The 59,028-nt window shown below is 35.8% G+C and overlaps 3 protein-coding genes across 3 annotated transcripts; 2 read left to right on the top strand and 1 right to left on the bottom strand.

The window, feature by feature from the left end:
- Positions 1-7,896: 7,896 nt before the first annotated feature.
- Positions 7,897-19,548, top strand: LOC132174815 (uncharacterized). Its single transcript, XM_059586501.1, has 12 exons — positions 7,897-8,192; positions 11,189-11,307; positions 11,392-11,498; positions 11,581-11,668; positions 15,869-16,961; positions 17,088-17,142; positions 17,258-17,339; positions 17,526-17,606; positions 18,092-18,196; positions 18,277-18,326; positions 18,721-18,838; positions 19,164-19,548. Exons 1-12 carry the CDS (start codon positions 8,045-8,047, stop codon positions 19,254-19,256), a joined length of 2,139 nt encoding a protein of 712 aa, XP_059442484.1. The 5' UTR covers positions 7,897-8,044; the 3' UTR covers positions 19,257-19,548.
- Positions 19,549-29,907: 10,359 nt separating this feature from the next.
- Positions 29,908-36,439, top strand: LOC132173945 (homeobox protein HD1). Its single transcript, XM_059585635.1, has 6 exons — positions 29,908-30,679; positions 30,812-30,932; positions 35,021-35,211; positions 35,533-35,664; positions 35,963-36,099; positions 36,178-36,439. Exons 1-6 carry the CDS (start codon positions 30,362-30,364, stop codon positions 36,185-36,187), a joined length of 909 nt encoding a protein of 302 aa, XP_059441618.1. The 5' UTR covers positions 29,908-30,361; the 3' UTR covers positions 36,188-36,439.
- A 6,452-nt stretch (positions 36,440-42,891) lies between these two features.
- On the bottom strand, positions 42,892-48,758 carry LOC132174368 (phospholipase D beta 1-like). Its single transcript, XM_059586035.1, has 7 exons — positions 48,747-48,758; positions 47,798-47,995; positions 44,247-44,477; positions 44,065-44,133; positions 43,807-43,954; positions 43,285-43,724; positions 42,892-43,200 (listed from the first exon to the last, which is right to left on the bottom strand). The coding sequence occupies exons 1-7, from the start codon at positions 48,756-48,758 to the stop codon at positions 42,892-42,894; spliced, it is 1,407 nt and encodes a 468-aa protein (XP_059442018.1).
- Positions 48,759-59,028: the final 10,270 nt, after the last annotated feature.

Here is a 59,028-nt window from a genome sequence, read left to right as displayed (position 1 = left end):
TTTTGATTATTTTTTAGCCCTTAAAAGCGTTTTAAATTTCTTTTACCAAATAAGTTTTTTTTTTTTTTTTTTTCAAACGGACTTTTTGGAGTGTTAAACGCACTTTTAAGCCCCTCAAACATACACCCAAACATGCCCTAACTCTTTCACATGTGTCTTAAGTCTTAATTATGTATATAATAAAGGTTTGAGGCTTTGGGCACTCTCATTTTGCAAATTGATATCATAGCCCGCACTACATCGAGTATGAGATTGAACTCAGTTCGTCGAGTATGTGATGGAATGGATTGGGGCTTTGCGGTTGAGTTAAGGAGATTGTGACTTATTGGCTAAATTAAAATATTTGTACTATACATTTATTTGCATAGTATTAAGTATGTAATTGAATATTGATGTGGCTGAATCCACTAAAAGAGAAATTAAAGGACTACCAATCGAGTAAGTTGTCGTGGACGTCGATTATAGAGTGTTATGGTATATTACAAATAACCATGTGTCTATAAGTTTTGGACACCCTCCCCTTGTAAACCGAGTTTTAATGATAAATTCTACATAAAGTGCAATCATCTTTCTAGTTGCCGACCCCTACCTCCATAGGCTCACTGTCATGGCCATTACCGGCGTACAACTGACCACCACTAAAAGTGTAACATCCCAACTTAAATAGTAAGTCAATAAAGAGAATAATCCCATATTTCATATGACCTACCACATACTTATGATTCACGCCCCTTAAATTGCATGTATTTTTCTTTTCTTTTCTTTTTGAAACCACAAACTCACCTATATAAATCCATCTCAATACCATATCTTAACTAAATAGAATACTTTATATATAATATGAAGTCACTTACATAATAAACCTAATACTATTAAAATAATACGAAGTGCCACTTGATGGCAACTAACATATTGATTGAAGCTCTCAAAAGACCAGCCAAACAAACTCTAATAATCAAGAAATATTGATATTATATTTACTCCAAAATTATAGTTTCTAGGTTGTAAATGTGTTGGATTATATATAATTACAATTTTTATCTTCTTATATATGCAATAGATTGGAGATTATTCATTCTAGTCAATAAAAGCCCAAAAATCGTGCCTAAATTAAATTTTCGGTGATGACCATTTGAGAAAAGATTGTGATGTGGGTCTAGAATGAAAATATATGAAACAAAAACCTAAGAATCAGGTCATAGCTGCCAAATACATGTTGAAAGCATTAAGTAGAGAATATACATATATGCGTTCAAAATGAGAAGAAAAAAATCGAATCTAATTTACTTTCGGACTTAGAATCATTCTGTACATGTCTCAATATTTTGATTATATCTTTCAATCCAAGCATCAGATTAAGGTTAAATTGGAGCCATTCAACATCTAATTCAAAATTATACAACATGTTTTTCCTAATTTCAACCTTTACTACGCTAAAATTTGTTAGAGAATATGTGAGCTTGTCCCACATTGCTAAGGTATAAGAGTTTTTTTCCATTTCGCTTCTATATATTGAAGCCTTCTATGTACTATTAAATCATTCAATAAAAACTAAATGTTGTCATAAAGCTTTAGTATGTGAATATAAGCATATTGCCGAACTACCTTAATCTTGTCTCTCTTATTTATATTTCTACTTTATATTTTTGCATTCTAAATTCTATCAAAATTGGCCTGCAATCCAAGCTTGAAAATCTGGGCGAGTTCCATATAAAACTTCCTTCTTATTTTGTGTTTCTAACATAAGAAAAAGATGGAGAGAAGAAAATAGAGAAGGTGGAGGCTCTACCGACTGGCATTCTACAAAATCAAAGAAGATGAAGTTGCTTTCCATCGATTTCATGGGTTGGTTTAGGCTATGAGGAGGCCCCCAATCTGGGTTTTTTTTTTCATTTTGTTTATAGTATACATAATTTCTTGGCATTTGGATTTCTTGTATATTCTTCTTTTTCTTCACAAAATAGTGTTTTAATCTTTCAAAATATGTATTCTTGAACATATATTTATTTAGATTGATTTGAACAAATCAAATCAATTACAACTGAGTGATAAACATGTTGATAACAAAGTGGAAAAATGCCTAGAGATGAACCAAAATCTTCTTAAGCAGAGCATGAGGTAGAGAAGCGTGATGTTGATTCCTTCAAAGACAATGTCATTTCTATAAAGGGCCAAAAGACATATACTTTCCAAGAAAGTATTCATGTGGCAGTGAAGCCTTATATGCCCAAAATTCAATTTCCTAAAAGATTGGCCCCAACCAAGAAATGAACAAATTTTAATGAGATAATGAATATGCTTTCAAAATTGTACATAAATATTGAGAATTACTTCTATCAGGCATCAGTGTAAATCCACTCTTTTTTAGCCTCCGATAGGAGTTTGACACTTTAGTTTAGAACATCAAATATAATGGACATGAAAACACTGAATTTATGAAACAATTTGTCATCGGCAACCATATTGTTGCCCATTCAACAAAAACCACAAGATCCACCTACACCCGTCTCCTCCGCCTTGGCTCCTTCTTGGTATAAACCCCCCCGAATGCTTGCATCTTTGTCTCTCACTCTCTCGGCTTCACCTGAGACCCAACCCACAGGCCACACCCTCAAGCCACCGTCATTGGCTCTCATTTCAGCCTATTCACTGCTATATAAAAGATATAATGTTCTTGATTTCTTTATTTCCTGAAAATAATTGGTGTTTGAGAATTATGGGGATTCTCAGATTGTAAATTTGTCATGACAGTTACCTGATTAGTGTAAATTTGGTCCTGTCATTCAAAACCAAGTTATCTGTTTGAAAATTGAAATGCCATTGTTGTTGTCGTCTTAGAGATAATAAGTTTTTTGTATCTAATAGCAACTCAAATTTGAGGATCGAATAGCACTCATTGCTTTTGCAGGCTTATCTGCAGACTGCAGATACAATGGAGACTGCAGCCTGCAAACATGTCGAGGCATTTTTATCAATATTTTCAACAATTGGGCACTGCAAACTTATCCTTTTAATCACTGTCCTGTTGTAGAGATGTCCACATGATCCAAAACTTAGTTGCTTGAGCTGGAATGAGTACACAAAAAAGCCATATTGCTAGTAGTGATTATGAGGGGACATTTATTGACTGTTTGGGATGTAAACAGTCAATAAATAACTATTGTAGACCTTTCTCTTTTTTTTTTTTTTTTTTTTTAAATTATAAAGGTCGGAGAGAGCAATCAAAATAGTTACTTTATTTGGGCGTGATTATTGTAACACTTGCTCTCTGAGAACTGAACAAGCGAGGCATAGGCAGTAAAAACTGAAAGTCCATTAAGCCATAGCTTGACCCAACCCCATCAAGATATCAATAAGATCAAGCCAATTAATACTAATCAAGTTTGGAGCTCCTAATGTCGGAGTCGAACACTCACCCTAATACCTGTCTAAGTACTTAAGAATTTCCTTAAAGCCACTTATCACCGGGAGAGTTTCTCAAAATAGCATACTATTTGTCAATGGATCTAAGTACAAACGGTTCATCTTTTCCTACCCAAATATTCCACACTACAAAAAAATACACTGATTTCGGACAATTTTTATACACCAAAATTAGTGAATCAATGTCTTGAAAAAATTTCAGCATTTATTAATTTGTTGCCTTGTTGGCGTTATAATAAAAGCACAGAGGTTTTTTTTTTTTTTTTTTTTTGAAAATTGGTTTTTTTCGGCTTAAAATAAATGTCAAGAAAAAATTGTCGCCGCCCCGAAAACGCCAACAAAATTTGGCCACACTACAAAAATTTGGTAAAATAGTGACATGTGGAAGGTGACATTTTAAGCCCAAAAATCCTCTCTGTTCTCAGCCCAACTGGCCCCTAAATTATTGTCACAATCTCTTGACCATATTTCCTTTTAGATTTAAGAATTTAATCAATCCACGTGTTAATTTATCTTCATGGAAAAGTCCTGCTTGGCCATGACATTTCCCAGATTGTCTATTTATGTGGTCCTCGTGTCAAAGTATATGTCTATGGTCAGATTTCCTTGCTTCTTTTTCTCTTTTGTAAGTGGATTCTATATTTGTATGGCCTGATAAATGTGCCAAATCCGCAAGCCAAGCCAAGGCAATTTTGCCAATGTGGGAACTGTGTTTCTTCTGTTTCATGTAACTAATATATAGAAACACAATTGTCTGTTTTAGTGTCCTTAATCAGAATATATATGAGCATGCTGCATTTTTTGGGATAGCACTTTTTCTACACCGTTCAAGTAATACTTTAGCTTATTCCAAGGAATTGTTTGCACACAAGAAAATTTGAACCTTAGACTTATGAAAATACCATCAAGACTCTCTCACTTCTTGAGTCAACTCCTTGAAGTCCATAGAAGATATCTCTTTTTCCTCCTAAGAATAATATTCCTCCTCCAAGGAAAGATAGTTTTAGTGACGGTATAATTTCTAATTACATTTTGACATTTAATGCAGATCCTCTAACCTGATTAATGTTATTTTCCCTTTATTTTGGAGGTTTCTTATTCTCTGTTGAAATGGTCTTTAGTGGGAGCAATTAGTGCACAAAGTTCACATGCGCACAAACAAAAGAAGCGACTTTTGATGTGTTTATGTATGGGTATTTTTTTAGGCATGCCAAACGAAGTCGGTTGAGGGTGATTTTTAAGAGTGTTTTTCCAAAAAGGGCATTTTTGTAAGTTCAAGTAAAAAAAAAATCACGTGGACAGCACGTGATACATTTTTCATCCAAACTAACGGGACTGACTAGCGAAGTGGCCACTTTGACACATTTTGGTACTTTGTTGGGCTACTTTAGTAACGGCTGTCAGTTTGGAGGGCCTTTTTATATTTCTCCATTAATGTTATTTTCCCTTTATTTTGTAGGTTTCTTATTTTCTGTTGAAATGGTCATTAGTGGAAGAAATTTGAGCAATTAGAGAACAAAGTTCACATGCGCACAAACAAAAGACTTTGATGTGTTTATGTTGGTGTTGTGTAGTAGAAGTTGAGATATTAGAATTGAATAATTAGTTCGTAAAATATATTTTTTTAAAAAAACATTTTTTGTAATATATGATACTTGGTGTGAACACAAATATGTTAGGTTTAATGAAAAAAACTTCTTTAATGTCAAAAAAGGGTTTCCGTTTTTAAATTTCGTAAATTATTTTTCAAGTTTGAATTTATCCACCTCAAATCATTAAGCTAGAATGAATAAGATGTTTTTAGTCTTTTCTATTAAATTGGTTCAACAGTTAGCATAAGGAGAAATAATATTTCAAGGTACTCTCTATTTGCAATGTTGAAAGGTTGCCCTGTTTGTGTATAAGCTTTTGCTTAATTAGTTCATTACTTGGATGGAATAATGTCTCAAAAATTATTTGGACTAATTTGTAGAACGAATAAAACCGAAAGTCATAAATAAAACATTAAGACAATCCAAACAAAATTCCTTCAACAAAGTTCACCAACAAAGCTACTATCAACGCATTAGAAATTCCAAAAAGATTAACATTATAATAAAAGTGAAACATTACAACAATCTATCCCAAAAATCACAACAATTAACTTCAAGGAATTCTATAAGCCTTTTTTTTTTTTTAATTATTATTATTATTATTATTTTTATAAGCATGGGTGCTATATACAGTAATATCAACTGTAATCAATGAAGATACAGGATCTTGAGACATGATAAATGTAGCTGACACCTTGGGTACATTGAATTCATTGAGTGTTGAAAAACGTTATGCCGACTCCAAAAAACTTGTTTATCACAATTTATGTGGAATTAATACTATGAAGCAATAAATAATTCAAACACCAAAATATGTAAAGCGATAAAGAAGCAGACATAGATATTTTGGTTACGAAGATGAAATATTTTAGAAATAGATCTAAAAGTAAAACCTTTCCGGGCAGCCAACCTTAGGAAATCACTATCAAAAGATTATCCAGAAATTACAGACATTAGGAATACTTATAACCCTTTGTAAGACCTTGGGTCTATAAGATCGACAAGCTTATAACTCGTCTGCTTGCTCACAATCTTCTTCAACGTAATTCTCTTTTACCGGACCCTTTTGATAGACTTCTTAACCGTAGATTTATCAAAGAAATAACTCAAACTCTAAGATATTCAATTTAATGCTCACCGTATATGATCTCTCTTAGCACAACCTCTGACGAACTCTCTGGGGTGAAAATTCATACCTATCTCTTTTTATAGAGATGTATTTATAATAGCCCCACAATCCCTAGATCTAGGACACAATTTGAAACCATTTAAGACTATTACAGGTACGCGGTGTCCGGGTGGGAGCATAGGCCATCCGGACAGGGATCAAATAACACGGCCGAATGGGGATATTTGACATGGCCGTCTGGACAGGGAGAAGTCCCGTCCAGACAGAGCTAGGGAGATCTCGGGAACGCATTGCAAAATTCTTTCTTGGGCGTCTGGACGGGGTGCATACGAGATTGCAGACGAGGCTCTCTGCAATTCTTGTTTCTCGATCTCGTCCGGACGGGATTGCAAATGAGATTGCTGACGAGGCACTTGGGAAATGTAGAATTCTTGAGCGTCTGAACGACCTTTCTTCCTGTCCGAATGACACTTGCATGGATTATGAATCTTGGCACTTTTGGTCACCATTTTGCTTAAAAAAAATTGGCACTTGTTACGACTCTATCTCTACGAAAAAAAACATATACTTAGAGCAATAAGGAGCTCATGATTAAGTTCAATTACAAAACTTACGATCCGTATTAATCCTTCTTTAAACCAATCGTTGTATTACATCCTTTCCTTACTTCTGTGGGCTCTAAAGGTGGTGTCATCACCCTTGGAGGTTTGGTCTGAGTGACCAACCAATCCTAGAGATTGGGCAAATTTTTTTGTTTTTTGTTGGATTGATGTGGTGACACGTAGGAGTAAGGAAATAAAAGTAAAATGGGAGGATGACTAGCAGTTTCCTTAGAGTAATGATACACATCACCTCATTATTCTTCTATTTTCAAAGCATATATAACATGGTTTTCTATAATATTCGAAGGATGGAGATAAGGTGATGTTTAGCATTACTATTTTCCTTATATTTAATATTACTAATCACCATCTAAGGTGGTGGTTCAATGGCTCAAGAGAATTTTCAATTAAGTACACACTATAAGGCATGGGTATGAATCCCGCAATGAGAATCTCTATGCCCGATTAGTGTAAATCACCTTTGTTTCCATTGATGCTTTGGTGAGGTTGTTATGTGAATATATAACGGTGATAGAATTTGGGTTTTAAGGGAACCTAGATCTTAGATTGGAACCTAAACCTTTTAGATTTTGAGAAAACCTAAAACTCTTTTCAAACACAAGGTTTGAGATTAATTTTCTAATTTATTCTTTATTGATTGAACGTCCTTAAATAAAGATACATTGAAAATATAAAGATATAAACGATAACTAATGGATAACAATTGAAATTAGTTAAGCCTCCTTAAGTAATTAAACTACTATAACTCTAAGATATTTATTAAACTACTCTACTTTAGGATAAGATAAAAGACATGATAACTTCAAATATTTCAAGAGCTTCATAAGATTCATGCTTGCAAGTAGTCTCTTTGTTGTAGAATTCTACTCTTATAAGAGGGGTTAAGTCATGTTATGACTCAGCCGAACTTGAAGGAGTGCTATAAACTCCTCTTATGCGGCTTCCTAACAAAATAAATACTACTATGATCATGCCCAGATAGAATAACTACATTTATTTTTCTCTACTTTTTTTTAAAAGAAAAAAAAAAATCACTAATCACACTAATGTCGTTCATATATAACTAGAGATTACACCTTGGCATTTCACATAATCACCAACTCGCTTCTCCTACCTCTCCCTCTCTCGGCCTGCTTTTATAAGTTTTGCTTTTTTTTTTTTTTTTCTCTCTCTGACGACCAATTCATTCGCTTCGCTGCCTACGAAACCGAAACCGAAACCGACTCAGTGGACCGGAGCTTCGCGAACAACTCTTCAAAGCCAAATCGCTCACAGAAATGGCGTCGTCGACTCCTCCCTCCGAAGAGCCGCAGGAGCAGCAAGTGAAGGAGTGCGTGCACAAGACGAAGCTCATTCAGTTCTTGGGACGCACCACCCCTGTCGTCCTACAAAACGACAATGGCCCCTGCCCTCTTCTCGCCATCTGTAAATTCCTATTCCTTTCTCTGTTTCTCTCTCCGCTAGGGTTTTTGTCTTTTCTCGTTTTGTTTTTTTGCCGAGAAACTGGAGCGAGAAGGTTAGGTTTCGTTTTGTTTCGGTTTTGAGAATTTGAGAATTTGGACAGTTCTGTGACAGTCAAGGGGAATGGTTGTGGTAGGGGCCGTTTGGCGCTGTTTGATATTGAAGATTTAGGTTTTGATTTTCATTTTGATTTCCTACGGTTTCTTAGCAACCAAACGTGAAAGGAAATGATTAGTGGGACCCTTAGATGCAATAAATTTCAGATCATTTTTGGTTATTTGTTAAAATTCTTTACTGAGAATCAAGATTTGATCATTCTAGTTATCTTATCTGGATGTACTATTGGATTGGAGATTGTGCTACTAGGTTTAGAATGTTAGGTTTGATTTTGCTTTGGTTTCGAGAAAGTGGAGAATTCTGTGACAATCAAGGGGAATGGTTTGCTAGGGATAGTTAGGTGGTGTCCAAATTGGAAGTTTTAGATGTTGATTTTCCTTTTATTTTTCCTACGATTTCTGAGCAACCAAATGTGAAAAGAAATGATTAATTGGATACTTAATGCAATAGTTTTCTGATTATTTTTTGGTTTATTGTTGAAATTCTGTACTGAGAATAAAAATTTGATTGTTCTAATTATCATGTCTGGATATATTTTCAAATTGAAGATTGTGCTATAAGTTTTGTCTTGTTTTAGGGTTTATGACTCTCTCTCTCTCACTCTCTCTCTCACACACACACACGCACCCGCTTATTATTTGTTGTCTTCTTGATTGCGGATTTTCTTTATTGTCCATTTAATAGCTGAGTTAAGTAAGGTCAAGGAGAAATAGTAAGATTGCAAGTTATGTCAAATGTTCTTTTGCTTTCCAAGAAAGTAAGTATTTCCCATTGACTGGCCAAATAGTTGTATTAGGCATAGTTAGAGGTGAAATTTTGGCATTTGGAATCATAGTTTTTGAGGTTGTTACTTAACTTTTCCGAGTAACCAAACATAGGGCCAGTTCGACAATTTCTTTGTTTTTATTGTTCTCTTGGATGTTCTGGCAATTTGGGGGTGATTACTTCTAAATGTAGCTATAGTTGTTTTTCATTTACCGTTAGAATTGAAAAACAGTTTTAGTTTTGTTCTCTCTCTGCCTCTCATTTCTGCTATTTTTTTTTCTTCTTCTTTTTATTTTATTTTTTATTTTTTATATTTTTATTAATCTGTATGTTTGATGAGATAACTTAGCATATAGAGGAAATTGAGTATTTCAATGTTTGGTTATTGTTATTTTTTTTTTGTGCAAGAAAGTGAAAATTAGCTGCATTTTGTTAGGCATAGTTGAGTGGACTTCTTGTTTGTGATTGTGAAATATAAATGTCAAAAGTATATATTTATTTTAGTTTTTCTTGGCAAACAAAATGTTGGAATTTTATAGTTGTTTGGGAGCTTCACAGTTGAGAAATGGTATCCAATATGATTATATTTTGCAACCTATTTTACTTATCAAAAAATTAAAAATTAAAAATAAAATTATATTTTGCAACCTATTTTGATTTTTGGATTGAAAGGTTCTGTTATTAGGTCAGATTATACTTATTTTGAGCGAATCTTTCTCTGTCTCTCTTTCTCTACTGCAACTCACTGTTGCTTCTTTATTGTAGATTTTTTTCATCTCTCCCCTTTGTTGCTGGGAAAACTTAGGAAAATAGAAGAAAATTTTGATTCTTACATAAACTTTTTTTTAAAAAAATTCCTGAGTGAGTGAACAATTTAATTAGTTAAACCATATCGGCGTACAAGGTTAGAGCTCGGGTTTTAGTTCCATTTGCTTCCAGATTATGAAAGTTATAGGATTAGTTATATTCTTGTACTTTTGATTCTTTTTGTTCTGCAACGAAATGGATTCATGATTTTTTTAATCCTTGTATATCATGTTGGTTTATGTAAGTCTTATGATAAAATCTATGAAAAAAACCATGCCGACCTTGTTAATCATCATTCTCATTTGTTTAGCAGTTTGGAAGGTCTTATTATCAACAATAGATCTTGTGATAAGATTGTTTTGACATAAGAATTGCAAATCAATATGAATACTTTGCAATTTTATCACCTCATTAGCATTCTACAATTTTTTTCAGTTAACGGGTCTTGTTCTTTTTATTCAGGATCAAAATTTGAACAATACTTTGATGATAGATGTTTGGTATTACAATTGAAATTGCACATTTTGTATTCATTAAATTTTTTGGAATGTCTTAATTTTTTAATATTTAGCACCTTTGTTTCTTTCACCACTCTTTCTTGCTCACTTCCCTTTTCCAAATTCTTTATTATTTTTTTTTTAAAGAAAGTATGGTAACATACTTTGAGTTGAAGTTAGCCTCTTTTGTTATTTGTCAACCAAGATAACTAAGTTCTCCTCTCAACTGGCCAACTTCAAATATTTTATTGGTTTTCTTGATTTATCATTTTATACATCTAAAATGATAGAAAACATTGAGCTCTAAATTTCCTTTCCCCTCCGTCCCTCTTTTCTTTTGGTTTCTTGGCAACTATACAAGGGTCAACTAAATTGCATAATCTAGAATTTCCTATCAAATATTATACTGGAATTTAAAAATTGATCCTCCAACGTCATCTAATACTGTTTCAGTTTGAATTTGGAATTGAAAGAATTTGGAATAGTGATGGAGTATAGAGTCAACAGTTCCATTATTTGAAGCTTATTGGGAATAATTCTGTTACATGATGCGTGCCTGGACGAGTTTGTTACTTTTCCATGTTATTTAAAGATCATGTGCTTAGTTTATACGCTTATCTTGCCTTTATTTTATATCTTTCTCTTTTTAAGTTGGATTGGGGATGGTGTTTGGGGTTGCATTGGCTTTTGTGCCAGTAATTATTTGAGGTTTCTTGGGTATTTCTTGCTAGTATTTGCTGGGAATGAGATGGGTTACACTTGGAGTTTTTGCAGGTAATGTTCTTCTGCTAAAGAATAACTTGAATTTGAGTCCAGATACAGTGGAAGTCTCACAGGAGAAATTGCTTTCACTGGTTGCTGAAAGATTAATTGATTCCAACAGTAATTTCAATGTAATATCTTTGTTTCTCAGTCACTTATGGTTCTACTATTTACTGGTGTAATTTGAATTAACCATATTTCTTATCATGTTGCAGAATAAGGATGCAGGGTATGTTGAAAATCAACAACAGAACATTGCTGACGCAATTGATCTACTTCCTCGACTTGCAACTGGCATTGATGTAAATATAAAATTCAGGAGGTCCGATTTTTCATTCTTCTACCTGTTTTTTATTGTCATTTTCTTTATGTATTTTTGACCAGAACGTTAATGCTACCTGCAGAATAGATGATTTTGAGTTTACTCGAGAGTGTGCCATATTTGATCTATTGGACATTCCACTATATCACGGCTGGATAGTTGATCCACAGGTTTGCACTTTCTAGCATTAGAAATACTATTTAGTTTGAGTTACTCAGAGACTGCCATTTTAATGGTGTATATTGTTGGTTTTTAGCCAATGGGTTTGACCATGTGGAATAGAATTTCTACAATTTTGTCTGTACCATATATTTGTAGTTTGGTGTTATCCAATATATTCACATTATAATCCTTTTATTGGTCATCGCTTGTGCTGTTACGAGAATTTTGATGGTGATGCTTTTACCACGATGTTTTTGTTGTCATCTATCTAGTGGTTCTTATAGGTTTCATCAGACCTTCCTCTTCCATATATAGGATTTATGTTTTCTGTCTGCAGACTGAGGCTGTTTCCTTCTATGTTGCCAGTGACCTGTTCATGGCTCATCTCCTTGAATCAGATTTTATCTCTAGCTCTTAAATTTTAGCAGGGAACTCTTGGGCTTCGGATATTTTTTTCTCTGACTTGTATCAGGTAGAATACCTTTAATTGTATTCCCTACTGGACTAAAATATTGAGAAACGAGCAAACTATTTAATTTTTATAGACTCAGGAAACAGTATCAAAAGCCTCTTTGATTCTGTATCAACTCTCCCACATTGTGGGAATTTTTTTTGTTTTAAAAAAAATCTGTGCTTAGATTATAGCTCATAAAATTTGCAAACGGATTTAGAAAACCTAATAGGCATTGGTTTCAGTTTCCTTTAAATGTTTGTTAGGAAACTTCTCAGTGGAGTTAAAGTTTCTAGTCTTCAAAAAAAAAAAAAAGCTTGAAATGCATTGATGCAAAATTACAATTAATAATTAAATTGTATTTTTAGGAGTATGCTAGTTTGTACATAATTTGATTTTTGGCATGTAAGTGTGTGTCTCATGGGTGCCTTTAAATTTTGAAGTCCAAGCCTCGTTCATTTAACATTGTAACTGCAGTGTTATTCAAGTTGTAGGTTTGGATGTTCCTTTCAAAATATTCTCATGCAGTTGCTAGCAAAAGTGTCATGAGAATTTGTTGGTGAATTTTTGATAGTCGGGGTCTAAGAGATCTTGCCTAGTGTCAGAGATTTGTCTGGGGCCTTGATGGTCCTGACATGATGAAGCTTGAGGACTTGGTGATGTGCGTAGTGTGTTTCTAATGATGAAGGATGTAAATAGTTAGTTGAATGTGATGTGAATTCTTGATGCCCTAGGTTACTACAAGTGATACCATCAGAAAGGATCTGAAGGACAAACAGTAATCTTGATTGTGGTGGAGTTGCAAGGGTGGAATGGTTAGGAATCCTTTTTATCCATTTAGTGTGGATTAGGTATGGGTTGGGTTGTGTAGGAGTTAAATAACTCAAGGGTTCTCAATGGTTATCTGGTTAGGATCTTTTAACAACCTTACATTTGCTTGCAGAAAAAACTGTACTCTAGGTAAACAGTGTACCTAGTTAGGATCTTATGCTTCTGTTGCTTTCTTTTCTTGTTTTTTCCCCCCTCTCCTGACGGTCCTAATATCTGCAGTTGTTGAGCCAATGGTCTTTGGACCAAATGGCATTTCCACCCATGTAAACAAGGAGTGGAAAATCTAGGAGTGCTGGGTATCTTTATTTGTGTTTTATTAAAAAAACTAGCCTATAACAGCTCGGTTTTTGTCTTAAATTCTTCATAAGAAACTTTAAGTTGCCAAAGCCACGTCTTCCAGATAACAAATACATAACACATAAAATTACATCTTAAAACACATTACAAATAGGAAAAAAATAAACTTTTCTAAAAACAATGATACTATCAAATTATAAAAATAAACTCAGATTTAAGCCGAGGAAAATTTGTTCCTACCTTTATGAGTTTATTTGCACTCTCTGATTTTTTCATCTTATATTTGTGTACAAAAAAATAATATTAAAAAAAAACCTCATATAATTTTTTTAAAGAAAGAAGACGGACCTTTGAATTGAGGCTTTGTTGAGACCTGGCCTCAAAGAAGTTTTGCTTAATCTCTCTGCTGCTCTCTTCTGACAAATCTTAAGGTGCAAAGTGCTTAAAAGATTCATCTCATGGCAAAACCATAAACGCCAGAAACTAAATACAAATATAAAAGACTAAATATATTACTTATAAAAAAAAAAAAAGACTAAATATACACTATTGCAATGAAAGAAGATTGAACTCCAGCACCTAGAAATTGAAAGCGCGATGAAGACACAATCCTCTATTTGCCAAGATGTTTGAGCCTTTTCATTTTCTTTGGCAAAACATTTTCTTTGATAGTGCGAGTTTTCTTTTCTTTTCATTTTTTTTTTCTTTAGGTATGATACTTCACGATTTTAAACACTTATTGGAATACTATTTTAAGCACACTTTTGTTCTCATGGGGTGGGGTTGTGGAAGAATATCAGGAAAGGGTGGGAGACCTTTAAAGGCTGTACTAGATATGTGGTGGGAGATGGAACGAGGATTAGCTTTTGGCATGACTTGTGGTGTGGAGATTCGGTTCTCTAGGTAGCCTTTCTAGTTTTATATGGATTGCTCGTGAGAAGAATGCTTCAGTTGCGGCTAATATGGAGATGTTGGGAGGTTTAAATCAGTGGAATGTGAGTTTCACCTGAGAGGCACATGATTGGGAGTTGGAAGTCTTTGCGTCCTTTCTATAGGTGTTGCATTCAGTCAGAGTGAGACAAGGGTGTGAAGATGGATTGTGGTGGACTTCTTCCAAAAGAGGTCTATTCAAGGTTAAGGCCCTCTTTTATTCTTTGGCTGGCAATGAGGGTAGAAGTTTCCCTTGGAAGAGTGTGTGGCGGACGTAGGCTCCTCTAAGAGTGCCTTTTTTTGTTTGGTCAGTGGCTCTAGGCAAAATTTTGACATTGGATAATCTTAGGAAGTGTCACGTCATTGTGATAAACAAGTGTTGCATGTGCAAGAGGAGTGAGGGGACGGTGGATCATCTCATTCTTCATTGTGAGGTTGCTTCTGCTTTGTGGTACGCCATCTTTAGTCGCTTTGAGATGGCTTGGGTGATGCCTAGACGGGTATTTGATCTTTTAGCCTGTTGGTAGTCTTCTGGGAGGCGGAGGAGTGTTGTGGTGTGGAAGATGGTGCATACGTGTCTGTTTTGGTGTTTATGGCAGGAAAGAAACAATAGGTACTTTGAGAACTTGGAGAGGTCTTTGGAGGACATTTTATCCTCTTGTTTTCACACTTTGTATCTTTGGACTGTGGCACATCTGTTTCCGTTGTCGATTAGTTATGATGATTTCCTTGCTCGCTTTTTTTTTTCTAGTTAGGTGATCTTTTGTATACTCCCTGTGTACCTTGGGGAGCCATACGCTTTTAATAAGACTGGTTATTATTTATTAAAAAAAAAATATTTAGCCAAAAATAAAAGATTTTGTAACCCAATTTGTGTATTCGTAAATAATATTAAAGAATTTAACTTTAATATTGTTTATAAAATTTTTTAATAAAATACGGTCTTCATAAAAACATAGCCAAAAATAAAAGATTATGCAACCCTATTTGTGTATTTGTAAATATTATTAAAGAATAATTGAATACTATTTAAGAAAACATTTGTTCTTGATAAATACCTAGCCAAAAATAAAGGATTATGTAACCCTGTGTGTGTATTCGTAAATAGAAAATGTTTCACTTGTCGATATTTTAAAATGCCACGTGTCAAATTTTTAAGCAACTTAGGTCACTACTTTTGCTAATATGTGATTAATTTTTGGACATTAATCACAAGTTATTAATATTAGGATACCAAAGAAATCCTATTTGTTTTAGATTTCTAATATATTTTGATTTATGCTTAAATGTCATATATCATATAAGCATTCTAGGGATACATTAAAGGGACACTTGTCAGCATTTTAGACTGCTACTTGTCGTAATTCTAAGTTAATTCTAAGTTATTCTCTTGAAGGTTTTTGCTTATATATATATATGATGAATACAGTTGTTAGGCACGTTTGGAATTGGTAGACAGAAGTATACTACTTTATTGCTTTGGAAAGTTGGGATCTATAGTTTTTCAATGGCTACTTATTTGATAAAGGGACATTGCCACTATGCCACAGTAGGCTATATTTAGCATCTAGTTCGTCCCTGGTTTTTAATCATCTAACAGGGCTTGATCATGTCTTCAATTTTTTTGAAGCACATATCAGTTTCTATGTACTTTGTGGTCTTTTTGTTTTATAATAAGATTTTCCTCTACGTTTTCCAGGACAATGGTACCGCTAATGCTATCGGGTCAAAGTCCTACAATGCTCTTACAGGAGAGCTTGTAGCCCTGGAAACACGAAATGTGGAGGGTGCATGTAAGGACATTCCTGAAGAAGATTGTGTTGATTTTGCCGCTGCAACAACTGCAACTCTAGGTGTTCCTTCTCCATGCCTTTCAAAGGCCACATCTTTTGATGAGTCTCCACGTTCAGTCTCTGATAACCAGAACGTAAGAAAAGGAGACCTTGAAGAAGAAGCGGAGCTTTTGAGAGCTTTGAATCTGTCTGAGGTTGAAACAACTACTTCAGTGGGTGATACTCTTGTAGCCAATACTAATGGAGGGACTCTATCTGTCAGTTCCTCCTATGAAAATGCGTATCTTAAGGGGGTTATGCCTGTAGATTCTGTGGATAGATTGGACAAGTGTATCGGTCCTGAATATAACAATTTTCATAAACTGGAACCATCTGTATTAGATGACTGCAAAGCCACAAGCAATGACAGTGATGTCATATTTAAAGAAAATTTACCAGGGCAAGCATTCAGCTCATCCTCAAAAACTGATGTGGGAGATCACCTTGATCAGTTAACTTCTGTGGAATCTGAAGAACATATCCTTCACAATAATGTGGTTGAGAATACTGATGTTGACACATTGCTCCAAAGTGGAAGTGCCCTTTCCCTTTCTCCTGGAAGAGGAACTGCATCTTTGGATGAGAGCCATATGGATGTTTCTAGAGGGGATGAAGAAGTTACGAATCAATCCAGTGTTGCAACTAATGTTCATGAATCTGCAGATAAGCTAGGTGGGTGTAGCACAACAGAATTATCATGCTTATCTTCACCAAATGCAGATTCAGATTTATCTAGTGGAAAAATTCAGCACATAGATGCCTCCAAAGCTTTGACTTCAAATGTTGGTGGCAGTGAGCCCATATATGAAGGAGAGGAATGTATATTGGATTCCAGAACTGTGGTACTTGAGGACCGGGAACCTGTGTATGAAGGTGAGGCGATTCTTGCAAAACAAGCTGACAAAAGCACCATAGATGCTTGTAATGCAAGATCCAAGGATGAAATCACTCCACAACAAGGTTAGTGGCATATCAAAGAAATTGATGCTTGATATGTGCATGGATGATTTATCTCTAAGTGTCCAATTAATATGGTCTTGAACTTATCTAAAAGAAACTCTTCTTCTCTTTTTGATTGGCTTTTAGGTGAGCTGATCGGTAGTTTTTTGAAGAACAATGCTAGTCAGTTGACCATTTATGGGTATGTTGATTTACTGTGGCACTACATAACTTCTAGTTTCTTTTTCTTAATCCTCATGTTTTGTGATGTTGGGTACTTGGAAGTTCTCTATATGATTGTTTTTAATGCTTTGCAGCCTTTTCTGCTTACGAGAAGGTCTTAAAGAGCGTGAACTTTGTGTTTTTTTCCGTAATAATCACTTCAGCACCATGTTTAAGGTCAGTAAGAGCTGGAATATTCTTGTTTCACGTGGTCTGATCATTGATTTTGCTGCTTATGAACTGCTGACTGCAGTTATTAATGGTGAAAATTTGAAGCAAACGTCTATAGTGTTTATAAGCTTTAAGTTCCACAGTCCCTGACCATCAATTCTTAAATAATACCTGAATCTCCTTTTGCTGCAGTTTGATGGTGAACTTTATCTTCTAGCTACAGACCAAGGTTACATAAATCAGCCTGATTTGGTATGGGAAAAACTAAACGAGGTAAAGTGCTTACTCTGCAATCTTTTCTGGAGTCAATGCATCACAATAGTAAATATTGTCAATTTGTTCAAGGTTTGGCTGCTGTTTTAATTCTAGCCGAAACCGGATTAATTCTTATCCTTTAGTGTGACTTTCCTTTCCTTGTACCTCAGAGTTTTGTTTTTGAAATGGGTTTAATACTTTGGCTATACTTCTTGATTGACCATTAGAGCTATTTTACATACATCTGCATGTATTGTGTGTCTTTGTAAATATGTATGCATGACAGTGGCTGTGCCATTATTAATGACCGTTATGCCAGAAGTGCATCTTTCTTTTTTTTTCTTTTTTTTTTCCTCTTAATTCTAAATGGGGAAGATGTCCAAAAGGATAAGCAAATGGGGCTTTTAAGTTTGAAAATTCTAATTGTTCCGATCTTGTTATTTTGTTAGATGTTGTTTTGAGAAGTGTCCCAGTTATAATTCCTTTCATGCTTTTCATTTCAGGTCAATGGGGATACATTGTTCATGACAGGAAACTTTAAGGAATTCAAGGTAGAAAGTCGCACAAATGATGCTTGGGATGAACATAATGTTATGGCTAGCACTGCTGTATGTATTTTCTTAAATCCCAAGGTATATGTAATCTCATCAAGAGTTGCTTCCGTGATACTAATTTGAATGTCCTTTAGGACTATCTTGCCAGCATCGATAGTGCAGCTCAAGCGGGTTTGAATATAAAGTAATTTTCTCAACTTTATTACTGGTGCACCCATTGATTTTTAATATTTTGTTTTAAGAAAATATTTTTTATAATAGATAAGATGGATGATGTTTAGTTCGATTCTCTTTGGATCACAGTCTGCTGCTATCTGTCTTTTGCAATAAATGCTTTTGCTTCATTTTTATTATTTCAGAATGAGATAATGAAATGCTCGACTATAGTCAGAAAAGTGTGAAGGGGTGAATTTTAAAAATCAAAACATCATCTCGATTATTTTGTTTTTTTTTTTTTATATTTTAGGCCAACTGTTCAAAATTATTCCGAGGAGTCTTTTTCTTTTACTAAATTATGATTAAAATTCGCCTATGGAGTTAGAATTTGCAGTTAAAATGTTTATACCTCTTTCTGGCAGTTCTGATCTGCAATTGGCAATTGCCCTACAACAAGAGGAGTTTGAGCAACAACCACAACGTCATAATTCACAGCAGCAATCATCCATTGGCAGTTCAAGGCTGGTCACTGGTCCCCAGGTAGAATTCATTTTTTCGACCATCTAATTCATTTTTTTTTTTTTTTTTTTGAGACCATCTGTCAACAGTTCTTTGCCACGGTCTTTGTTGCATCAGTTTGTGGGGCCTTGGGAAGTGAACTATTGGGTTAATATGTGAAGTAGTTCAAGTTGAAGTTATAACATTGAATTAGGTTTTGAAGCAAAAAAAGAGAGAAGTTTCTGTCTTTTTATTTATTTATTTATTTATTTTTTTAGAATGGAAAACTGAATATTAGGGGAAAAATGGACTCCTTCCATTCTGGAAACAAAATATGTGGATTTCTTCACCCAATGGCTTTTTGCAGGTGCCAAGAAACAATGGCAGGAACCCGTCCTCATCCTCATCCGCATCGTCCAAGCCTGAACCAAAATCAAAAGATAAGTGTACTGTGATGTGAATGTGCGTGAAGTTCACGCAGGCAGTTCGGAAGCTTTTTGTAAATGGTGTGTTGGTCCCTTTGTATTCCATGCTATTACTCAACCGTATTCGACGTATATGTTATTTTACATTTTTTTTTTTTTACTGTAAATAATGCAAGTATATAGTACCACATGGCCAGGCCCTCAATGTTCACTTTCTTTACTTTATTTTATTTTTATTTTCCTTTTGGAAATAATAGCCAGATTAAGACTGGTCTCCGCTTGACTAACTGGAAAAGATTCAAGATAATGTTAGGTCTTGGTGTGATAGCCTTGGTGTTGGGGGAATCGCATACGGAGGACCACTTTATGGCCACCATGTCCCGCCCCCACAAGCTTGTCTATGCAAACTCTGTTTACAACTATGCCATCAATCCTAATGATATGTTTAGAAGAAATATCAATCTAATGCGCACGTGCAAAAGTTTATTACACTAACGTTACTATCAAATTACAGGTCAGATATTTATTTTATGCGGTATGACAAGTTGACGAACGAACTCTGTTGGGTTTTAATTTTTGACAGGCTATCAGCAGAAGAAGCTTGATTGCATGCATCTTCCATAAATCCCTTGTAAGTTCAGTATCCGTCATGTCTAGCAACTTCCTCGTCGACAAGGAGCTAGGCCTGTGGCCCTACCTTTAATTACGAAAACGACTTCCATAGTCCTAAGCTTTAGCTTTACAGTAATAGTTTGACTACTTCGTCGTGTTCATAATTCCTTGTCGTGTAGTTGCCTGATATCTCAACTCTTTAATCTTGTGGTTTTTGAAACAGAAATTGGAGGAGCTACATGCAGGGAAACAAGACAAATTTCTTTTCATCAGTTTTCGTCATGCAACCGGGGTTAATAGTTTATCCCCCTATTGCCATTGGGTGGGAAACCCTAGCTATGTTCATGCTTCCTAGTGTCAAACTCTTTTGTGGTTAGTTCGGGGGGACATTTAATAAATGATGTCCAAAATGGATTAAGATTTTCTGCAATTTTCTAGTGGTCCGCAATTTGAGGAATTTAGGTCTTTCATTTAAAATAAACAGTTTAGTCTAAACTAAGTTACATTAACACACAAAAAAAAAAAAAAAAAAAAGAGACAAAAAGTTAGTTGGTGTTCGGACCACCCATGGGGGTGGTCGCACCACACCTCTTGGGGTTGGCCAAAGTGCCTCCAAAAGTACTATTGGGGTGGTCTGGTCTGCTTAACACATTTCGAAAAAGATCATTTTAATTTGAAGTGAAATGATAACCAGAGGCTGTGGACATTTTGGAGTGGTCAGCCCCCGGGCCAACATGTTTAACATCAAACATTTGCGTGCCACATCTGTGAGGAAAAAAGCCACCTCCATAGTAGGTTAAACTGCTTTAGCCGTTAGCACAACGAAATGTAAAAATCTAGTTGGTCTGTGCCTGCACTCCACGAGCACTATACTTGTCCCCTAGGAAACCCTCATTGCTCATTCACTAGGCCACAATGTGCAGGTTGTGTCAAAATTCTATGTTGCTATGGTGGCCCTAAAAAAGAATAGCAGGCATGGCTACCAATCAAACCTAACCTAATTTCTTGTAGGGCCTAAAATCAACAACCAACCAAGGGTGTAGATATCGACACGTTATATTGAACTCTTTTCAACCAACCGACAACACGATTATGAGCCATTTTATGATTAAATGTTTAATATATTTAACGGTGTATATAATATCACATGGTTAATAAATTGTTATGTTAATTAATTAATTTTTTAAAAAATAAATATATATATATATATACACCATTACATGAAATCAAATGAAACCTTCATCATAAAATTGCTCTTGTCATGATCCTTATCCAATAAGTCGAAATGGATAATCACTCTTGTTAATTTAAGCAGGAGAATCGTTCAAATAAAAATAAATAAATAAATAAATTTAAGCAGGAGAATCATCCCAACAGTTACAAATCTCTGATCTTATCCAACCTCTCTTGGAGTTGCAGGAGAACCAAGCCACCATTGTTTCCCATAACAATTGGTATAATAAATTAGAGAAGAGAAATGGGGTTTTATTAACTCTTTGTTTTTCTATCTAATCGTGATTAGCAGTTGGATTGACTTTGGTGGTACTTGAAAGAAAATAAAATATCATGATCAAAGGAAGATAAAAGAAAAGGAAAGGTCAGGATCGTGGGGGCCGCATGACAGCGAAACACCGGATAATCTCCAAGCAGTGGGAGTGGGGGGACCACACACTCTCTCCCTCTCCAAGTTTTTTGTTTTTTCTTTTCCTTTTATGACTATGTTCCGGGACCACGCTAGGCAGGTCGCAATCTAATAGGGCGGAGAATACGACAAGGCTACAGCTGTGAGGGCGACCCCACTGCTACTTCCCACCATGGACGTCGATGGGTACCTTATTTTCTCTTGTAAATCACGCCGTCGCCTCTTTTTGGCACGCTCTTCCAAAACACACATTAGGGCTTAATGCTAGCTGCTTTGATGGAACAAGGTCAATCCCTATATTAGGTGTATGCTTATCCAGGTCATTGTTTTGACCTTGTCTTTTCTTTTTTTTTAAAAAAAAAATTATATTCTAAATTATTATTTTACAATATTTAATATGCCAATTTCAATTAATTATTAGATTAGACATTATTTTATTAAAAAATTAAAATTGAAGGGTTGATTAGGATTGTGGGATAAGTATTGTGTAATAATAAATTACACGTGTTTTAAAAGACTTCTCATGTTAGGGGTTGTGTATGTTAAAAGATTTTAGTAGCAAAAATTAATTGATGTAATAAAAAAGTAAGAATGTCTTTTTTTTAAAAAAAAAAAAAGAAGAAAAAGTAAGAATGTTTGATATGAAAAAATGAAGAAAAAAAAATTATTTTGTAGTGATTTTTTTTATTTGAATAGTAATAAAAAATGATTGATATGATGTAAAAAGTAAGAGAATGTTGAAAAAATAAAAAAGTGAGATAAATAATATCGGATCAAAATCGTTTACAGGTACCTTACACAGTTACACATGTTAAATTAGTCATATAAAATGAATGTGAAAGGTAATATTACTTTGAAGGAAAACTGCTACCCACACTTCTACTATTTTTTTTTTATTATTATTATTATTATTATTTTTAATTCAGATGATGGAAAGGGCCACACTTCTACTCTTACATTCTCAAATGCACTCTCTGACATGACACTAAAAATTACTATTAAATTTTGAATGATTTATTATTAAATTTTAATTTTTAGTATTACATCAAAGAGAGAGGGGAAAAGTGAGTAGGAGAGTATGCATCATTTCTCTTACTCCAAGTGTTACCATATATTTTTTTTCCTTTTAAATCTTGGATCCTAGTGGGATCGGGTTGGTACGGCGCTAATGGGTTGGAGCAATCAGGCAAAGGGTGATTCAAGTTTAATAGACTCCAAATGGAATGTTCTCGCAATTACCTTTTTAAGTCAAATAACACTTGAGGAAACGATATGACATGGTGGTATTGGATTAGTAAAAAAAATTTATGTGTCCAACAATTTTGAGGAAGAAATAATTAAATTTGATTTTAACTGATATAACAGTGTTATGTTGACCATCGTGTCTGTCTGTAGATTTACGTAACACTTATCACGTTAGTTGTTAAATAATTTAATTTAATTGTGGCTAATATATGACAGTGCCACATAGACTGCCGTATCAGTTTGTAAGGGACTTGTAGTAAAAGTTAAACTACCCAAAACATTTTTTTTTTAGGAATAGGATTCTCTCTTTTTTAAGTGGAATGGAGAGATGATATATTTCGGGTCAAAATTTTGTTGTGTTTCATTTAAAAGTGTACCATTAAAGCTATAAAACTTAATGTTGGACCATGAAATAAGGAAAAGTTTGAAGTCTTTCAGGTTTGGAGTGATGGGTTTATGAATTTAAGGAGTTAAAAACAATCAAATCCGCCAAAAGAGTGGTAGCGCCAATATAGAAAAGAAAAAGACATAAACGACAATGATAATATAATGATATGATGTTGATGCATTTGTCTTTGTGGCTGGCATTCTTGCATTATAGTATATGTGCACGACAAGAATTCCATCTTCCTAGTTTTAGGAGTTTTGATAATGCCAAGTTTTGCTCTTAACACTTCGAAAAACAAAAGGGATTTGGCTCCTTGGACAATTTGAGGGTCGGGTATGGAAGTTGGCCCCTTGAGCCTTTTTATTTATTTAATTAAATGGCTATTCTTTTAATACTAGAGCCAAAAGGTGGTGCAATACCTACTCCACACTGATTTCCAAATTTGAACTCTAGCTAAAAGGATAGGAGTCTCTCTTACTATAGACTGTTTTAATTTATGTGAAATTCGAACCGTTTATGAGAAGTAGCTGTGGGGTTTGTTCGGACGACCAAGAATACATGATTTATTTGTGTGGGACAAGTAGGCCTTGTAATTCGGATTGTTCGGACGACCAAGAATACATAATTTATTTGTGTGGGACAAATAAGCCTTGTAATTCGGATTGTGATCAATCTCTACCAATTTGTTAGTAATTATAAGAGAATCCATATAAAATTCACTTACCGGATATGTGAATTTTATATTCAGATTTGGGTGGCAAATGAGTTTGAAATTGTTGAAGATCTTAATCCTTGTAATTGTTCTTTTTCCACAGCAAAAAGCCCCCATAGAAAACAGTGATATGAATTTTGAGTCCTAAAAGGTTTAATGGTGGTTTACATTGAAGGCTAGTCTGGTTGGCCTGCTGATGAGCTCTAGGCTCTAGCTAATGCCAATGACTTTTGAGCTGAGCAAAAAGGTTGAAATGAATTGCCTCTTAAGCAACTCTATGTGCTAGTAAAGGTAGAAAGTTTTGACACTGGATTTCGTCCTGTGAAGTCTGGTGCAAGGACAATCCTCCCAACTCCCAATACCTCTCTCTCTCCTTTGCTTTCTTATTAATGTTCTGCCAAAATGAGAAGCCCTTCTTTTGTCTCTAGAAAAAAGAAAGCAAAATTCTACTCTTACCAAAAAGCTCAAATTCCCATCTTTATAAAACTCTTTTAGGATAGAATCTCATCAATAAGTCTGTCTTATTGGATTCTAACAGGTGTAAAGTTGACATATAATAAGGTTGTTCTCATTTGGTGCTTAAATTGCTTTTAGCGGCCTTTATTGAGAGGATCGGGTCATTTTATGATCAAATTAATACTTTTACTTGTATTTCTCACTCTCTATTTTTTTTTTTTTTTTTGAGTATGTTTTGCGGGAACCTACCTCATTTTTAGTGTTTTAATCCATTTGCCATTTCCTTATTTGCTATATAAAAAAAAAAAAAATTTAAAAAAAAGATAATTTTTGTGAGTTTGTCAGGATCTGCATGTTCAGACAGATATTTGAATAATTTGAACCTACTTATTTAGACAGACTCTCACATATAGCTGCCATATTACAACGCTCCGTTTGGCATTGGCCTGTAGTAAAAATTGATCAATGTAAAAAAAAAGTAAGAATGTTTAGTACGAAAAAGTAAAAAAATTTTGTTTTGTAGTGATTTTTTATTTAAATAATAATAAAAAATAATTAATGTAATATAAAAAATAAAAATGTTGAGAGTTTAATTTTTTTAATAAATAGTAATTGTTGATATTTAAATTCGCTGGCCATTGCCAAACGCAGCCTTTAAGGATCATTCCCTTGCATTGGATGTCACCTCCTTCTTTGATTTCAATCCTCATTGCATCTAGTGAAACGTACCTTCTTTCCTTTTCCATTTTGGTCTATAGAAGTAAATAAGATGGTTTTACCTTTTGTTGGTCCATATATGGGCCTCACAAAATCCATCTCGTGACATATAATATAGCTGTAAATTTGTCTTTTTATTTTTTATTATTTTTAATAAAAACTTTCACATTTCATTACTACTCAAGAAGAAAGGGCGTGGGGCTCTCTAATAAAGCATACAATTAGAAATCTTTATTATTATTATTATTTTATTTATTTATAAAAACCTTTGTTCATAATCTGTTTAATTGCTGATTTAGCTACTCCATGTATTATCAGTGGCGTTGGTTAAGTGGTCTTAAAAAAAACTCAATGAAGTTAGGTATGTATTAAAGCATAAATTCGCCTCTCCGATATGAAGAATAACTCATACAAGTTTGATTAGTATTAGTCGTTTTGAGAACTACTGATGTCTTGGTGGGATTAAGTCAGGCTATGACTAAATTGATATTGAGAGAGTGTCTGCAGTTCCTGTCGTCTATGCCTTTCCTAAGCAATTCACAGTAGACAAACATTACCACGGTCACACCTAAGTAGAATAACCATAGTTAGTTGCCCTCTCCTACCACTTTTAATTAAAAAAAAAGAAAAAAAAGAAAAAAAAAAAAGTGAGAGAGAAGAAGAAGAAGAAAGCTAGCCCATGTGCCACATAATTAATTACCTTATCTTTTGACATGGTGCATCTTCCAATTTTGAATCACATTCAAAACACTCTTATTAGAAGGGAGTATACTCACAAGTCTCATCACGAGGGAAATGATTGTTATCAAAGCTGAAACGAGTTGTCGTGAGAGGTCCCATGTGTAATAATTAACTAGCACGTTTCACATGCATGCATAAATTTCTCTGAATTAGAGGAGCAACAAAATATAATATTTGAAATTAGGATTATTTCCATTTCAAATAAACTGGATAATATCCAATTCATTATAGCGGAGGAGTATTTTTGTCCCCTCAAAAAATAAAAAGACAAAAATACTCATCTACTATAACTAATTGAATATTATCCAATTCATTTAAAATTGAGAAAATAATGTTCATCAACATTTGGTTACGCTATTAACACTGTCGTCCTTAAGATGATCTTGATTGATACCAATACAACATTAAATGGTTGTTGATCATTCATTTTTTGTAAAAGTAGACTCTCTCTCTCTCTTCTTCTTCTTTTTATTTTTATTTTTATTTTTTAATTTTTGGGTTTAATTAGTTTGGGTTGACATATCAAGGAAGAATGTTGTTAATGGTATATGCTATAATTTTTACTACAAGACATGACACACACCACGTTAATTTATAAGTTGACATGATACTTATACCACGTCAACAACTAAACAATTAAAGTTGATTGTCGCTGATGTGGCAGTATCATGTGGACTGCCACAGTAATTTATAAGGAGAATGTAGTAATTAAAACTATAACGGATTATAATTACCTATAATTTGGGCACCCTACAAAAATGGAGGCAGTAGGCCTCCATACTTTAGGCTGCCCGAAGCAGGTGGGTCTTGTAGCTCATTCTTTGCCTAAATTACACTGTGGCTGTCTCAACCAACCACATTTTTTACAAGAATTAATCTAAAAATGGGTTAAAATTGTCACATAAACAATACGAAATAATATAAAATAAAATATAGTTTTTCAAAATGAGTAGACAGTACTTTAAATAGAAGTTGATGAGTACCGACTTTTTTTAGCATAACCTAATAATTTTTCTTTATGAAATCACTTCCAAGAAACAATTGCAAAAAATTACTAGAAAGGGGGCATTGCTTCTCAGCTACTTCATGGACATTAAACCATAAATACATATATAATGCTTGGATTCCTTGCACCCAAAGCAACAATATTTCCACGTAAAACAAAAGTTAAGAAAGAAGAATATTTCCATTTCATTCTTTTGCTTAGGTTAGACTCTAGTGCAAATGCCCAACAAATTGTTTCCATTGTAACCAACCCTCAAAATTGGCCCACTGTCACTAGCACACATCTAACATATCCTATTCCTTGACATTTTCACAATATAGTTTTGCCCGCCAAACTACCACTCTATTCTCGGGTTAGTCTTGAAATTATAACTTATTGTAACTTGGACCTATAAATTATCATAATGTTTTGAATTGCCTTCTGTGTTAAAATTGACAATTAATAGAGATGGAAAATGGTAGCAGTGCTTTGCACATGCGTTTGAGTTACTAAATTACTCTTACTTCAAAAAAATAAAAAAAATAAAATTGACACAATAAATGTTCGAATGGGTAGTACTTGTAGGGTCACCCCTTATGTATCTAGAGGGTTCGTCGCACAAGTTACAATCATCCTCATTTGTTTACTAAGGTGGCTGGCCACCCTCACCTATTCAGAGGAGATAGTCATGCGGCCACCCTCATTTGTGGAGTGAGAAGGTTGGTCAGTACTCCTAACTTGTTCAAAGGAGGTGATCGTGCGGCTACCTCCATATGTTTAGTGGGGCAGCCACATGAGCACCCCCACTTGTTTAAAGAGGGTGGTTCCATAAACACTCTTATCTATTCAGAAGGGTTAGTGGGGTGACAGCTTAGCCTCCCCTATTTGTTCAATCGGAAGGCTACGCAACCTTCACATGTTTAAAGGGGGTATTATGTGATCACCCTCATCTATTTAAAGGGGTGATTGCACGACCACATTAATCTGTTCAATGGGGTGGATGTGCTTACCTATTTAGAGGGCATACCACACAGGTGGGGCACCCAGTGGAAAAGCCACATGGAGGCTTGTATGGGTTGTAGCCCTACAAATTGTTAAAAAAATAAAATAAAAATAAAAATAAAAATAAAAAAAAAATAAAAAAATAATGTATAAGGACGATTTTGGACCGATTGTTAAATAGTCCCTACACACGTTTTGTTTTCTCTTTTGTATTTCATTGAGAGCTTCACGTTCATTCTTTTCGTGTAAAAGATCATTGATTGCATTTTTAGACACCTTTCGTCTTTCTATCTTTTTGTATTAGTGTGCACGGGCATATTAATTACCTTGTTAATATATCAATTTTAACATATATTTATAAATATATTTTTAATAATACACATATTGCACGATAAATTACCTTATTTTTATTTTAAAGTATTTATTATATTTTTAATTTGACGCATACACTAATAATTTTCTTACTCCGCCATTCGGGGCACCTCTCTATTGTGGCAGGAAAATTTGGTAACTCATAAATAATGGCCGATTTTTATGCATGCATTGGGCAACTCAAAAACATGGTAATTAGTAATAATTTAAAAACTAGCTTAAAAAATGTGGTGACAATTTATCATAAAAATGATAAAATGATATTATGACATCATAAAAAATTTATTTATAATTTGAATATAATAATGAATATATATATATATATATATATATATATATATATATAATGCAATAATCATAAGAAAGATGGTAGGAAAATGCATGATCCGACAGTCAGGAGTACAATCCCATCAGATGTCATGTTGGATTCCTTGCAGTTTAGCCAGCCACCCCCGCCAACCATGCCTGCATGAGACGTAACTCCTCTATCATATAGTTGGTGGGCTGTCATTTATGTTTTTTTTTTTTTACAAACCGGTGCGTTTTATATATATCTACGTACACACACACACATTTTTCATCTTCATTAATTTCACTTAACCCTAAAAGAGGTGAAAAGTGAAAACCACAGACCACCAGTCATGGGGGAGGTGGAACATCGACTGCTCAACCTCAGCCTTTTTTTTTTTTTTAATTACCAAACAACTCAAAATAATCCTTAAAACGTAAAGAAAAAAAAGAAAAAAAAAGGTGAAACCCAGAGAGATTGAGAGAGTTTATATGAGATGAGACCCATTTGTTCAGTAGGTGATGGGACAGTTCGAAATTTATTTGGATAATTGAGTTCTAGATAAACTCTCACAATAATTATTTAAATTACTAATAATTTAGACATTGATTATATGATCCAAATTCCTAATCAAAGTACTTATAGTTAAAAGAAAGGAAAAAGAAAAAAAAAAAAAAATTCTTATCTTGTTTGGAATGAGAAAGATGCTGACCCCATCTTGATAGATGTGGACTTAAGCTAGAAAGTAGGTTAGTTTTAGTACACAAATTGGATTGGCAATGAGATGGATCATTTACTAAAAGCCAGCAAACTTCAAACAGTGACTGCAAATGAAAGCTATGTCTTTAGTCTACATATGCCCTCTAATCATTGAAGGGGTGCTCCACATACATATCATATTGTGGAGTGCCCCCATCATACCCTTAAACAAACAGTCGGTTGAATTTTAAATTTCATTTTTTTATATGCAAATTACATTAGAGTACCTTTTTTTTTTTTAAAAAAAAAAAATTCAATTTATTAAACTAACATCGGTCTAAAATGCATGTGCTTTTAATATATATATATATATATATATATATATATATATATATATTGGTGTCTTATAACCTGTTTTAAGACAAGTTATGTCAACCGTCACTCGGTATGAAATGAATATGTTAAATAGATATGGAAAGAAACATTAAGATGAACAGATTATTCTGATATTTGGTGTTTTGTATGCACAATCCATTTGCCTTTTGATAATATGAAAGACTGAAACCACCATTTCCTGCTAAGAACCACTTGCCAATTAAGCTTATGTGAAATTAAAACAAAAATATTTGAAGATATTAAAAGAGAAAGAAAGAAGAAAAAAAAAAGTAAAAAAAAAAAAAAAAAGGAAAGGAGAATTAAAAAGCAATCAAAATTGAGACAACAGAAGCAGCTTTATCTTGTTTCTTTTTCTGACCTCGCTTCCAACCCCTTTCATAGTAATGATTCTACAGCCACCTCTCTCTGTCTCTCTCACAACTCTTTTCTCAAAGGTCTTTAAAACGCTACAAAACTTGAATCCCCCCCTCCCCTTCTCTCTCTTTCTCTCTCTCTCTCTCTCTGTTTCATGTCTTTGTTGCTTCTTTCTCTTTCTCTGTGTATGTAAAATCTTTGTTTTTCTCAGACGTGGTGCAGAAAGTTGTGTGTCTCAGATCCCGATATACACAGTCTCTCTCTCTCTCTCTCTCTCTCTCTCGCTTTCATATACACCAGTAACGATAAAACTGTCTGCTTTCCTCTCTGCCTCTCCATCAAACGCACACAAACACCACAACTACACAAGAGTCTCTTTTGTGGTCCTGAGAACTGAACCCACAACCCCACCTTTCCTCTATATAATCCTCATCTCCTTTTCAAACCCCTTTCGTTTTTATTACCCATTTAATTAAATTACACACACTATCTCTCTCTCTCCCTTTCGTTTTTTTTTTTTAAATTTTTTTATGGACATAGAAATACAAGAAACAAGCCTGGGAATGATGGGTGGAGGCGGTGCTGGCGGTAGTAGTGGCGGTTTAGGTGGCGATATGGGAGTTTCCGGCGACCACAACCGCCAGCTAAAGGCGGAGATAGCTACTCACCCGCTATATGAGCAGCTCCTGTCGGCCCACGTGGCCTGCCTCCGTGTCGCCACTCCGATTGATCAGTTGCCGTTGATCGACGCGCAGATACAACAGTCTCACCATCTTTTGCGCTCCTATGCCTCGCAGCGTAGCCATTCCATATCTCCCCATGAGCGTCAGGAGCTCGACAGCTTCTTGGTAAGATGCTTTTCACGCTTACCCATTTCTTTGTTTTTCTTTTTTATTGGATATTTCTGTTATTTTGTTGATTTCTTATGAGGTTTAATTAACTTCAGGGTTTTTTGTTTTTTATTTTATTTTTTTGTACAGGCACAATATCTGTTGGTTTTGTGTAGCTTCAAAGAACAGCTTCAGCAACATGTCAGAGTCCATGCCGTTGAGGCTGTCGTGGGTTGCCGTGAAATCGAAAATACCTTGCAGGCCCTCACTGGTATGTCCTTTTTTTTTTTAGCTCAATGCAATTTCTTATTTCTGTTATTATTTTTCCTCAACCCTTGTATCATATATGACAATCTTTAGCTGCTTTTGTAGATTCAGGAAAAATCACTTCTTTTTGTTCGTACCATTTGGTTGAGATTATCTTTCTTTGCTTTTGATGTTTGATGGGTTCGGTAGGTAGACAGATAAGAGATGGTTTTTTGGGGTTCTTGCAAAGTTGGGTGTCCGAGTCGGAGGTGGGTGCTGTAGGACCTACCCCAGAAAATATCTATATAAGATATATTGGAAAAGGGTTAGTTAGTTCGGTGAAGAAGGTACTCCCACCACCAACAACCGATAATGTTGATTGAAGAATATTTGGTTTCAACGAATAATACTTTTAAGCCTTCCAAGGTTGCATGATGCATGAACTTTGTTGCTTCTTCATAAGTTAGAGATTTAGAGGCCTTAGATTGGTTTATTTGTAATGAGGTTTATAACTACTATGGCAATATATACATATGAGATTCAGCACACATGATCATAAAAAAACATGTGTTTAATTAATGAGGATCATAGTGCATGTAATCCATCTTTTTGGCTGTTGATGATGGTTTTTTGAAGTAAAATTATATTACCATGCTTGCATATATAAGACTTTTTGACATAAAATTTCGAGTAATTCGTTGAGTTTTCCAGGTGTGTCTGGGCCTAGGGACGCATGCAACCTTATTATATTTCCGTACATCCAGATTGGAGCATTGACTAAACTCTTGCTTGGTTTCTATATCGGTCAAGAAGTTATTATTTACATGCGATAACTCTTAGTTAGCATTGAATACTTGCTATATATTTCAACTATCAATCAAGGAAATCATGGATCATAAATAAAGTAAAGAACTTTTCATTTTGCTTGGACCTTAAATTTATGATCATCCTAATCTAGTATGGGAAATGTTTAGGGCATTACTAATTTTACTATAAGAAACTTATTACAAATTGATGTGACCACCTATATGTATGCATCAACAACTTAATATATATCCAGAAATTGATGTGAATATATAGATTGCAATATCAGCTTGTAAGTGAAAGCAACCATATATAGCAATACTCAGCTAGTATTTATGTTCTAGTGGAATCCAATCTAAATGATTGAGTGGAAGAGAGGGCACCATTTATGCCATTGCTATTGTTAAATTTGAGTTAAGTACTAAACAAGGTATGAAAGGGATATCGTTGACAATTTCTTCAGTATAATATTTCATAGTTTTTAGTAGTGTTAGTTTTCGATCTCCTTTATATATATACGCATGTAGTATATACTTTAATGTCATTAGATGCAATGCTCCTTTGGTATGAAACTATCATTCTACATATGGCTTCAATCTGCATAGAAGGATTATAAATATTAGCTATGCATATAATATAGTAGGTTTGGTGACTGCAAGGAACGTTTTACATCTTGGTCACCTTTTACATGCTCTGCTCTATATGTCAGTACTGCACTTGAAGTACTCAAATCATCCTCAATTAATCTGAGCTCATTATTCAAATTGGCTGAGGGCAAATGTTCGTGGTCATTTTCTTTAGCTATTAAACTAGCTAGCCTAGAAATCAAAATTTCAAATTAATGAAAAATATAACCTCAAATTGTAAGAATATTCAATATCACAAATATCAAATCTAAAGTAGAATTTATTAACAAAACTCTAAATATCACCAACCAGAATTTTGATTATGTTTAATTAAAAAGAACTCAAGTAGATATAAATCATGCCTTGTGGTATGAAAAATACACCTTCTACCACATGCCATGATTTGAGCAAAGTACCATCATCGTCTAGGTCTTTTGTATGGCTATATGCACACCTAAAAGAAGCCCAATAGGTGCATCATTCGAAGTAATTTATTTGATTAATTGTAATAATGTTATAAGTTTTGTAAGTTTAGATTTCTTTATAGGAGTTAATTTAAGGTCAAAAGTTCATTTATTACTTTTGGTAAGGAATTGTAGAGATTTTTGTCTTTTAGACCATCAAAGACGGGTGATGCCAATGACCTGATTGGAAAGATAAACTATCTATATATCTTTGGTAATCTAAGACCACCACAATTTAAAGCCTTTCTAACGAGAGAGACCAGTATGTATATTTTATTATAAAATTAAAGAACTATGCATTTCATGTACTACTGCAAGGAGGCTTTTTTTTTTTTTTTTAACCTAATTTAGAATAAAAAAAAAAGTATTATATGGATCCAAAGCATGAGATAACTAGTAAGTTGGCTATGATACCGTATATCATGATCCTAGTCACTTTTGAGCTAGGCTTCCCTGTATATATAGTCACCTTGATATCCCAGTTTCATCTTGTATACACTTACGTGGGTTAACTCTTTCCAATTAATATAATTTGAAGTGTCTCACTATCTATATCCTAATGAGAGTAAGTAAAGCTCTTCCTAAATTTACAACTTAATGCCCTAGACCTAAAATGGATCATAGTGGTTCATGGACCAGTGTCCTTTTGTAACCCCCCTCTCTCTCTCTCTCTCTCTCACACACACACTTTTGATGCTAATAGATAGACTTTGTTCTAGAGAGGATTTATCTAAGAGTAATGCTAGCTAGAAGAAAATCTTTTGTTTCTCTTTTATCACTCTAAAGATAATGTGACTTTTAAAATTATCATTTGATCAAAATCCAATAGTGATTCATTTTAAATTTAATAGTAATTTTAAAAGCCATATCACATTTGGAAAAATAAGAAGAGGGGAAGGGGACATTACTCAACCTATGACAAAAGTCTTCATGTTACTCTTCACATATCCTATGACAAAAGTCTTCATTCTAACATTACTCTTCACATAACCTATTTATAATACTTGTATAGTTGGTTTTAGGAAATTAGGTCATGAGCTTCCCGGATGCTTTTGGTCATTTTGACTTTAAGATCCCAATTTTTAATTTAATAGATTTGAGATTTGAGTTCGGATTTATTCTAAATGTGATACCTCCATCACCCTTTCCGTTTAATAGAGATATTAGATATGATTCTTAAAATGCAATTATACCCCTCATAAGAAAATAATAATAAAAAGAATATAAAAGCGTTGGGACCTAGGGTCACCTAACCCAACCACAAAGGTAACCGTTGTTGGTTCAATCATCTCCCAAATACCCTTCAATGTGCCCACTCCCTCCCGCCCCCCCCCCCTTCCCCCTAACAAAGGGTGGCTTGTGGCCACCTCCTAACGAAAATGAGGCTCACGGCTGCCCCTTAAAAGAGGGTTAGCTCCTAGCCACCCTAGTAAAAGGAAACCACTCCCTTTGAATGAGGTAGTCACAAGTCACCCCCTCTAAACACAGTGGTGGTGAGCCACCTCACTAGTGTTAAGGAGAAGCTACGAACCACACCTTTGTTGGGGGGTTTGTAGCCCGCCTGGTCAAAGGGTGGCTAGGAGATGACCGAGCCACTCACGGCCACTGTCGTGACTAGGGTGGGTGACTCCTAGGCCTAACCTTTTTTCTTTATTTTATTTTTAAAAAATTATCAGATGCATAATTGTATTTTTACATCCATTTATGTTATCTATCGGCTTAAAAGCTTATGAAAGTCTAGAATTTAGAAATGGCTCAAACTTAGCTTTTAAATCTATATTAAATTAAGAAATGCGATCTTAAAATCAAAATAATTAAAAGTATTAGGCGTCCTGATCTGGTTTCCCTATTCTTTAGTACTTTTATGGTATGCTCTATTCTATATTTCAATTCTCTGAACAATAAATATTCAACTTATCTTATGACCATTAAATTAGGTGAGCCAAACTCCTCTTACATTACATTTTCTTTTTTGAAGTATGAAATCCCGTTACTTCCGTGAAGTGTTATAATATATGAGTTGAACTTTTTGACATAGAAATATGCTACACACTCTCATTCTTATACTCTCAAGTGCACATTCTTCAACGTTGGAATATGCATTTATAAATAGTGTTGGAGTATAAGTGTGTACATAATAGAATTTGGGATAAAAAGATATCGTATGATTCCAGTTGGTCACAAAGATGCATGGCTTATTGGCGTGACTTGTTTTCCAGGAGTGAGCCTAGGTGAAGGTACTGGTGCAACAATGTCAGATGATGAGGACGATCTGCAGATGGATTTCTCTCTTGATCAATCTGGTGCTGATGGACATGACATGATGGGATTTGGTCCGCTGCTTCCGACAGAATCTGAAAGGTCATTAATGGACAGAGTTCGACAGGAATTGAAGATTGAACTAAAGCAGGTGATATTATTAGAACTTTGTTCGGAACGGTCCTTAAAGATAATTTTCCTTGGTTTATAGACACATACATGCAACATTTGATTAACGATCATATAGTCTGTTGTTGTTAGAATTTTATTTAAATAATTAATTTTTTTTATTAACGTAATTTTTTAAGATAAATGGTGATTTAAACGCTATTGCTATAGGGGGAATATTTTCAATGACTTTTGCTTTCTGAAATGTGGAATTAATACTTTAAATGCCACTGAAGTGATGACTGATGGCTTTACAATCTTACTGTGCGAGGCTAAATCACAATTTGCTAACATTGTTTTGCAGGGTTTCAAGTCAAGAATTGAAGATGTCAGGGAGGAGATCCTAAGAAAAAGAAGGGCAGGGAAATTACCAGGTGACACAACTAGTGTGTTGAAAAATTGGTGGCAGCAACACTCAAAGTGGCCTTACCCAACTGTAAGCAATTATCAATCTCATCCTTTGTTTATGATTTTGAACAATCATAAGGTTCATATTCTTGCTGCCCACCCCCTTTGTATCTGCCACTGGTTTTCAGCATTTGAAAAGTGAACGAGTTTTCGAAAATGTTGCCAAATAGACTAGCATTAGACTTCATTTGAAATGCCAAATACAAATGGCTAGATTTTGAACAGGAAGTATGACACAGAAGGCTACTCTCTTTCAAGATTATCAGCTTTCAAACAGCCATTAATGTTATTTGTCAATGACCCATGTAGCTATCTAACATTTACAGGAAGATGACAAGGCAAAACTTGTAGAGGAGACAGGGTTGCAGCTGAAGCAAATCAACAACTGGTTCATCAACCAAAGGAAGCGCAACTGGCACAGCAACTCACAGTCGGTGACCTCTCTGAAGTCCAAGCGCAAAAGGTAGACAAAATCATCTTTAATTACATGCTGCAAATCAGGAAGCAAGAAGGACCAACTTACTTTTATGTCAATATATAGCTGTTGTTGACCATGGGAGGTAAATAGGGTGGCTGACTCTTGTACGTGGAAAGCTATGAAGGAACCGTTGGAGGTTAGTTGACTTCAAAGTCGGGTACAGAGAATGTAATAGATGGGAGTTTGAATAGCTTTACATAGCTTACACTACATTACATATATATGAGGTTGTAACTTCATGGTTTTAACTGCATGGGTAAAGTTACTTTTTTGCTACAATATTTGTGTTAATTGCCTCAATAATATCCATACTTATATTAGGGAAGGGGCTTTCTTATCAATTGTACCCAAACTTTAGAGGATCGGAATCTCCTACAATTGTCTATTTCTCGGCAATTAAGAAAGACATTTTGATGGAATTCACGTGTCCAAACAGATCTGGAGAGCCTCTAAACAATTGTAATCGAACAATTTAAGTTCAATCCAACTATGGATTCCATTGAAAAAGAAGTATCACATATATGCTAGAGCAGCAAGAAGGCTCCACCCTCCAAGTTTAAAAGTTTTTGTATTTAATTATTTTTTAAAAGGGTGTGAGGATCATTTCAAAAACTTCCTGTCTAAAAATAAATATCTCATTTGGCCTCTCAAAATTTTTCAGAAAACCCTCATGGGTCCTTCAAGACTAAATTTTAACCTCAAGAGAGCATGATGGAACCTTAAAAGAACCATCTAATCCCAATGTAAATCCCACCATGCGTATCAGGAAAGTGTAAATATCTTCGCATACTTTAAGCAGATAACTTTACCAAATACCAAATACGCAATCCTAACTTTATAGGGATTCCAATTGGACTAATTAAAGGTTTAGTTAAATTTTAAATTATAGGATAGAGTCTACTTAATCCCCTCAAACTACCACCCAAATGACAATCTATCCTATAAACTATTAATTACAACAATTTACCCCAAAAATACCAAAACAATGACAATGTACCTCTAATTTTTAAAAAATGACAAAATTACCCTTACTAAAATAAAAACAAAAATACTAAAATTTAAATTTCTTTCAAATTTGTAAGAGTATTTTTGTCTTATTGAAAATTTCATAAGGATAATTTTGTCATTTTGCTAGCATTGGGGGGTACATTATCATTGTTTTGGTAGTTTGGGGGGTAAATTATCGCAATTGATAGTTTGGGGGGTAGATTGTCATTGTGGTGGTAGTTTGAGGGGGTTAAATGAACTTTACCCTAAATTTTATATATATATATATATATATATATATATATATTATTCACTTTTCAAAAATACTTAATATCTCACACTGCTAACGTGTCTGTGCGGTATTACAAATTATCTTAAAAACTTAAAAACTTAAATTGATAAAAAATTAATTATTTAATTAATATTTTAAGACTTTTACTGGGCCACTACCAAGTGAGAGGTTTTGTGCTTATGATATATTGGGTTTGGGCATTCATTGACACATGGGGTGGGCTGGCTGGGCTAAGACTCTTACTACAAGCACCCAAAAGAAAGACAAACGGGCCGACACATCTACAAATCCTTCACTGATCATAGCAATTTGGGCCCATAAGGGGATTCTAATTACAACCTTAACCAAACCCAACCTAATTTAATTGTATTTGGTAGTTTAGTAACTTAGTGGTAGCTCGCAGAGACTGGAGCAGGAACCTACAATGAACAAGGATTTTCTCAATTTTGAATAAGATACTTTATATTTTAATTGGTGTATTTAATGGTTTATATGAAGTTAATATTAACACTTTTTTTTTGAAAAAAATAATTAAATAATATGAAACAAATTACAATTAAAATGGAGAGGATCTCATTCCCCTTACAATTGGGGTCACGGTTTATTACTCTTATTCTTTTTTCTTTGAACAAAACCAATAAGAGGAGACCTCTTGCTTGAACAAGGACTCTCCTACCCAAGCAGTTAACCTTTTCTCTTTGGGCAGGGGTTATGAGCAGGAGCTCCCTTGCTCGAGCAACTGCTTAGGCAAAGCCGCAAAAGCACGCCTCAATAGCTCCCTTACAAATTTTTTGTACTTATAATTTTTTTTTTTTTTAAAACACGCCTCAACTGTTTGAACAAAGAAATTGTAAGGATCTAACTCCGTAGAGATAATAGCTAGTACTTTTTTAGTTACAATAGCTTTTCGTGGATTTTCCTTAAATTTAGAGAATAAGTTACGTTTTGTTTTCATATTCAAATAAACTTTACGATACCTTCCCTTATTCTTTACCTATACCATTTAAATATAATTTCAAATAAATAATAGTGAAAAGAAAGAGAAAAGTGAGAAAAAAATAAAGCATATATATATATATATATTTTTTTATTAAAATGAAGGTAAAGTACAGCCTTAGATCTAAGGTAACACTTTTGGTCCCCTCAGATTTCCTTTGGTTTAGGAAACATTAAAGAAGTCTATTGGAATAACTTCAATAAGGTTGTAGCACAAACTTACTCCTTTGTGCCCACCAATCAAGAACCTAATTAAGCATAGAATGCATTAAGAAAAATAAACACAACTACTTAATTATATTAGGTTTAATTATTGTTTTTTTTTTTTTTTTTTTTTTTTTTTTATAAAAAAACAAAACAAATTTAGAGGCTATCAACAATCCAAGTGTGACAACCCAGAGGGAGGTGGTGGCTGTTCACCGCCACCTTTGGGGTGGCTCATGGGCCACTCCTGAGGTGGCTGGGGGTAGCTCGCAAGCCACCCACCCCCAACCAGATCTAGGGGGCCGTGCGTCACCCCATGGGCTAGGGGTTGCGGTTGTCGCCGCCCCCACTTCCCTTTGGGGTGGCTCGCTAGCCACCCCTTCTATTTTTTTTTTTTTGAAAAAAAAAAACTTAATTAGTTTTTTAAGATTTTTATGGCTCATATTTTGGTATGATCAGGTGTGGTTGTGTTTTTTTAATTAAGCTTAGGTTTAGTGTGATGGGCTTAGGTGTCACCTTCTGATTAGTGGACACAAAAAGGTTAGTTTGTGCCACAATTGTATTGAAGTTGAGGAAACCAAATATTTTTTTTTAAAAAAAAATATGCATAGTTTTCTCAATAAAAGAGCATTATGGCACATTTGGTATGTGGAATATTGGACCTTGGAATAAAATAGTTATCCCACTTATTTGGGGTTGCGCATCATTACTTCTCCTAAAATGAGAAATATTTTAGTTATTGCACTAAAAAATTGAGAGGAATAGAATAACATTTTCTTAAAAAAAATCAATGTTTTTTATGAACAAAAAAATGAGCATCATTTTATGGGTGGCCGACCATCTTTGTTGTTTTGTTAGGACGATTTTAGAACTAAGTTATTTTAAGAAGTTTGATTCAATTCGAGTGATCACGAGAAGGATCTGGCTTATTTGCTCCAGTTTAAAACTACAACAACAATTTAAGGGCTCAGATTTAACCAAACTCGAACTAACTCAAATATTGTTGTTTTTTTACCTACTATTTATAGAAGCAGACTTTTCGTTAGTTTTCTTTTTGATGCCGTTCAAGGAGGAAGGGCCGTACGAACAAAGCCAAAAAAAATAGAAAGCATCCCTCTTCTGTTTTGGATCCGGATCGTTTCCAATCAATTTTGAACTCGAGAATATCCAGTTAATGGTTAAGATCTTTCTAGAGAGATCATAAGGCCATAAATAGGACATCTGCCTCATGAATAAAAAAAAAAAAACATTATATATATTTTAAAAATAAAATAATAAAAAATTAATTAAAAACTTAAGGGGTGGCTGGCCACCCCATTGGGTGTGGCCGGACCACCCTCAAGGGCCAAATGATAATAATAATAATAAACAAATATATATTGATTTGGCCCTTTGGGGTGGGCTATCCACCCTTAAGGGCCAAAAAAAAAAAAAGAAAAGAAAAATTGATTTGGCACTTGGAGGTGGCCGATCCACCCCCAAGGGCCATGGGGTGGCTGAAGCCACCCCCAATCGGCCCTTGGGGTTGGCCAGAGCCACCCGATGGCCCTTGGGGGTGGATCAGCCACTCTATTGATTTGGCCATTGGGGGTGGCCAGCAACTCCTTAATTTTTTATTATTATTATTTTTTTTAATAATTTTTAAAATATATACTATTTTTTTTTTTGGTTAATAGGGCAGATGTCTCATTTATTGCATTAAAATTTCTTTAGAGAGATCTTAGTTATTAACTGAATATTCTTTAGTCCATTTTGGACTGGAGAGGATCCTCTACCCTCTGTTTTGGGTTCACACCAAGAGAGAGAGAGAAGTGCACAGGTTGGCCCTTTAGGGGTTCCAATCTTTCCCCAAAAGCTTCTTGAATATTCATTGAGCTCATGTCAAAAAAGAATATTCATTGAGCTTTTAAAAAATGTTGCTGGGTTAGTTTTTTGGGCTTTGACCCTATGGCAGGATGGGTGTTTTTGTTTGGAAATTTTCGGTGTGTTGTTATTTTGTTGATTTTAGTTTTAAATTGTTGTGGGTTTGTTCTTGTGATTTTTCAGTTGGGTTCAAACTCTTTTAGGACTTTATTTTTATTTTATTTTAAGTAACTCTTTTAGGACTTGTTGACATATGTCAAAAGATTGGAGGAACATCAACCACTTAAAAAACATTTAAGACCCTTTAATCACACACTGCCATGTGTTAGGAAGTCGTAAAAGAATTGAAAAAGATATTTAATTAGGGGGATAAATGTAAAATTAGTCATTGTGGTTGGGCTAAATTGCAAATCACTCCATGTGATATAAAATATAATTTATAGATCTCTATAATTGGCCCTAAATTACAAACAATTCAATGTGGTATAAAAAATAATTTATAGGTGCACTTAACCAATTTTTCTAACTTAATTTAAATGAAAACTTTGTCACAATTTATTCACTTGAATGTTGTTTTATTTATTTTTCAATGGTTAGAAGATGTGATCGTCAAATTCTCGCAAATCGTGGCGAAGAAGATAAAAATGAGAGAGAGTTATGCCTAGTAAAATTTTGGGGATAGAAGAGATTATGTTAATTTATTGTAGTAGTATGACTTGAAGTGATGGCTGATGTGTAATCTTAACTAGTGTCCTAAAATAATGTGAAAAATCCTAGTTGTCATTTTTTAAAGTCAGAAATTAATAATAACATATGTCGCGTTTTATTGAGCATGACGTGACATAGTAACATATTCTGTTAAGTTACTTAACACGAAAATTGAATTCAGGGAGTAAACTGTTTTTGGCCTACCGTGAATACTTATAAATTATTTTTTATACCATAGGGAGTGATTTGTAATTTAGGCCAACTACATGGACCTATAAATTATTTTTTTTAATTATACTACATGGAGTTTTTTTTTATACCCTAAATATATATTTGATTTTTTTTTTTTTTGAATTTTTTTTTTAAAATTTTATTAATGATATTTTTTTTAGTCTAGTTGAAAATTTTGAGTTGAGCTGAGAAAAGTAGATGTCAAACCAACAAAGAAAGAAAAAAAGTAGAGTTGGGAAAAATAGGCTTCCCAAACAAGCCTCACTTCTTCACACCAATGTTCTCACATCCATGGATGACTTTCAAAATCATCATTAAATTTGTGATGGACATTTATTAAATTTTAATTCAATGGTAGTTTTAAAAGTCATATATGAGTGTAGAAAAATTTGTGTGAAAAAATGAGAGTGTGTGTAGCATTACTCGACTAACCATGTGGGGAAGCATATTCACTTTATCAATTGAAGCAACATCATAGAATTTATGTAACATATTTTTTTTCATACCACAAACCATATGTCTTACTACTTAATTAGGAAATTGTTTATAGTTTGCTAAGCGATGTATAGTGTGTTCCATATTTATAACATGCTCTGCGTTCTAATTATTAGTTGATTTAGTTATCAGTTAGATTAGTTAGTTGGATTTGTAAGATCACAACTCATCAACTCTAAAAGTTTCGGTCGCAAAAAGAAAGAATAAAGAAAGAAAATGTGATCTTCAATTATATTGGATGTGCTGATTCTAATGTAAGATGGCCACCCTTTTTTTTTTTTGGAGGGGGGGTTAGCTCTCTCTTCCTGTGTATTAAGTATTGATAATTAATATCCAATACACGGGGAAGAAAGAATGAAAAATGCTTGGATTATAGAAAATTTACAATTTAAACTTTTAAGTAACTTTTATTTGGGTTGTCAAGTCACCATGATGTTGCATATATATGATGAGCAGAGAATTAAGCTTTTCCAATTGTGGTCCCATAATCCTTTCATTATAATATATCAGTCAAGTATGCTAGACCTGCAACTCTTTTACTATTTTTTAACATAAGTTAACATGTGATTGGAGCACTGTCAACCACCTAAAAATATTTAATAACCTAACTCCATTCACATATTGACATATGTCAACAAGTTGTAAAAGACTTAATTCAAATAAATTTGAAATCCATTACAAAATGGACATAACTCTTTAAAGAAAAGTTTCAATTTTGATTGATAAAATGATAATAGAATGCCAGAAGGCCCAAAACACAAGGCCAAATTTGACAAAGAAGTATCTCAAAAGAGTTGAACAAATAGGCTAATGAATGTACGTTCAAATTATACTTTAGGATACATTAGAAAAAGATGAATAGATAGATATATATAGGTCATAAAATATTCTTCACGATATCAGGACATGACAAACTTTTATTTGTTAAACTATGGAGAAGTACTTTATAAATTGCATGGATTAAATTGGCAGCCATTCTGGAACGGGTATCATCAACTTGATTAGCTAGTGAAATTTTTTAGACCGAAATTTTTTAGATCGAGTGGAAATGTCCCTGTTATATTTCCACCCGCATCTGGGAATGTGTCACAGCCACGAAGAGGCTTCACTTTGACTGTTGGATAAACTTCCACGGGATACATTAATAGGTGACCCTTCATTTCCGTTACATCATCAGCTACATATTGTCTCCAGTTGAGCTCACTCATGGACCTTAGCCGCCTCACGCATTCAAGGTTCTCTGGTTGTTTGAAGCATTCTTCCAACACTCCAGTATGCTCTGCCCATAATGACATCCTGTATCCATAGATCTACAATGGCAACTTGTGTAACGTACACCTAGTGTCTTTGCCATATATAAATATTATAGAAAGTTGTAATTTGTTAGGCTTTACCTGTCCATGTGGACTAGAATGTTTTGTTTCCCACGTATGATTAGGCTGACATGCACCAATTGCTATTTCAGTGTCTCTGGTGCCAGACATTGACTGCTGGTTGATATTTGCAGACCCCAGTATGACATACTCATCATCCACAATCATTCCTTTTGAGTGGACATAAATCATAAAACGCCTACTCTTCCGAGCAAGAGCCTGAAACATATATAAATGGAAACATGAGATTTGGAAAAGATCGAGAAAGCTGAAAACGGTAATCAGGCATATATATATATATATATGATGTACCTGCCAATAGAGAATCTGCAGAGTGGTAGGGTCTGTAGGATCACCTTCTGGCCGCATTGGGATAACAATATATGCAGAGAATCTCTCATTCGCTTTTATTTTGTTGGGGATTTTGAGAGCGATTTCCATCGGTATTAAATTGTTTGAACCTGTACGTAGATAAATATATTTTAGAATAACTATCTACTGTTCCTTAATTTGTTCTTAATCTCATATATTAGAATCCCTCACCTATATCTTTGTGAGAATCCCAGTTGAATGAGGATCCGAGGAAGAACTGGTTCTCAATATAAATGAATTTTTGGGCAGCACGGATTGCATTCACATATGCTGTATGGATGCTCATGTCTATACGTACATTCTTCCCGCATACAAGATTCTGTTACAAGAATGTTAACACAATATTAGTCCATGCATCAGCCTTCATTCTAACAAAATCAAATGCATTATTTTTATAAGCAAGCTAAAAAAGCCAAAGATTTTCCTCACCTTTTCCGTAGCATCTTTTGGGTCCTTTGGAAATCCTTTCACAGAAATGGAATCAATTGAACGAAAAACCTTCATGTACGTGTGGAAAAATTTTACACAATTAAAAGAAAGAAAGAAAGAAACGATCAAGAATTGAAAAATCTAACTCCCATATATATATAGAAGATTGACATCCAATATACCTGTACATGCCAATCCTCAGGATCATTGTGACTTTGAGAAGGAATATCTCTCATCCCATTAATGATATCAGCATAATAGCTTTCAAATTTGTGTTGCGCATCATGATGTTGTTTTGATGCCTTCAACCAGCGCTCCTTAAAATTGATGAGGATGTCACATGCGGCAGGACCATCAATACGAGAATGCAAATCATGCCATGGTTGTCTTGGACAACCAACAGCAGCAGGCTCCTGTTTAAGTTACAAATCAAATATGTTAAAATTAATGGGGATAAAATTAAAACCACGTGGTGTTCATCATTATACTTTAAAAATTGATCCTATCTCAGAGGTAAAATGAGAAAAACTTAAAATATATACCCAGCTGCAGCTTAGAGAACTTTTGTGAACACACCTACGTACGTACGTTAAACCACCCTAGATTAGCAAGTAGGTTAGCTTAGTGGAATGGATTAAAGACCCCTTAACAAAACATTATAGTTTCTAAAAGTTCATTTTCATCTTCAATGACATTCATGGTTCAATCGTTTAGTAAATGGCATATTGTGGCGTTTCACGTCGTCTGGATACGGAGATGATTATGTGCTTATAGGTATACTTGACGAAGAGAATAAATGAAGAAAGTTATAGAGAATTTAAATCCTTGCATTAGCACTCAGATGACTTGGCTTGCTTCGATATCAAGAATTTCTCTTAATTAGCTGGTGAATAGAGCTTCTTTGTATGAGGAACGCTTGAAGGAGACTGCAACAACTTTTGAGGGGCAGAATATATAAGAGGAGACCTTAGAGACTCCCTCAAGGACACCTTATAGGGAACAATGTAAGATTGGCACCAGAGTGTTTTATTGGTGTGGACAACCAGGGCACTTCAAAAGGACGGCACAGTTAAGGGTGTGGCTCCATAGCAAAGGAATGCATAGGGGCCACTAGCTCCAGCACAAGTTTATGTACTCAATCCAGAAGAGACAGAGACGGAATTTAATTAAGGTGGTAACAAGTACTCTCCGATCCCTGTCTTTGAACTATTTTTTAGTAAATTGGTGATTAAAAAGAGGGGAATGATGGATATATTGTGTGAGTTTTATAAAACTAGCTCACACAATATATTATAGGGATAATGGTAGGACATATCCATCACACAATATATTCATCACAATAATGGTAGGACATATCCATCACACAATAAACTATCCATTGAATGATGGATATGTCCTACCATTATACAGGTTGACCCTATGGTTCATAGTTTATTTTATGTTGTTTGACCTTAAATCCAATAGTTTTATAGGTGACAGGCGCAACCATGTAAGTGTAGTGGTCACAATAGATGTTATCGTTAGCGTGTAGATCATCCGGGGTTAAATCCGATCTGAAGACTAGCGGTGACGGTATGCGAGCTCCACCGGGACACTGATGTTGTACTATAGGGTCTCATGGGATAACACAAACCCTATTAAGAAGGAATAAGGGCTCGAGTAAACCATATGAACTATTCTCTTTAAACATCATATACTATATCTATAATGCATCAACATGATATTTTGCCTTGTCATTTAATAGAGGAACCCATCATTTCATATTATTGCATTTGACTTATCAAAATTTTACGAAGTAACTGAGTTTACCATATGATAACATGTTTTCCCTATGTTAATTTGGAGCATTCTGGCTAGCCATATCAGTACTATTATCCGAAAAAAACAAGTTAATTTAAAACTTTCCTAGAATTACTTATAAAAGTCAATTTCACATAATAAATAAACAATGTAGGACCATGAACATTTCTTACAAACCGCATACTCTCTATGTGGGCTACTCATCTTCTCAATATGAGAGTGGAATTGTGTTACAAACTTCTCTCTTAAACCCTTGACGTCCTTGACATTGTCACTTCATGTGGCACATTACTAGATGACTCTGATACCATTCGCAACAACTTAGGGAAAAGCATAATTAGTCACATCAGCGCTATCACCCAAAAATGACTAATCAATTTGAAGCTTCACTAAAATTACTTATAAAACCCAGTTTTACCTAATAAGTACTAAACAATGTCGGACTTAGCACCCATGAGCATCTCTTATCAATCACACACTTTTTATGTAGGCTACTCATCTTTCCAATATGTGACGGGGGTGTTACACCTAGCCAAGCTAGTTTTATATAAGTTCGATCCAGGTATGTCAAATTATTTGTGATCTCATGTTGAAAAATATGACGAATTCATGGAGTTTCTTTTGATGTTTTACGACATTCAAATTTCAATGTGATCCTGTCATGAGGGATTGTTCAATTGTAGTTGTGAACTCGTCTTTAATGTTATTCAAAATTGTGAAATCACTTTTGATGACGTTTATCATCTACTATTTTGGGATAGTTAGTTAATTTAGATTTGTGTTAGTTTGGAAGTTTTAATTAAAACTTGGCCGGTAATATTTTATATTTAACTTTATATGACTGATCTTAGACCGAAACACTTGAGCTTAAGTTATTATTATTATTATTTTTGAGATGGGATTCTGGGATTTCATTAAACCAAAACTCCTTGTTCTACAATTACAATATCCCTAATGCATGGAGTATTTGGTCACTCCAACAAACATCTTCTGCGATGGTCAACGCCATTTTGGCTAGTCGATTTGTAGCTTCATTCGCCTCCCTTTTCACGTGGTTGATGCTCCAACTTTGAAAACCTTGGACGATAGACTTGGCGTCGTCGATCAGGTGCCCATAATTGCTCCAACATTTGCTGTCACTGCATAAAGCTTTCACCACCTCCAGGGAATTGCCTCTATATTTGCGTGGGATAAACCCAATTGCACGCCCTCTAACTTGAGCTTAAGTTAGGCTATGTTATGTTATGATGCTTTTTAGTATACTTTAATTTGGTTATTATTTATTCATGAGATTTAGGGTTGGCTATTTTATTATGCAAGTGTTAAAGGCTTCCGTCGTAGGCTCTCTAATGAGGATTCTAAGATTTATTGGCCCTATTTTTTGGTAGATAATATGGAGATTAATTAATTATCAGTTAATTAATTTCTCAAGACATTACATCACCAATTGCTAATGAAGCTGTAGTAGTATATGTTTTGTTTGGCAAAGCCTTTTCCTTAGACATTGTAGTTGATTGAGATTGATGTGAAAAAAAAAAAAAAGTAAGAATGTTTGGTATAAAAAAGTGAAAAAAGTGGTATGGAAAAGAGAAAAAGTTATATTTTGTAGTGATTTTTTTATTTGAAAATAATTAAAAGTGAATTGATGTGATATAAAAAGTGAAAAAAGTTAGAATATTTTTATGTTGATTTTTTTGGGAAATTGTGATAAACAGTGACTAAGAAAAAAAAAGAAAAAAAAGGCTTTGCCAAACAAAGCCATATATGTTAATATGTTATCCCTGTTGATCGAGTGGTACGGTTATATATATATATATATAATCTTTGCTAGATATATATTTCATAGGATAAATAAAGGAGAATATTAAGATTCCCAATTATGGATCGACTACAATTAATAAGGGACATGGAGAAAATTAATTGAATAATTTACCTTGAAGGTAGGGTTATTATAATCGCCTTTGTGCACAGTTTGTAAAGTCCTGAAAAGAGGATGTTTCGGAGTGTCATATCGGCCCATGCATAGATCAAGACCTCCAACAAATGCCACGATCTTTCTTTTAGAGTCACCTGCATCAGCATCCAGAATCACTATTTTCTGATGATGGGAATAGATTACTTTGCGAATTTCCTGACAATCAAAAAGAAAAAAAAAAAAAATCCAAAGAATTGTTAGAATTTATTGTCATTGATAGTAATGAAATCAAATCAGATTTAAATATAATTAAATTTGATTTAATTTTATATGTATACTCTTTTGTATTCTCTCAAACTCCTTATAAATAGAGACTCTCCGTATTATAAATTCATTGAGTGAAATAACAACAAATGTAGCCTTAAAGCTATCTGTGAACCCAAATCACACTTGTAGTTCATGGATTCGGTTTCTATGCAGTTAGGACTGGAAACGAGCCGAGCTTGAGCGAGCTTTTCTTATTCAGGCTTGGCTCGTTTAAATTTTGCTCGAGCTTGAGTTGAGCTCATGGGTGAGTAAAAAAAATCAAGCTTGAACTCATAATAAGTCGAGCCGAGCCTGCTTGCGAGCTGGCTATTATATTTAATTAATTAATTAATTTATTTTTTTAAAAAAATTAACTTCAAGTACTCTTAAACGCTTAAGAAGCCAGCTTGTATATGATCATTTGCTTAGTTTGGCTAGTCGAGTATGGAGCCTGAGTCAATATAGTAAGGCACTTGGTTTCAAAGAGAGAGGATATGTATCCTTTTATAGATAAGCAAACTTGGGGATTGATGTTTTCTTAATAATGTGAGACAAGTTAACAGGTTATATTCAGACTGCATTGAAACAACGCCCCCTGCAAAAAAATATTTTTTCAATGTCTCTCTCTTAATCTCCCTCACTAGTCATAGCACTCTTCCACCTGAACTCTCATTTCCCGCTATCTCACTCTCGCTCACCAGACAGATAGTGATAGTGTTTGGGTCTGTTTGATTCTTCAATAGTTTCTACCTTTCGCAATCTCCATCAATAGTTTATGCTTGATTCTTCTTCCTTTCGTTTGGGGCTGCTCTAATTGAATTGAAGTCCTTTTAATGATTGCTCTCTCTCTCTCTCTCTCTCTCTCTCTCTTTGATCACGAAGGGTCTAAAATTTTTCATTTTCTAACGCTTAAATATAAATGCAATTTTAATATTTTAATAATTATGAGATTTATAATTAATTATGTGTTACTTAGTATATATACACAGACACACACACACACACACGAGCTTATACGAGCTTGTTCACGAGCCTAACCGAGTCGAGCCGAGCTTGCTTCGTTTAATATTCGAATCAGAATTTATATTCACGAAGCGTTTAATTTAATAATCGAGTCGAGCACAAGCCGATCTCGAGCGAGCGACTTGCTCACTTAACACCCCTATATGCGGTAGTGCAAACTATCGCATAGCTGCGGTAGTGCAAAACAGCACCGTTTTGGTGCAGTTTTGGGCTACCTCATGAAGGAATTAATAGGAATTAATGGATGGGTAATGGGTGGGTCCACCACTCAATAATATATAATAAATACATTATTAAAAAATAAAAATTATAAACAAATCAATAATTAAAAAACAAAAAAATATTAAAAAATTAAAACAAAAAAACTTTTGTTGGAGAGAAAAATGGCTCGCCATAAGCGAGGCGATGGCTCTCCTGGAACAGGTCACGCTGAGCCCCCCTCGCCTAGCAGATGTGTGTCGTGGGGCACACAGCATGGCTGGGCCATCCCCACATCAACACGAGGATGTTCGTATGAGGAGGATGTCCAACCTGATAGGCGCATGTCCCTGCACCATCTAACAAAAGATTTCGACCAACCCTTGTACGACACTATACTGTGTACACGTATGTGAAACGTGCAATGGTTAGACGTATGCATATATATATGTAAAATGTGCATCTTTAATAAACAAGAGGAATTCTTTGATAAACTGAGCTTTGGTTCTGATCATCTTCCTCACTTCTTCTACCATTCTACTTAAAAAGATATTTCCCTAATTACGTATGGAACCCAGTGTTCTCCGTCATCTTAAAATAGTCCAAGTTCTTCGGGGTGACCGAAAACTATGTTAACAATTTGACACCGTTTGTGGGAAAGACGAGCAAAGCGTTGTAGCTCTTTTCCACCAAAAAATATGTCGATTATCGGAGATCACGCACACGTCGGTGGAGGTTCGACCCCACCACCATCGACGCAACACGAAACCAACAACTCTTTCGTATTGGTAACACCCACAAACACAGCTTCCATCCAACCTAGACCTTCCATTAGAACCAGACGCGATGATGACGTCGGAGCCTCTGGAGCCGGCAACCCTCAAGTGACCTACCTCACTTCTCAGTTGAAGTTAGAGCGAGAGCAAGTCCGTGATCTCACATGGCAGAACGAGGAGTTATCACGGTGAGCCAGCACCCGAGAACCTCCTCTAGGGCAGCGAGATAACGAAGAACGGGGTCAAAAGAATGAAGGTCACTTCGAGTATGATGGGGCCATACCTAAAGCATACTACAGACAGAGTGAGCGCGGCAGCTACGATTCAACCGCCAGAGGAGAGTATTACAGCGGTTTCACCTATGAAGATCAAGGCGGTTGTCCATTGGGGCGATTACAGGGTTCAGGATGGCCTCTGTTACCAGAATAGTTATGGTCACCTAGATTATGGTCTCTATTGCCCCCACAGCGAACCAGGAAGCCTGTTCTATGACAGTGGCCAGCACCAGAATGAGAGTGCTTACGACCAGTACACTAGGGGGTATTCGGAGTACGTGGAGCCCTATGAGCTGACTGGCAATAGCATGCAGTACGCCCCTAAGTACGGCAAAAGGATGATGTACGAGCATGAGAACTACGAAGAGTGATACACGCCAAAAGAAGAAGCTGCAGAAGGAGCCTATGGGGGGTGAAGTTGGAGCCTGGACAGGGGGCCAAGCCCACAACAGGCAGCCCGAGCCCCTGGTGCATCAGGAAGATTGGCGAACCATGTATAGTGAACTAAAAGATGAATGCAGGGCCATGGCTCGCCAGATGAAGGGAAAGAAAATTGTGATAGAAGACGTTCTGGAAAGCACGAACTTGCCCTTCACACAACGAGTGTTGAGTCATTCGCTACCCGCCAAGTTTAAGGTCCCAACCATTACTCCTTACGATGGAACCGCTTATCACATGGAACATCTCGAATCAGTCCGAACTCATGTCGCCCTTCGAGGGATACCGGATGAGATCGCTTGTAGGGCTTTCCCTCTAACCTTGGCTGGATCTGCGCACGAGTGGTTCGCCAGCCTTCCTCCGAACTCCATAGATAATTTCACAAGTCTCGCCAGGCTTTTCTTAACTCAATTCATGTCTACACATAGGCGGAAGATGCTTGTCGCCTACCTAATGATGATACAGCAGAAAGATTTTAGGATTTTTAAAAGACTACATGGAGCGCTTTCAGAAAGAAAGGCTTGGAGTCACGACGGCACTGGGAGACTTAGTCCTAATGGCCCTCTCGAATGGGATCCTCCCCTAGAGCCCTCTGGCCATGGAAGTGGCGCTCAAACCCCCTGCGAGCCTCTAGGAGTTCATGGAGAAGGCGGTCGAGTATATCAATGGAGAAGAAATCATACGGGCCCTAACGGCGGCGATGAGGACCATGACAGGGATCCTTAAGAAAGACGCCCCTAAAGTTAGCCTGTCGCCGAAGAAAGGATTATTCAGGAAAAGGGGCGACAAGGGGAAGCAGGTTGTCCCACGAGAACCCAATTTCACCCCGTTAAACGCCAGCCTAGTTGAAGTACTACGCGAGGTCATGGCGATCTCGAAAGCGAGGCAACCTCAGCCTATGAGGGCCTCCACCGACAAACGAAACTTGAACAAATACTGCAAATACCACCGGGATCACGGCCACGACACAGAAGATTGCATCACGCTAAGGGTAGAAATAGAAAGGCTCATCAGGAACTGTAAACTTGCCAGGTTTGTAGCGGACCAGGGATGGGTTCCCCCATATGCAGGCGGGCCTCGCATGCAGGAAGACAGGAGGCCCCAGCCATGGGCTTGTGGCCGCGACAATGGAAACCGTAGGTTTGAAGAAGGTCAGGAAGGCGAAAGCCCAGCGAGAGAACAAGACATAGTCCGTAGCTCGTGACGGAATGCAGGAGGACTCCAGCGACCAGAGAACCTCGGTTATGTAGAGGAGGATTGAGAGGAAGAGCAGCCCCTCGCAATCCAAGGTAACCAAGGCCACCAGGGAGCCATTCGAAGACGGCGGCTAGACAATCGTATCATTGTCCACAACCGAGCAATTGGCGATATAAATACGATTGCTGGGGGGTTCGCGGGAGGTGCAGAATCTAGTTCGATGTTAAGTGCGAAAATATTCATATTTTAGCCCTTAAACTTATATGTGTTAATTCCTTAAGTATGGTTAATTTGTACTATTTTAGTTCTTTTATGTGTTTTCCATGCTTTTGTAGGCTTTTGGAAGATAAGGAAGTAAATCTGGAAGATTTGGGCTCAAAGAGAGAAATTGGAAAAAATTGGAGTCCCTGACAGTGCGATCGAGCATAGGGAACCTGCGATTGAGCGCACTACCAGAGAAGACAAGCAGCGATGCAGCCATGTTCGATCGAGCACACATGGGCTGCGATCGAGCGCACCCGTGCACTGGTGACACATTAGTTGCGGCCAGACTCACTTTCCTTCCATATTAGGGTTTTTCAAGTCCCACTTGTAATATGACTAAAACCCTACGAATTTTCTAGGTTTACTAGTATGTCAAGGACTTTTAAGGCCTATAAATAGACCTCTAAACCTTGAGAATAATCATCCTGGAAGGAGACAACTTTGGGGAGAGGAATTAGAGGCTACTTCTAGGAGCGATTTTCGGTTCTTTCTTTACCTTTTCTTTTTAGTTTTATTTTAATTATGTGTAACTAACTCTTAAGGAGGCCTAGAGTGAAGCCCTAATTATGTTTATTTAATATTTCAATATTGTGGCCTTTGTGATAATCATATTGTGTTCCTTAACTTGATTAATTCCTATTTTCTTGAATTCCTCATATGTATGTGATTGGCTATTATATGCATGTGGTATGGACTAGTTAATTAAATCAATTTGGATGATCAAGTCTTGGGTTTAATAAGAGTAACAAAAGAAATCCACACAGGGTTCTTGGGTTAATCAACATGGGAAACTAGGAGTTGACACCCATGCCCTAGGCCTCATGTGTTTGTCGATTTCCACAGATTTATGCTTTCTTAAAGAACAACTTAGTAGACACCCATGCTAAATCCTTTAAGAAAGAAAAGAATTAGAGTAGACACCTATGCTTAATTCATTGCTTAGGGAGATCAATAGCTTAAGGAGTAGACACCCATACCCTTAGGTTGGCAAACATTAAGTATTCATAATATGATTGGATCATTGACATATTGTTATATTATCTAAGTATGATTAATGGTGGATATCAAAGCTATACCTTTATCTTTATCTTTATCTTTATTTACTTTCCTTAGCATTAATATCAATCTCGTGACAATTTTGATATTTTAATTAATTCAAAATAATATCAACAATCTTCGTGGGATCGATCTCGTACTTGCTGCACTATACTATCGTTTGATCTTGTGCACTTGCGAGTAAAACGTACTAAATATTATCTATTAATTTGGGTAGTATTTGGCACAACATTTGGCCCGAAAGAACTATGCTCGAATTATTTCTTCAGTAGTGGTATACTCTGTGGCGAGGCCTTCAAAAACCCAGAAAAGGGAAGATCAGCTGATCATCTTTATCGACCATGACCTCTAGTGAGTCATGTCTCTGCATGATGACGCCCTAGTTGTAACCCTACTCATCTCCAATTACAATGTTCATAAAGTCCTTATAGACACTGGAAGCTCCATAGACATTCTCTACATGAGTTCTTTTGAGAAGATGGCCATAGACAAAGGAAGAATCTCACCAATGAACGCCCCACTAGTAGGGTTCAGTGGAGAAATGGTTCGCCCCATCGGGGAGATAGCACTCCCACTAACGGTAGGATCTGAACTGATCCAGGCAATGGTCATGGCCGACTTTATCGTTGTCAACAAGCCATCCGCATGCAATGCCATCATTGGCATGCCAACATTGAATGTATTGAGGGCAGTGGTGTCAACATTCCATTTAGCCATGAAGTTCCCTACTGATTTGAGGATAGGGGTCGTCAGAGGCGGTTAGGAAGTGGCGTGACTCTGCTACAATGCCACGCTGACAGAACCTCGTATGAATGAAGCACTCATGGTCGCCATGGAGGTGCGCGATGAGCACAAGCTGTGCCAAATTGAACCCGTCGAAGATCTGATAGAAGTACCGATCGATGGCTCAGATAAAACTGTGAAGATGGGATCGCAGATGACCAGCAAGGTGAGGACCAGCCTCGCGCGATTCTTGTAAGAGAATGCAGATGTGTTCGCCTAGAATCACTGAGACATACCGGGTGTTGATCCTGCTGTAATCACCCATAGGTTGAATGTAGATCCTGTTGCCACTCCGATGAAGCAGAAACCGAGGTTCATATCGGCAAAGCGTAGTAAGGCCATAGCGGTAGAAGATGAGAAACTAAACCAAGTGGAGTTCATTAGAGATGTCAGATTCCCCCTGGGTGTCCAACATCGTCATGGTAAAGAAACACGATGGAAGATGGAGAATGTGCATGGATTTCATAGATTTGAACAATGCCTACCCCAAGGATAGCTTCCCGTTGCCCCAAATAGATTTGCTGGTTGACTCAACCGCGGGGCATTGTTAAGTGCTAAAATATTCATATTTTCAGCTCTTAACTTACATGTTTTAATCCTTTGGTTTTAGTTAATTAGGCAATTTTAATTCTTTTTTGTGTTTTCTATACTTTTGTAGGCTTTTGGAAGAAAATGAAGTAAATGTAGAAGATTTGGAATCAAAGAGTGAAAGTGGGAAAAAAGGGAGCCCCAGACACTGCGATTGATCACAGGTTCCCTGCGATCGAGCGCAGTACTAGAGAAGACAAAGCATGGAGCGGCCACAAGCGCTTGAGCGCACAATAGAAGAGGCTCGATCGTAGACCTGCGATCGAGCGCACACGGGTTGCGATCGATCGCCCCCGTGCGCAGAAGACACATCAAAGCTGCGGCTAGAATGCTAGTGTTTCCATATTAGGGTTTTCCAACTCTCAATTGTAATAGGTTTTGAAACCCTACGAATTTCCTAGGTTTACTAGTTTGTCAAGGACTTCTAAAGCCTATAAATAGACCCTTAAGCCTCTAGAATAGGTATGCTTTGTAAGGAGAAGAATTGGAACTCTTCAAGTTCAAGTTTCGGGTTAATTCTTTTCCTTTATTTTCTTTTATTTTATGAAGATGTTTAACATCAACTTTATATGTAACTAATTTAATTAGTAGGGCTAGATTGAAGCCCTAGTTATGTTTTGTTAATATTCAATATTGGTGCCTTTGTGACGATCTTGTTATGATGTCTAACTTGATTAATACCTAGTTTCATGAATTCCTCATATGTGTGTGCCTGATCAACATGTACATGTGGTATGGACTAGTTAGTTAAATCAATTTGGATGACCGAGTCCTGAGTTTAACATAAGTAACAAAAGAAATTCACACCGGGTTCTTGGGTTAATCAACATGGGGAACCGGGAGTAGACAACCATGCCCTAGGCCTCATGTGTTTGTCAATTTTCACAGTTTTATACTTTTTTAAAGAACAACTTAGTAGACACCCATTCTAAATCCTTTAAGAAAGAAAACAATTAGAGTAGACACCTATGCCTAATTCGTTGCTTAGGGAAATCAATAGCTTAAGGAGTAGACAGCATTGCCCTTAGGTTGACAAACATTAGATATTCATAACATGATCAAAATATTGGCATATTGATATATTAGCTAAATGTAATTAGTGGTGGATATCAAAGCCTTTCCTTTTTATCATTATCAACTTAATTCCAATCTTTTGTTTTATTTTATTTTGGGAATTGATTTTAGACAAGATTTAGCAATCCTCATGGGAATGACCCCGTATTTGCACATTATACTACTATGTTGACCTCGTGCACTTGTGGGTAAAACATCCAGTTATTTGCCTATTAATTTAGGTAGGTAATTGTGAACAAGTTTTTGGCGCCGTTGCCGGGGATTGCGGTGAATTTTGTTTAAATTTATTTTCTTTTAGTTGTGTTATTTTAATTTTCAATTTTCAATTTTGTTTTTATCAAAAATATTTTCAGTTGATTCTTAAGTTTTTCTGTTTTTCAGGGTGCGGACTAGCACTCTATGATTGCGATCGAACGTCAGCCGAGTGCGATCAAGCGCATTGCGATCGAGCGCACCACCCTACGATCGAGCGCAGTTCCAGGGAGCATTCGGACCAGCAGCACTGAAGTGGCCTGACTGAAGAAGCAATTCAATGGATGCAAGGTCGTTGATCTTAAGACTCAACCGTCATTCCACTCGATCCTGAAATTGAGTGGACAATTCGACAACGACCTAGAGAGAAAGAAGAAGAGGAAGAAATTGAGATGGAAGATTTGCAAGAGAATCCAATTGGGCCAAGACCATTAGAGGCAAATCCACCACCGGTGCGGAGACCGATGAAGCATGCATTTGTTCCAGCAAACCTCCATCAACCCTCATGCATAGCATATCAACCGGAGGTGGAAGGCAGCTATTATATTTCTCCTCAAATCCTTAATGCATTGACTTACTTCAGAGGCACAGCTACTGAGGATCCCAACTTGCTTCTTAAAGAATTATTTGATTTATGAAAGTTGTAGCATGTCTAAGGCCTAACTTCAGAGAGACTCAGGTTAGTTCTCTTTCCTTTCTCTTTGAAAGAAAATGCTAAACTGTGGTATAATTCTTTGCCTGCAGATTCTATCCATACTTGGGAAGAATTAGCCACCAAGTTTCTGAAGAAGTTTTTCCCAGCCCAAAAGACAAGACAACTTAAAAGGGAACTCCAAATGTTCCAACAACGAGATGGAGATCTATTCTTCTAGGCATGGGATCACTTCAATTCATTGCTTCTAAAGTGCCCACATCATAACATCTTTCAAGATGATCAGGTACAAATTTTTTATGAAGGTTTAGATGATACTAATAAAGGGATGGTTGATTCAGCTTGTGGAGGAGCACTTATGGAGAAGAGTAGTGAGGAAGCAATAGAGCTTTTTGAGCCATTAAGTGAGCATTCCAAGCAATTCTGCTCTAGAGGAAGGCGAGGAGTCAAGAGCAAGGGCATGTATGAAGTGAACCTCAATGGGGGATCTCCCAATTAGATGGCCGCTATGGAAAAGAAGTTGGACATGATTGTCAAGGCCATGAATGCTCAGAAAATCTCACCTCTGCAACAAGACACACCAATCCAGGTATGTGCTATTTGTTCCCATTTAGATCACACTACTGAGACGTGTCCTTTATCTCCATTTGTAGAGCAAGAAGAGGTAAATTATGTGGGACAAAACAATTACCCCCACAAGAACAATCCATACTCCAACACTTACAATCCAGGATAGCGCAACCATCCCAATTTCTCTTAGAGTAACAATCAAAGATATCCATGAGTTGCTTTTCTTTCTTTGGTTAGTCAAACCAAAGAAAGAAAAGCAACTCATGGATATCTTTGAGACTTTGAGGAAAGTAGAAATCAATATCCCCTTGTTAGATGCAATTAAACAGATTCCTTCTTATGCTAAATTTTTAAAAGATTGTTGCACTAACAAAAGGAGATTTCAGGAGCATGAGACTGTGGCCCTAACAGAAGAGGTAAGTGCAGTTTTATTGAGAAAATTACCACCCAAGCTAACAGATTCGGGGAGTTTTACCATTCCTTGAAGGATAGGAGACCACCTTTTTGTGCATGCATTGCTAGATCTGGAAGCAGGGGTCAATTTGCTGCCTTACATGGTATATGAAAAGCTGGGTTTGGGGGAGCTTCAACCAACCTCAATCACCTTGCAATTGGCAGACAGAAGCATCAAAAGACCAAGAGGTATACTTGAGGATGTGTTGGTAAAGGTAGGTACATTTATTTTACCTACCGATTTCATTGTGTTAGATGTGGAAGAATCTCCTATGCCATCACCCTTGCCTATCATCTTAGGAAGACCCTTTATGAGAACTGGTGATACTACAATAGGTGTGAAAAAGGGTACAGTAAGTATGAAGGTGAATGGTGAGACAATAGAATTTAAAATATTTGATGCAATGAAATTACCACATGATGATTTGGAGTGTTTTAATGCATGTATGATTCAAAGTGATAGTAAGCAGGACCCACAGAAAGATCCATTGGAGGCCACCCTCACTCATAAGTTCACAAGTCAGGACACTGGGCCAGTCTGTGTATATGTTGCTAAGGATATCTGTGGAGCAAAGCAACCTCTTCAAGCCAGTCCACCATACCCAAGTACCAAAAGAAAGCTGCAGCTGGATGAATGGGACGACTTGAGTCATGAAGCAAATGGGGACAACAAGCTCCACATGAAAAGACCAAAGGACCATCATCACAGAACACAGATCAAGAAGGCGTCCAATGTGGCCCTGAAGCTGTTGACTTCTCAAGAAAGTCCTGTCCCTGCACCACCAAGGGCACTTGAGCCACATTCTGTGGGGCTCGAGTGCAGTTCTCCGCACTAAAGATAGTTCAGCTACAAGTAGAAGCGTTTGAGCAGTCCAGGAACTCAAGCGCATCTACTCAAAACAGTGGTACTGAGGCCGCTGAAGGAGGTACACTTTTTCCCTCTTGTTTTTCATCATATCAATTTCTTTACTTTACATGTATCTCACTTATCCTGTGTGTTTCTTTTTTGTTGTACATTAGGCATTCCAAAAAAAAAAAAAAAAATTTAACATTCTGTTACTACGATCGATCTCAACAAGTATGCGATCGAGCGCAGTAACCGAATGATGGCCTTAAACAGTCTGTTAGTGCGATCAAAAGCACCTTGGGTGAAATCGAGCGCACATCACCCACACATGCACACCCTTGGCCGAATGCGATCGAGCGCAGTCGGACAGCACATCACGTGATCTACTTTAGGTCACTTTCCCCCTTACCCCACATCTTTTTCTTCCCGGCGCCATACAGCTCTCCAAACACCCATCTACGGCACACTCTTACTCCTTCCATTTCTCTACTGTTTTT

Source organism: Corylus avellana, chromosome ca3 (genome assembly GCF_901000735.1).
Source record: "Corylus avellana chromosome ca3, CavTom2PMs-1.0".
NCBI lineage: Eukaryota > Viridiplantae > Streptophyta > Magnoliopsida > Fagales > Betulaceae > Corylus > Corylus avellana.
The sequence above is the reverse complement of the archived record's forward strand: the minus strand, read 5'-3'. Positions and strand labels throughout refer to the sequence as shown.

What these genes read in the sequence shown, in the direction of transcription:
- LOC132174815 (XM_059586501.1), top strand. Translation starts at nt 8,045, where the DNA reads ATGGCGTCGTCGACTCCTCCCTCCGAAGAGCCGCAGGAGCAGCAAGTG. An exon ending in AGTCAGTTGACCATTTATGG is followed by an intron (nt 17,143 to 17,257) that starts GTATGTTGATTT and finishes AATGCTTTGCAG; the next exon opens with CCTTTTCTGCTTACGAGAAG. An exon ending in CAAGCGGGTTTGAATATAAA is followed by an intron (nt 18,327 to 18,720) that starts GTAATTTTCTCA and finishes TCTTTCTGGCAG; the next exon opens with TTCTGATCTGCAATTGGCAA.
- LOC132173945 (XM_059585635.1), top strand. Translation starts at nt 30,362, where the DNA reads ATGGACATAGAAATACAAGAAACAAGCCTGGGAATGATGGGTGGAGGC. An exon ending in TACCTTGCAGGCCCTCACTG is followed by an intron (nt 30,933 to 35,020) that starts GTATGTCCTTTT and finishes CTTGTTTTCCAG; the next exon opens with GAGTGAGCCTAGGTGAAGGT. An exon ending in TGAAGATTGAACTAAAGCAG is followed by an intron (nt 35,212 to 35,532) that starts GTGATATTATTA and finishes ATTGTTTTGCAG; the next exon opens with GGTTTCAAGTCAAGAATTGA.
- LOC132174368 (XM_059586035.1), bottom strand. An exon ending in ATAATAACCCTACCTTCAAG is followed by an intron (nt 44,478 to 47,797) that starts GTAAATTATTCA and finishes TAACTTAAACAG; the next exon opens with GAGCCTGCTGCTGTTGGTTG. An exon ending in ATTCTAGTCCACATGGACAG is followed by an intron (nt 43,201 to 43,284) that starts GTAAAGCCTAAC and finishes TTGCCATTGTAG; the next exon opens with ATCTATGGATACAGGATGTC.